The sequence below is a fragment of the Glycine max genome, chromosome 13, assembly GCF_000004515.6.
Source record: "Glycine max cultivar Williams 82 chromosome 13, Glycine_max_v4.0, whole genome shotgun sequence".
NCBI lineage: Eukaryota > Viridiplantae > Streptophyta > Magnoliopsida > Fabales > Fabaceae > Glycine > Glycine max.
Window position 1 is genome coordinate 23,324,338 of NC_038249.2, and position 69,027 is coordinate 23,393,364.

Below are 69,027 nucleotides of genomic sequence, written 5' to 3' on the forward strand. Positions count from 1 at the left end.
GGTTGAAGAGATTCCATCTCCACCTGCCTGGTAAAGCCTCATTGAAATAGCTAAGGTTTTTGATCCCCACACCTCCCTACTCTTTAGGTCTACACACCTTCCTCCAACTCACCCAATTTATCTTCCTCTCAATGCCATTGTCCCCCCCAAAGGAAATTTTTTTGTAGCTTCTCAATTGTTTTCACCACACTCAAAGGGCACTTGAAGAAGGACCTATAGACTAAAGGAAGAGTGGAGATTACTAGATTTATCAAGCACACCTGACCACCCATAGACAATGTTCTATGCTTCCAAGAGTTCAACATTGTTGCAACTTTGTCCACGATTGGCTTCCAAGTCTCTACCCTTCTAGGATTTTCCCAAATAGGAATACCGAGATACAAAAATGGTAGTTTGGTGATCTTACAATTCAAAATGGTAGCAAATCTCTCCAAAGAATCATCTTCAACCCTTGTATCCCCTAAGTAGCTTTTGTGAAAATTCACTAAGTCCCAGTATAAGTTCAAAGTTTCTCAAGATGCTTTTAGTGGTGTAGACATTTGATAAGGTTGTCTCACCAAAAAAAAAGTGTCATCGGTGTATTGGAGAAGATTCACTTGAGTTTTGTCCTTTCCCACCAAGAAGTTAAAGAAGATGTTTTTCTCAATGGCTTGCCTCATCATACCGCACAGACCTTTGGCCACAATATTAAACAAAAAATGGTGCTAGGGGATCACCTTGTCTAAGATCTCTTTGTGTTTGAACTCTATTGTTAGACTCTCGTTCACCAGCACCGAGATAGAATTAGATAATAAAACAAGATCTAATCCAACCCACACGCTTATCATTGAATCCCAATCTTCTAAACATGTAGAATGAGAATTCCCAATTTACACAATTATATGTTTTTTCACAATCAACTTTGAAAAACAAGCATTTTTTCTCTCTCTTCTAGCTTCCTGAATCTTCTCATTAGCTACCAAGGCACTATGCAATAGGTATCTCTCCCCTTAAAAAAAACACTTTGTCTGTTATCCATCACCCCATTCATCTCTCTCTTTAATCTATTTGCTAAAAATTTTGCATGTATTTTGTACATGCAACCCACCAAAGATATAGGTCAAAATTCACAGTGGTTTTGTGGTTCATCAACCTTTGGAACAAGAGTTATAAAAGAAGCATTAGTACCTCTAGGTAGTGTTTAATGACGATGGAACTTGACAATGAATCTCACAATGTCATCCTTCATGGTCCCCCAAAAAGTCTTCAAGAAATTGAAGTGGATACCGTCCAATTTGGAGCTTTTTTGGCTATCACAGCCCAAATGGCTTCCATGATTTCTTGATCCTCAAAATGATCAACAAGCATTTGACTTTCCTCCTTCGAGATGCAATTGAATGTTGCATCATCTAACTTTGGTCTAGGACAAAATATTTCATTGAACTTGACCCGTTGACATGTTGCTTAATCTCCTCCTCCTCCTCCTTCTAAGCTCTCGCCGCACATGAAATTGAAAAGTAATTGAATGATATACTAGGTGTATGTGCCCGCGCTAGTTGGATTTTCATGCGTTGAATATAATAGAATGTGAACCTAGAGTTCTACATTATGTATGATTGCTTGCTTCTATAGTTCTATTTCACTTTTATTTTGTAAATTATTTTAAAATTTAAAATAAATTAATTTTTTTAGCCGATGATTCAATCCAAACCAACTAACTCATTTGTGAACAGATTGGTTGGATTGTGTTTAAAAAAAATTACATAAAATCAACCCAACTCAACCAAATATATTAAATTTTGACAAAAATTAACTCAATCCTACCTTTGAACATCCATAATTTTTCATTCCAACTCGCTTTACACCTTCTATTATGTGACATATTACATCTATCACTAACCTCTACCTTTTCTTTCTTTTCTCTATCTCTCTCCTCCCTCTACCCAGTGTCAACCTTGGGGGTTGTTTTGATGTGCGAGTGCCCAAAACATATATTTGTACAAATAAAAATCAAAATACAATTGAGAAAAGAGAACGAAGTAAGATTGACTCATAAAACATAAATTAAAATACAATTGAGCAACTCAGAGTGCTGAATTGAAATTCAGTCATTACAAAAAGAACAAAAATGAAAACAAGAACTTAACACAAGATGGAGCAAGAGAAAAATCCATGGAAGTACTCCGTTGAAGATCCACATTCATACCTAGAGCAAATCGCTTAAAAAGTTCCAAGAACTCAAGACTTGGACTCTCTCTCTCACCAAGAACACACGAAAATTATATTTTGGGAAAATTATATCCACATTTTTTACAGTCGTAATTTACATTTCTACTTCAATCTAGATTTTTACAGTCCTAATTTTTATACTCACATTTTGTTATCCCTTTGTTCTTTCTTGAGGGCATCACTCATCAAACGCATGAGGAGTGTTTCAATTTTATTTTTAGGTCAATTTCAATAGTTGTAATGGCCATAGATTGATGGCTCTAGCAACATGCCTAGTAACTGAAATCAATAAAACAAGACGCGGGGTAGTCAAAGATTATGAGCAAGTGCACACAGAACGTAGTTCATATAGAATAGAGATCAAAGAGGTAGATAAGAGAGAGAATATACAGATTCTTTTTTTGTGACATGAAAAATCCTTAGGCTAGTAACTGCGATAGCATGACAAGTATCAAAATTACAAATAAATTGGACTCATTCCACTTCCACGATCTCATCCAAAGCATAGTTGTTTGTTGATACATTGGCATAGTTGACTTTGTTGAATCGGACCACAACAGGGTAGCGAGTGTTGGGGTCCTGCACAACGAACACAACAGGAATTGACTTTGCATAATGCATGGGATGGTAGAAAATTAAGAGGGTATTATGCTATTATTGCCTAAAAGTGAGTTTAGAGGCACTAACCTGATCAACAGCAACCACTGAACCAGTGCCTTTGTACCAGTAGGATTCCTTCCTAAGAATCTTCACCTGTTGATTGCAAAGAAAAATTAGAAACTAACCTTGTTGCTGGGCAACTAATTTAATACAAATTCCAACTTTCACGGGAGTATTAGATTGAGAATCTGTATTTCCTTTGGCATCAATTTTTAAAAATAACATTCTTGTAGGAATTTGTTTAGTTATTTTCTCACAAAATTTTTCCCATGGAGACATGGAAATCTTTACAGAGTTAAAATTTTCTTTTATTACATTAAAATATCATATTATTCTTATTAGATTAACTAGCTTAATTAGCTTAAAATCTCATGTCTTAAGGTATTAAATTCACATTTTATAATCTATAGGAATAATTTTTTATATTATTTTAAAATTTTAATATATTATTAATTATCTAGAAAATATATTTGTAGAAAAAAATTTAAATATATTTTTATATATATACATGCTCTAAAAAATTGTTATTATTGGAAGTGTCGTCCTAGGTAAAATTTCCTTCACTTTGGTGATGTTTTACATGTTTTATTTTGACTTTCTTTTAAAAAAAATAATTTAATATTTTTTATTTTTTATAAATAATGATCAAAAGATAAAAGAAAATAAATAAATAATGATTTTCTTAAAAACTGATTACATACATTAATTTTGTTCACGTGAAAATTTATATAAGAATATAAAAATAATTTTGATATTATGTGTAAATTTTTTCACTTAATTTCATAAAAAAAGTTCATAAAAGAATACAATTCAAAATCGGTTAAATTTAACATGAACAATAAAACAATCCATCTTAAAATTATTGGATTCATTTTAGCTCTACCATTCCAAAGAATGAAAAAAAAAGAGACAATTTGCCTTAAAAAATATAAGTTAAGCAACATTTCATATTATATACAAACACTCAATGAAAAATATTGATTGAATAATCTTTCCTTAAAAAAATCATCTCTTTTTTTTTCAAGGAAAAAAATAAATATTTTGTATTTTATTTAATTTTAATTCAATTATGATTGTTCTCATTTTAAATTAGCATAATCAAATCAAATTTACGGAATAACATATAATGAATGTTGTAATTGATTGCATTTAATACGAAGATATATAATCATGTTTAATTACAATAAATTATCAAAAAAAATATTACCATAATTATAATGATGATTTATGATTTGGAATAAAAGAAATAAAACCTAATGGAATACATTTAATGCTAAAAGAATGAATACAGACTTCACGTGACATGATTAAAGTAATATTACTATGATAAATAATTAAAGTAATTGAATTTGATTTCCCAAAAACATATCTAAATACTCACAAAAATATTTATGACGAATCAATCATACCTTTTAACTTCTTCATTTTAATAATAAGATATTAGAAATTATAAACTTAATTTTAAAAAATAAAAATAAGATATCATTCTTCAAAATGCATTAAAATATTGAGTCAATTTCAATAGGATTGGAAATGCATGTTAGCAAAAAATGAAACATATTTCATTGTTTGTCTAAATATATACACATATCAATGTGTGTGTAATTTCTTATCTAAAATAAATTAAAGATAGGTAATTCTAATCTAAATACTGTTTCTATATTCAAAGACATTTTATTATTATAAATTTTAATTATATAAAAAAAAAACAATACTTATACTATGACTAAAATCCTTATTTAACAAATATCTATGTCAAATTACCTCAACTAATGCTTTTTAGGATTCAACAATATGAAATTAAGTTTTCTAACTCTGTATAATTAGTTGTAATTTAAAAAATAAATGTCCATTAAATAATTGTGATACATAATATCAATATAATTTCTACTTTCATGACATATAAAATTAGTAATAATTAAAATTTATTCCATTCTCTTCCACCATTAATGTAAAATTTAAATTTGTGATTGATAGGATTCTTAACTTACGTGATTTGCAATAATGGGAATGATTTCCCTTAAAAATCTTCGATAGTTCTGATACGACGACATTCAAATTACATGAATTTGGATGGGATTTACATGCAAAGAAGGTGAGAGAATTTCATTGGAGAACTTATTCTCTTTAATGATAAGAGATAAGAAGATTCACTAATTAACCGTTATTTAGTTTCTAATAGATTTTAAGCAACAATTACTAGAAAGAAAATTAGGAGTGTAGTTGTAGCGGTCACTCCTCTATTTGAATTCTTCCTCTATATATATTTGTAACAAAGAAACTCATCTATTTGGATGACAAGAAAGAAAATGAAAATAAGAGGACATGTATGTGTATATATATATAGCTATTTTGCACAACATGAGCAACAACCACTTCTAAAAAGTTGAGTTTTGAAGTAACTCACCTTAGCACCTCTCTTGGGACCAATTGGTGGTGGTTTTGGTTTGGCTTCAGCTTCAGCTGGGGGTGTGGCGGTGGCAGGTGCCGCCGCTGCAGGCTCATCTGAAGCCCTCACAAGAAGTCTAGAAGCGTTGTTCTTTGTGTTGAACAAGACCACCCTTGAGTTTGTGGTGGAAGCTGCAACATTAAGAGACAGCACAAACCCAGATGCTGCTGAAGCCATGATGATTTCTTCCTCAAACTCTCTCTTTGTGTTGTGTTGTGTGTCTTAGGTTCTCTCTTGGGTGATCTTAAGCGTGGCAAAAGGACAAGAGCATCACAAGCACCCAGAAGTGTGCATCAATCGTACCCACCACTAGGGTGCTGCCACTTGTGAATCATATCCCATTCCTTTGGATAATGTTATTACAACTCATCCATTTCTAAGTCAACTAGGTGAGTGGCTTGGCTACTCACTCCCCAAAGCAACCAAACTTGAAAATGTGCTGAGAATATACTCTAAGTTATTATTATTTCAAACACATGTTCTCTAATTAAAATTATAAAATTTAAAACAAAAATCATTAAATTCATAAAATTTTATCTTTTTAACAAATTTTAATCAGTTCAAAAGAGTCAAAAGAACGTGTATTCTATAATTTTTATTGTTATTCATACGATTGTAAAAGAGTATTTGTTTTTATATTCATTCGAGATTAATTTCTTTTGGAATATTTGAAGGCATTCAAAGTTAGATTGCCCTGATTTTTTTTCATAAATAAGAGTTTGGATTCAAATACTTGATTTTTTTTTTGTCTTACGCAATAAAATAAAATGCAAAAGGTAATTTAAGAAATTAATTAATTTTTTATTGAGTCTATAAAAATTAATGTTATTAATTAATTTTCTTAATGGATGTAAATTAGTTTTCTTTTGTTTATATTTTAATCTAAACGAAGTACTTATAATTACTTTTCCAAGGAGACAAGTAGAAACTCAAACAACTATTAAATACGAGATATTGTATTTTTCTCCTCGATCAACACCTTAGAATTTGTTGGTTACCAATTTTATTATAACATCTTTAATGTCTTTTTTAATTTCTATAAATGTATTAAATATTTCAAGACAATAGTATTTATTGGAGGAAAAAATAAAATATGTTTTTTATTGCTAAAATATCAATCTAAATGGAAAAAGTATTTAGTTTTCCTTTATATAAAGTATTTCATTTCAATATTTGCCATTTAGAAGGGCATTTGATACAAGATAAATTTTTAGTTTATCAGGAATCTATATATGATTATTAGTAAACGAGCTATATGCTTATATACGTGAGTAGCATTTCTTTAAATAATTAGAAGCCCAAATGGAGGATATCCTCGACTACAAAGATTTGTATCATTCTTTGCAAAAGGAAGGGGCCAAGTTTGGTGTTATTGGAATTTGATGAACAAAAAAATGTTGAACAAATATCTCAATGGACACTTAGTGTGTCTTTCATCATGTGGCACAAAAATCAATTATGTACATGTTATGAACAAAACTAAAGTCTATATATGAGAGAAAGACAACCCCGAATAAAGTCTTTAGGATTTTACGATAATGAACCCTAAGTATAAGAAGACTCAGAGTATTTCCAAATACTTGAGTGATTTTCAAGGATTAGCAAATTAACTCAAGACTTAAACTTTCTTACACTAAGAACGCACAAGAACAAAAAAAAAAAAACGGTGAAATCAAGCAAAGTCCTCTAAAATGGGCCTAGAGCATATATTTATAAGTTACAGTATTTGAGTCATCGCTTAACATTAGGGTTCTGTAATGAGTGTTAACACAGTTTATCTCCTTACCAGACTTCTTTTTTTCACCATTGGAAATCCTTGTAACTGAAAATAGTTATGGCATTTGAATAAGTTAAATGTAGTAATCAGTTTTTTGAGTGTGGTAACACGTTGGGTGTCTCATCGCTAGACATTAAGTTTGACACTTGGCAATAGAAGTGTTTTCCCTATTTTTCTATCATTTTCAATCATTTTTAGGTATTTACACAATCTATAATTTCAAATTAACTATATTTCCAATATTTACTGAATTACACTAGTTTTTTTTATTATTTATGTGTAATTTCTTATTATTATTTTATTTAATTCTATAAATTGGTTCAATTAATGAATCTTCATCAATTGAAGATTCATCAAAAAACCCAAACTTAAATATTTGTTTCTCCTCAAACAAACAAAAATTCTAAAAATTTTCAGCTAAGAGAAAAAAATGGTTTTTATTTTATATTTTGGGTTGAAATGTGGTTAAAGATTTTAAAAAATAGGAGTTATTCAAGCTCAAACGGGATTATCAAGGGATATATTTATCCTCAAACTAATTTTTAAAAAAGGATCCTGAATAAAAAGTTTTTAATTTGAGATTGCAGTGAAAATCACAATGGAATTTTCTATCATACTTTCCAATAAAAAAAACATTTGGCTTTTGATTCCTTTAATCACTACCCTAAATTTTATCCTGTTGGTGAATTAAAATTAAATCCAGCCAAACTTTCTACCCCGATGCAGAATTTGTATCATACTTAAAAGAAAAAATATATAGTATTCAAACATTGGATTGATTTTGAAGAAAAAAAAATCATTTGATCCGATCATTTTGATTTTTTTAATTCATCAACTAATTGATTTTGTTCAAAACATTAATTGGATGAGACCAGATATAATTTAAAGTGATTTGGAATGGATTTATTTTTCATTTTAATCATAATTTATTTTTAAAGAAATATTAAATAAGTGATAAGATATATAGTAAATATAACAAAATTTAATTTAAAATATTAAATATTTAATTTATATATCATTATGTAATTACATTCATGCATCTTTAATTCAAATATTTAGTAAAAATTGATTTTTAATTAAATATATTTTTTATAAATAGGTATAAGTTAAATCAATTTTAAAAATTAAATCTGAAATTTAATTCAATCCCATAAAACATTTCATTTTTTCTAATTTCTCATCTGTTTGATTTTCGATTTATTCGGTATTCAGTTTTTTTTTTTTATCAATTGTTTTTGTTTCTCGCTGGATTGAATTTAGGAACATTGCTAGAAAAATATATTGTAAATTACACTCTACCTCTTATGTGTTTTTTTTCAAATTATAGCTGAAATCTCTTCATTTTTGCATCTTACAAAGAATTCCTTAATTATTTAACTTACAATATATTCAAATTTTCTCTCTCTTAAACATCATTTAATAAGAAAATAGACACATATTAGTTACATAACTTTTAATAAAAATGTATGTCTAAAATATATTCATTTTCTCCTTAACTCCATAGAAGACATGACATCATTTTCAACTTGAAAATATTTTCACACTCTTTTTTTTTCTTTTTTCTCTAATGGGACATGAATCTAGCTTTTTGTTGGACGTGAACTACTTTCTTGATATGCATATGTTAACACCTTTCTTTCTTCTTCTTTTTTAGTCCAACTTTTTTATGCGTGTTGGATCTTTTGGTTGCTACATTTTTGTTGAAGTTGTTCCAACAATGCCTATTGATTGAATATGGTCATTTATTTCAAATTTTAGTGTTTTGCAAATGCATTTGTGTTTTTAACTCCTTTCTTTGAAATATTATTTTTGATGACTAGGTATTTGATATAATGTCTTAATCAAGAGTTGTATCTTATTCAAGTGTGGACAATAATGAAGTAAGAATCAAATATTAAAGAAAAAAATTATTATTGTCTTAAAGTCCATTCACAAGATCAATTATTAATTTGTTATTGAGTATTTAATAAAGATGTTAGGATAATTTTATTTGCTCACATATTTTAATTGACGTTAATGTCATTAAAAGGATAAAAGTAATGTAAAAAAGAGAGATGGGTGCAATTTAATAAAAGAACAGAAAAAATAACAAAGATGTTAGGATAATTTTGTTTGTTCACATGTAAAGAAGAAAAAAAAAATATCACGTGCAATTTAGGAAAAAAGTATAATTTATTCAAAAATATATTTAAAATGAGGACATATTTTTGTTCAAATTTTACACGGTTGAGGAGGAACTGTCACGTGCCGTTTGGCGCCAAATTCAGTGTCCCCATTCTGTGTTCTTCCTTCCGACTGCGAGTAGCATTTGTGTTGCAGAGCGAGCGATTGCAATGAAGAAAAGCAAAAATCCCCAAATTGACCCCAACCTTCCGTTTACCAGTACCCTAACTCGACCACCACCATTCCATGCACCTCCAAATTCCCTAACCAAAGGTTTCTTTCTTCTCTCTTTTCACATTTTCAGATTCGTCGTTTATCGTTCGTTTTTAACTCTCACACTATACGATTGCAATCAATACCTAACGATTTGTTCTTTCTGAGCGATGCGTTTTGCTCCACATTCTCATGGTTCTGTGTTGTAGAAAGTTTTGCTATCTCATCTTTGCTTGCACATTGTCATAACAATAGTTAGAATTAAATAACTTGATTTTTTTTAGCGGTTGACCTAGGATTTGGATTCTGGTGCAGATACAGGTCCAAAAACTTCTGAGTTTGCTTTCTTTAAGAAATTGAAGAAGGATGCAAGCGCCGGATTTCGTTCACGCCCAATGCAAAAGGATTCTCGCCTGTCATCTAAGAAGCCTGAATCCAGTGGCTATTCCAGGGGTTGGTTGAATTTCAATTTCAAAGTAAATGAAATTTTGTGTATGTTACTGTTTTAGGTAACTTTTGCTACAATAAATTTTTCATTCTTGACTTAACTACTTGGAATGAAATTCTTAGCAATAGAATTTGAATTTGTGTATTATACATCTTCACACATGCAATGGTATAACATTGTCAACTAATCCGAATTAATCCTTAATGACTTAAGGTCATTACTTTAAAATATAGTAGATTTATCATGTATGACGATTTGTGATTGAATAACCTTGTAAAATAAATTTACACAAAAATGCTTATATTATTTATTCAGAATTTCCAGAAATATTTATGAAAAATATTTGGTAATTGTCTAACTTTTTTAGAAATAACATATTTACTGTCAATTGTTATGAAAAAGTTTTATTTTCATTTATAAAGGTGGAAAAGTTTTGTTTCTACTCATTTATAAATTAGCATTATTAGGAATTCTTTATCCTCAAAAGGAAATTTTCTTCTCTTTTATAAAACATAAGAAATTTTTATTCTCCTATCACTTTTCTTACCATGTTAAATTATTCCTTATATTAAAGCCACCTTAATTTAATTAGGTTGGGGACTTTCTTATTTCTGTATAAGGAATTGAATAAATTTTCCTTTCCCTTACTACTCTGAAAATTGAATATTTCCCCCCTGGTTTGAAGACAAAGACATTGTACATGTGCCATCTTCTGTTACAACAGAATAGTCATCGCATTTATTTAAGATTTAAATATATTTTTTATATTTGCAAAAAAAAAATATTTTTGGTTCTTATAAATATATTAAATTTCAGTTTTAATCTCTTTAAAATTTGTTTAGGTTTGTGTGCCTTTATTTTTTTTAGATTAGTAGTACTTTTGATCTCTGTCATTGTCATTGATCTGTTAAACAATGATGCTTCACTAAACAATGGGTTGCGAATTCATTTTACATGTTTGTAGTTAATAGGTTATAGGTCTATAATAACAACCGTCACCAAAAGTGTTCACTGTTCACTTTTAAAGTACAACGCACATAAACTAAAACTCTAATTTTGGAGGAACTAAAATCAAAATCTATAATTTATATAGATTAAAAACATATTTTCATATTTTAATCTTTTATCTTATGTATATGCAGAGAAGAATGGTGATATCAGGGTTGGCATCAAGGGTGACACCTCTTCAAGGATCATTGAGCACGTATCAACTGTAAGGACAGACTCATTTTTCTCACCTTCTGTTGAAGCTTGGAATAAATCAGGTGCGTATTAGAGGAAAATTACACAATATTCTAGCCACAGCGAAACACTGATGCTTAGGATCATGATGTTCACAATCACAATAAATAGGAAAGGTGATACTTGTGATTGGTGAAGAAATGTTTTTGTTCTGGAAAACTTTGCTTCGTTCCCCTCATAATATCAAATCTCTATTCCTATTCACTCGTATTCGCTTGCTAAGCTAACATCATGTGTCATTTTTATTTTTCTAATTGGCACATGTTTAAAATACAAAGATTACCAGTCTATCAGGTGAATCGGGTGGACTTTAGCCATTATGTACACCAAAAAAAGTTGAAACGTTGGGAACTAGTATTTTTTCTCCCACTATAATTTCAGTTTTTAATTTCCTGCTAAAAAACAAGCTTGTATTCAAAGATCTTTTTCTCCGTGGTAAATGCTGGCTTGTACTCAATCAGCAACACACCAAAAAACTCTCGAGATTATAGTGACACCTTAAAACCCCAGCGAAAATTTTCACATGAAGGTTTGTTTGATTTTCTTCATTTAGATTGCTTGGGTACAACGGATTTGCAGGGGGGAATGATGCATAGGACAGTTTGAACATTTATGGTTTATATTACTGGTCATCCAATGGGGGTAAGTCAAACCTTTATTGGGTGCCACTGATTTGTTAATTAACCTTCCGAGGGTCAAATTTATTATTGTAAGAAAAATGTATGTAATGTAACTGGAGACGTGCAATTTACTCCTCATATTTGAGAATGTTTTGACACTTGACACAGCCTGTGTAAAACAATTACTTTGTATCAAAAATCTTCAGGAAACCTGCATGTGCATGGAGAAGTTTTTGCAAGAAAGAGACAAAAATTACAACAGTGTGTCGCAGATGCCTTATTTACAGACACAGAGAAGCTCTGTTCAAAAGGGTTAGGCACAGTTTTGATATTAATATTAATTGTCCTTGCCCTTTATCATGAATGTAATAGGAATTTTTCAGGCACGATATTATTTCCAGGCTCCTCAGTCGGCTGTTCCCTATGGGCACTGAGGCAAATGTATGTTGTTTTAGCCATTTCTCAGGTTATAAAATCTTCCAGTGACTTGCATTCGTTAACAAAAGTGATTTTTTATGCCAGAAATATGTGGATACACATCCAGGAAAATTAGGGAATGCTACAAGATATGATTTACCCGATTCTCAAGAGACAGATGATCAATTTAAGGAGCACTATCAGATACCTAAAAGGAAACTTCTTGAACTAGAATCAAGTCCATACTTAAGCAATGATATGCCGTCTCCTATGTTTCTCAGATTAGATGAGAGAATTAATCTGCACTCGGAGTTTCCAACCAATCATTCTCACAATTTTCCACCTCTTTACAGTATAACAGAACCTGAGTGCAAACTAAGTGCAACTCCAAGTTTCAGTGCCACAGCCAAGAGTGGTGTAACTCTTGAATCTCTGTTTAGCAAAGCAGCAAATGCTACCAGATATGGTTTACATGATTCTCAGGAGTTAGATGTTCAATTTGCAGAACACCATCTGATACCTAAGAGGAAACTTCTTGAACATGAATCAAGTTCATCCTTCAGTGATCATTTGTTGTCTCCTGTGTTTCTCCAATCAGTTGAGATAATGAATCCACATGTTGACTTTCCAACTTATCCACTCAAGTTTCAACCTCTGTTCAGTATGACAGAAGCTAAAAGCAATTTCGGTGGAATTCCAAGTTTCATTGACAAGGGTTATGTAACTCGAGAATTTCTGAGTAATAATCAAGAGCATGAAATCCTTGCACTGAATCATTTCAAAGAGCTGGGGAAACTTGAGAGTGAGTCGTTTCCTCTTATGGAGAATTTTTTTGACTATACTACAGATGAGACAAGTTTGCCTATCACTTGTAAGTATACAAAGCCAAATATAGCCCCTGAATTACCAATTTTAGGCTACGGTGAAGAGCAGATACTAAATAATACATTAGATGAATACCACGTTAGTCCTTCATCCTTGCTACTTGACAAGCCACAGGTCTTCAATTCAATATTGGATTCTGGTTTCTTAAGATGTCAAGAATTCAAGTTTGGAAATTATGTCTATGAAGACATGGACACAAATTTTAACCCGACAGCATTGTCCTTGTCACACAATAAACACTACTTAAATGTGTCTGAAAATTACAAGAATGGCATTTCATGTGTGCAAGACAGCGTGTTCCTTTCACCATACCAGCATTGGGTTGGAAGGACAGTTTCCGGTGCCTACCATCATCGTCCTAATCCGGAAACCTGGCTACCATCTTCACCAGATGAATGTCAGAGGTGCTTATCCCTAACTAGTTCCCATTTAAATCACCAAAGTTCAAATTCGAGAACTTTCCAATTACCGCAAAGGGAAAGTATGTCTTCTCTTTTTCATATTAATGATAATTACAAGCCAGAAATGGATGGTGAAAATCACAGTGTAATGCCTTACCATTTTAGGGAAGGCTTGATTGAAATGTATAACTCATCTTTTCTTCATATGTCCATGCAAAGAAACAGTGGATGCCCATTTCCTTTGGATGGCTGCAACTATGTCAACGAACAAGAGAAAACGCAGAAGCTGTTCCTCTAGAGTCTAACAGTCTAAAATGTTTGATCAAACGTAACCCTGCGGATATTTCTGGTTAATTTTGGACTGAGATACAAAAAGACATGTCCATCAACTGTTACCTTTTGGTGGAAATTAATATTGTTACTGTGATGGGATCTTTGGTAATTTGGAGCATTATCAGGACTCTGTCTATACTTTAAATTGCACCAGTATCTAAAGTAACTATATAATTTTGACATATCAAAAACTAACTTTCCCGTGATTCCCCAGAAAAAGTTAGTACGATTTTTTTGGCATTTATCATGTAAGAGTAATGCTAAACATCATGAATTGAATTTCAAGAATGCATATGTTAAAAATATTGAAAGGGTGCAACTAATTTGCGTAGCTCACATTTATAACCAATTTACCCGCTTCTATCATTTACCAAAGGAGTTACTCTCGTAAGCATTTGCATAAATCCTTACGTTAAGCAAACAACAAACTTGAATTAAAAATTATATCTAACTTGTTTCTCGGATTCTTTGGAGTGGTCTTCATGCTACTCCAGATTTCAATTTGGTTACGCTCTTCTGCACTACTTTATGGTGTTGGTGGTGTTTGAAGGCCTACATCAACGTCCCTAACCGCGCACCCCACGGCACCGTGTGGGGGAATGTATGGGGCACATGATACTATCGTTGTTTGCTTTTCTAATTTTCCATAAAGTCCACATTATAAGTGAGATTTAGATTTTGTTTTGTTTTGCTTGCTATATTGTATTTAAAGGGTCATTTTCAGTTGCATGTGCAACTTGTACGTCACTCATAAATAGAAAACGATATCTGACCCATTCGGTATTTTTTTTTTTTTTTTACCCAAGATTAAAGGCTAACCTATGATACAAATTTTTGTTTTCACTCGCTTATAAATCCTAAAGTTTTCTGTACCCTCTGTCGCATTAAAGGTGAGATCAAACAAATAATTATTATGAAACCAACCTAACAGAATGTAGAAAATTTTGGGGGACTCAACCGATATGTGGCTTTTCCCCCCGTTTTATTGTTTGTATGCTTTTCATGTTATTTTACTCCTTTAAAGCAATGTCCTTTAAAAGAATCTCCTTTCCATATGATACTATCTATTTGGTAATCACTCAATTTTAAAAATTGCAAGATAACATCTCAAAGATTCCCTGCTATTGAGTCAAGTAACTAACCTTGTAAAGTTGATTCAAAAATGAAATATTACTTCAAGAGTTCTTTTATTCTTTATATCAAGTAATGAATACTTATGCTATCTTTCCTTACCAACTTTATTGGGTCAAGATTTGGAAGAATGAATTATTTTTATCAAATTGGGATTTCATAGTTATTTGCCTATATATAAGTGTAACAACTTGCCTGTTTTGTTAGACGACTTAATTTTGTCATCAAACATGACCAATTGAATATGTGATTCAAATTCCATCGGAAAAAAGTTGAGAATTCATTTGTACTAAATGAGATAATTAAATCAATAGTAGTTTGATGAGAGCATTTCACAAAGAGAGTGGATGGCGGACATGGTACAGAACTAATCAAAGGCAGGGACAAAGAAAGAGGTAGGACATCATGCCCACCCTTTTCTTTTTCTTTTTTTTTTTTTTGGATATACACTTATCTCTCTCCCTTTTCCTGGTGATCTTTGTGGAGGTTTCTCTAAATTGTCTTTAGTTTTTGTTTCTTTCCTAGTTGTGTGGAATAGTTGCACTTTAAGATTTCTACAATTGAAGTGTTTCTCTTCTATTATCTTATTCTTTCCCAAATGTTGTGCCTATTTGTCTTGCAGCTTCATCATCATTTTCAACAAATCAATATGATGGTGGTGATGGGATAGAGAATAAGCCAGAAAAGTAAATGGAGCACCCATCAAGATGCAGATGCTCATAGACAAAGAGATGTCCAAAAAAAAAGACTCCAAGCACACCCTACCAAATGTAGTAGCAAAACTAATGGGGCTTGAGGCCCTTCCAAGGGGAGAGCCTCATTTATCTATGGAAAGAAGCCACAGAAGAGACTATTCTCAACAAATGTATGGTCCTGTAGGCTTACCATTCAAGCATTGGCAACAGGAAGATAGGTTTATGGATAGGGAAATGCTTCATGAAGTTCATCCAAGCACAGAACAGGTTGCTTACAAAGATATGTATGAAATATGGCAGCAATCTCAGAGAGCAAGCCATGACAGAGGAAAGTGGAGTGAAGATGTTGATGAGAAAAGAATGGCTCTGATTCGACAGAAATTCATGGAAGCAAAACGTCTGTCAACCGATGAGAGACTGCACCAATCTGAACAATTTAAAGATGCCTTGGAAGTTTTAAGCTCCAATAGTGATCTCTTGATCAGGTTATTGGATTCTCAAAATGTTTCTGATTTATACTCAACTTCACCTAATGAGACAAAGCGCATTACTCTTATTAAACCTTTGAAGATGGTTGACAACGACAAATCTGCCAGAAAGGAGAAAACGAATAATAGACCGATTAAGAAACCATCTAGTGTTGATCAAGCAAATCCTGGAAACTCTCCAGATAGTCAGAAAGTTGATGAATCTCCGGTCCGAACCACTCGAATAGTGTTACTAAAGCCAAGCCCAGGGAGGACACCTGAGCAAAAGGCTGTTGTTTCTCCAACAACTTCGCTGAATCTGAAAAGCAGAAATTTCCATCATGGACCTGAATATGATGATGTACTAGAATCCATTAGAGTGGCAAATGAGATCACACAGCAAATGCATAAAGGCCCGAGGAGCTATCAAAAGGATAAAACTCTGTATTCCTCAGTGTTTTCCAATGGCTATTCTGATGATGAGAGTTCATTCAACAAATCATATCATGAGTATGCATCTGCGAATTTCAGTGATTTTGAAGCTACGTCAATGTCACCATTGCCAAGGCTTTCGTGGGATTACAATTACATCAATGGCTATGGCAGCCCTTATTCTACAATGTCCTTGGGCCGTGTGCCATGCTCTCCCGAGTCATCGGTGTGCAGAGAGGCAAAGAAAAGACTTTCTGAAAGATGGACTATGATGACATCAGATAATAAGGGTCATCAAGAACAAAGGCAAGCAAGGAAAAGCTCTACCTTGGGTGAGATGCTTTCTCTTACCCACAAAAAGAAATCTGTAACATCTGAGGTTGAGAGTATCAATGAGGACCAAGAACCTGGCAAATCTGTTTCTTGTAGTCATTCTTTCAATGCAGAAATAAGCATTGAGGGTTCTCCTAAAAATCTCCCCAGGTCAAATTCTGTGCCTGCATCTTCTACTGTATATGAAAATGGCCTCACAGTTAAAGTAAATGATCATAAGAATACTGGCAAAGCACAAGGCTCCAAGGAGCAGAAAAAGCCTAAGAGTATGAGATCATCTTTTAAAGGGAAAGTTGCTACTTTCTTGTTCTCAAGGAGTAAGAAATCAACCAAGGAAAAACCAAGTTCATCTCAATCTAAAGATGCATCCCAATCTACTTCCACTGTCACTGCAACATTAGTTCTTCCAGCAAATTCACCTGGAGTCCTTAGGGGTGATGTGTCTCAAAGCATCAATGTGGATGGTTTTGAAGAGTGTTCTCTTGCAGCGCTATGTGAATCATCAGGGAAAAATTCAACAGATTCAGTCTCTAACGGACATGAAGAAGACATGATTACACTAGAGGTAATGCTTACTATTCTGCAAATTTCATCATATTTTCTTATATTTCATAATGAATTCTTCGCCGATGAAAATTTAGGATATGTTTCGAATTTTTAAAGGGAATCGAGAGGAATGAAAAGAAAAGTCTAGGGAAAGGAAACATTCAGAAAGCATATAGGAAACTACAACATTAGTATTCATAGCCTTTTGTGAACTTCGCATGTTAGTGGATATTAAAGCTAATTGTTGTTTTAACCTTTATTTATTATGGGCATTGTCGGATAACACCCAAAAAGCAGTCCTTAATTATAAGATAAGATATTGAGTATTACTTTATGATCAAAGGAATTTTTGTGGCTTCTCTAACTAATGAAATTATTATATCAAATGTTCTCTTGCTGCACAGATATTTTAGCCTTTTAGGCACTAGGTTTCGGTATTGCACGATAAGAGAATTGGATGATTATGGTGGCAAGTTTTGTGTAGGGAAACTAATTTTCCTCTTAAATTGTTGGGATTCATATGCGTTGGAATGGTGAAAAAAATGAAATAGCAGACACCGAAATTGTTGTGATTAAAAGGCTTGGGTACTTGTTGATAATCAATTGAAGTATTTTGTTTTTTAGTCAGACTAGACCACGACCTCTTCGATTACCTCTTATCAAGATGAGATTATTGAATGCATGTATCCTAGTACCATTTATAAATAAATGAAATCCTTGATTTGTTTGTTTTCACAGCCTGGATTGACTATGCCAAGGCCCATGGTGCCAGAGATTCATTCAAGCGAAAACCCAGATCAGCCAAGTCCAATCTCAGTGTTACAACCTCCATTTGAAGATTATAATAATAATAATGCATCACATGAGTCCTTGAACTGTATGAAGAGTGGTGACCAGGGTAATTTGTTTCTTTGTGTTTTTTTTTCTGTATACAATGATAGCACTGAGGTTCGAACTATAACCTCACGCATATTACACCAACCTCCCACCACCAGGTTGACCCTAGTGATTCAGTTTAAGTTCTTATTTGATATATATATAAACATATATTATAGAGCTTATTTTAAATCTCAATTACTACTGTTTCATTATTAGCTGATCAGTGCCATTTGTTTCTACATGTATAGGGTCACAGGTGCCACTGAAGTCCAATTTAATTGACAAATCACCACCTATAGAATCAATAGCTAGGACCCTATCATGGGATGGTTCTAGTGCAGAAGTGGCAAGTTCCTATGCATTAAAACCCTTAATGGTTTCTTCCTTGGACTCCAAGGTAGAGGATCAAGAGTGGCTTCTCTTGGTCCACAAACTACTATCAGCAGCTGGACTTGATGATCAACACCAACATGACTCATCTTACACTAGATGGCATTCCCTTGAGAGCCCATTGGACCCATCACTGAGGGACGCATTATACGCCAATCTAAATGAGAAGGAGCCTCAGCCAATTATGCATGAGCGCAGAAGAAGGAAGATGAGATCAAACCACAAACTTGTGTTTGACTATGTCAATGCTGCACTATTGGAACTTGTTGGTTATGGGTCAGAAAAGTGCTTAAAGAGAAGTAAGAGCCACTACAGGGTCCAAGTCCAAGAGGGTGCATCAGCAGCAGCATCTCCCTTATTGGTGGACCACATTGTGGCCCAAATGAAGGAATTAATAGCAAGTGGGGTGAGGTGTGAGTGGGAAAATGGTGGGGCCAGCACCAGCCTGGTGGTAGAAAATGTTGTCAGAAAAGAGGTTGTGCAAATAGGGTGGGTTGAGCTTATGGAATTGGAGATTGATATTTTGGGGAAGGAGATTGAAGGGGACTTGATTCAAGAGCTTGTGGAGAATGCAGTGGTTGATTTGACAGGCAGGGCCTCTGAGTCCCTCTCTTGAACCTTTCTGCTTTGATTCTTAAATTAAATAAATATTATTGTTGTTGTTGCATTTGATCATTCACACTACCCTACATACCTAATTTATTAAATTCTATGCTACCAAATAAATTTGTAGTTATTTGACATTGATGACTTTGAATTTTATATACATAATTACCTAAACAAAGGATATAAAGAATCATACTAGTTACAAAGAACATTAATATATAACATTGTCACAACTCACTAGTCACTATCTGTCTGTGTTGGTACAAGTTTAGCCATAACTGTGACGCTCTAACTGTACCATCGGTACAGTTGGTATAATGCATGCATGATGCATCCACCGGAATCACAATCTTGAGTTCATGGTGAAGCGTGGACTAATTGGAATCACAAGTCACAGCACACGATGAATTCACTGTAGTATCATCATGTTCACGATTCTTATAGAAAACTATAAAATAAACCATTGATCAGAGCATATTATATTCCCCGTCTCTAAATCAATTCATGCAATCCTTCTTGGGATTGGAGATAGTAAGTAGTTTAACTAGTTTTATCAGAATGATATATGTTGACTCGTTTTTTTCTCCAGCTAGAACTCAATATGAGATTCTCTTACCACACATGGAGTGTAGATTAAGTTTGTGGTCCAAGAAATAAACGCTTCAGATGCTGGCACAAATTTATTTTTGGACAAGTAATATATCAGGGCAAAAAGAAAGTATTACAATTGTTTTTTATGTATAAACGAAGTGCAAACTCAGCCATAACTCCATTAAAAAAAAACCTTGAAAATATTCATACGATATAATTAATTATAGTTTTATATACAATGAAGACATAGAGATGGTGAATGTAATATACAATTAAGACATAGAGATGGTGAATGTAAGTCCTATTGAATGTAAGTAAGAACTCGAATTTAAGATATCTCGTTAAACTAAAACAATTATGTATTAGTTGATTCAAGTGTTTGGTGATTTAATGAATCAATTTATGTTTTTAGTAAGTATTCTGAGTTCTTAAACTTTTTCTTGTCTTGAATTGAGAAATCATCCTCTTCCTCTAAATTTTTCATTTACCAAAAAGAGGTGGTCAACTGGGTCAATTTGTCTACGTAAATCGTGGAAAGATTCTTAAACACATGACCTGAGCCATGAGGGGTACTACTCTTTGCAATCTGAAGGTGTTGAAGCCTGAAAGTTGAACAAGGGGACAAAGACAAACACTTTTTTCAAGTGGATAAAAGGGGTAAGAATATTCCTCAATGCCCATTCGATGTGAAAATTCTAACTAAACTAAAAGACAAAGTATGGTATCTACAACTTAAAAGTTGAGGCACGATTTAAGACTCAAGAGTCCCGTGACAGCACCGTGGACGACGTTCCACGAGACAGCCTTCCAAAATTATTAAGATCGGTGACTCCAGTTTGGTAGAGAACAATTTTTCATCACTTGTCATTTTCTATCAAAAACAGAAACGGAAGAGAAAGAGTGTTGTGATACGTACTGTGTAGAGAAGAAGCTTATGCTTTTGTTTATTCTTCCCTTTTAAAAATTGTTGTTCTACGGGAACATGTTCAATTCAACAACGGTTTGTCATGGTCGATTCAGCCAAAATATTAACATACGAACTCACCTAATCCAATTATCAACATAGTCCTGCAGTAGACAGAAACGGTCACATGGATAATTTCCAATGCATCCAATTGTGAAAAATATTACAGTGGAACTTCCCTTTATCTAACTAAATAAAAACTCAAAACTCTTCAATGTAAAGCAAAATTAGTACAAATCAAGTGCTAATAATGACAGCACATCCTTTTACCATCCAGAAACATGTACCTACCACTTGTCATATGTGACTTCAAACTGCTCGAGTCTGTACTAGTACAATTAATTATTCTAAAATTAACTTTTGAAATAAAATAAGAAAAGAAACTATTAAGTGCTACGGCAAATAAGTACAGCAAGAATACTGGAAATTTTGCCCTCCGACTTCACCAGATGAGTTGTATTAGAGTCATTAAATAATTAAGTTCTCAAAGAAATTCACTTTCTACACTGCAATATATAAAACACCAATGAAGCTTATTCAAAATATTTGTTCTTGAGAAAAACAAAAAAATTGAATCGCAACACATGCAAGACGTGTGTTTCACGTGTTCCATATCCTACCTATGTAGCTGGATGCGTAGCCATAGAGCAATGTCAATAACTATTTTACTGTTATTAAGACTGCACGGTCAGTACAACATTGAGGAAGGTGCTTACATCGGGTCCTTTGTATTGTAGCCTTCTTTTCAATTCTTCTCTCTTGCTATGCTATTTAAGTACATGACTTAAACTTCAATCAATAACTATAGTTTAAAATACATATACCACCAATATATTGCTTACATTATAAATTTTCCTGAGAACAAATGAAAGTAAATAAAACATTAAAAACCAAAGATATTCACATGTACTCAGATGTCAGCACAGCATTGAATTGCTTGATGACTAGTATAGTAGCACTCATCGCCTCGAATTCATGGTTGGTAGCTGTACTTATCACCACCATGGTTCAGCCCGTACTGCAAATAATGATATTAGTGATTCCTACATTACTAATGTTAAAGGATACTAATATAACCAGCATGCTCAACGGTAATCTGTTTACATGAATAGCACACATAGCTATGTATCAAACTAAATAGTAAATACACAAGGAGAGAAGAAAAGACACTACATTCACTAGAGATCGACAAACAAGCACTTGAGAAAATCTCAAAAACAAGTTGGAAAACAATAAACCTATAGAATTTTATCCATAGACCCGAATGCCTAAATGAAGAAATCTTTGATCTTGAGCCCCGTGTAACTAATACATAGGCCTCAAATTTCTGAAGTCAAACCAATAAGGAGGAAAAAGTAGTGATCTTTGCAAAACATTTACATATCCTTTCTGTTTCTAACAAATTAATCAAGAATAGTTTAAAGCAATGACAATAGACAATACTGAAAATGTGATTTTTCTTGGCAGGTGTGCATGTTTTGTGCATACTGCATGACAAAATCACATAGTTTTTCCTATCATTGAAAGACTTAAATTAAAGATTATCAAAGAAATTACAGTTTAGACTTCAAGACCAGCATGAGCATACCTTCTGTCTCATCCGCGAGCTCCAAAAATCAGAGTGATTTCCACTATTATCACCTTTGCTAGACCCAGATGGTTGGCCAGGTTGAGGATTCAGTAGGGGCTCCCAACTTCTACCCCTAACATCATATCCATCTTCATAATCAAAATCTGCTCTCCTAGCAGAAACTGTGGCTCGCAAAATTAATGCCAGTAGTAGAGATAATGCCTGAGGTTGACGACAAGAAAAATGAGCAATAGCAATAAGGGAGGAATGGGATAAAAGGAAATCCAGAAAATGCTTTACAATCATACAGCATGATTTATATGGTTCGTTAGATTTTCAATTGATACTATTTTCATGATGATACACGCAAAATGCTGGATATTTAAAACCAATGGTCATAGCAATCTCATCTTGTCCTTTTAACAGGTAAATCACAGACATGAAATATGCTAGGCAGTGTTGGGGTAGAATTTTGTCCTGTTTTCCTGTTTCAACCTTAATAAAGTAAAAAGAGCAGCATATTTTATATCAGGCTCTACTTCCCATACTTTCAATATCTGTCAACAGAGCATTAAAATCTAAAATCAAAAGCAGAAGCTATTATCTCAAGTCCAACTAATGTGTGTAGAAAGGAAGGGACAACAAGAGGTAAAGATAAACAAATTTTCTAGGGAGAAGATTCAACACACATTAATAGCCCATTGACCAATGATTCCTGTAGCATGTAAAAAGGATCTCAATAAGATGGTCATTGGTTGCTTTACTCTCTTTTTATTTTTAATAACTGGTATTTGTTACTTAGGGTAAAAAGATCATAACCAAAAAAGAATGTTTGTTTTATTTATAAATTGCAGTTCCTTAGTTAAAAATATAAATAATTAAAATAAAATAATGATACAAGAATATCGTTTATTAATAATTACTCCCTCTCTCTAATATTATTTCATTTTGAGTTTTTCAATGTCTCAAATTATTTGTCACTTTAAAAAAACTAAGAAAACATTAATTAGTTTCTTCAACAACACACTCATATATTAGTATCTCACCTCAGCTAAATACTAAAGTAGTTTGACAACTACAATCTAACTATTTTAATAACGATATTTTTTGTCAAAAAAAAAAGGTTATTATTTTATTATAGTAATTAGTACAATTAATATTTTTTTAAAAAGTGTGTATTAACTTTAAAAAACAAATAATATAAGATAAAGAGAGTATGCCATTGTAAATGTTCTTTTGTGAATGGTATAGTTTTAGAAAATCAAATGACGCATCAGAACATGTACCTAAACTAATAATGTTACTTAGAAAGAACTCATATAAACTCCATCATTATCTCTCTCTCATACTCACACACATCAATAATACCAATGATTCTTTTAATAACCAAAGCAATAGTTACGAGAACATAATACTAACATATATTCTGGCAAAATAGAAATAATGCTATTAATTGGTTCATATTAGTAATGGCAAACAATTTAGTCCCAAGTTCTAAAACCAGATTCAACACAGCTTTTCTTTTCTATTATTAATTTTTGTTACATATATTTACTGAAACCAAATACCCAGCGGCTACCATGACGGCATTCTATAGTGGTCTACATAGTTAATAATACCTTTGACTCCGTGACTCTAGTGAACAGAGTGAATCATAACCTTAAGTCAGAGCTCTGACTCCATGACTCTAGTGAATAGAGTGAATCATAACCTTAAGTCAGAGCTCTGACTCCATGACTCTAGTGAACAAAGTGAATGATAACCTTATGTTGAGCTGATTCAACAGGGACGTCCAAATTCCTTATACAATTGAAGTTAATGAACTAAACATGTGGATGGTGGCACATCAAATTCTCCTGCATTAACTAACTATTAAGATGTCTGAGCAAAAGAACATTGACATCTACATGCAACAAGTTATAAAGGATTCCAAAATTTTACAAGTACTGATGAAGAAATACCAACTTCAGAAGATGATATAGATAATACATGTTGCACATTAATGATCTGAAAATGGACTAATAGACTATAATTCATTTACCAATGAGGGGTCAAGAAAAAAGGGCCAGATACTAACACTAAAACAGCAACAGTAATGAACATACCTGAACCACAAGCACAGCAATGCCAACCCATGTGCAGATATCTATATTATCTTCAATGAAAGCTCGAAGCTCGTCAAGTTGACCGGTTGGATCGAGTGGAATATCCTGTAAAGAAAACAATTAACAAACTATAGGCATCCCAAAAGTGGACATTAAACATGAACTAGTGCAACTATGTTTATAAACAACGTAGGAGAACAAGAAAGTAAGAACCTTTTCCCAATCACTATCAAGTGCAATGAATCCCACCAGAGAAGCTTCCAGAAGAAGAAGCACTGCCACGAGTATAGTGTACTAACATTTTTAAAAAGGTCAAGGAGTGACAAGCAAAGATAACTTTTAAAAAACTAAAATCAAAAAGTAAAGTAAAAAGCTACTGCTTCAAAGCATTAAACACAAGTTTACTCTGCTCTCATAATAAAAGATCAATAGACTTTTAGCCAAAAAGGTTTGCAACCGCAATTTCAACTACAACGTCAAGGTTTTTGAGGTGTCTATGACCATAATGTCACTACATCAGCTGTATTTGTCAACAATTTTCCACAATATCAACAAATGCGACAAAACAGTTTAAAACCTTGAGCTTCCATAGTACTATATGAAAATAAACATTCCAAGTTTGAGTGGGATACAAAACACAAGCAGCAGCCATTAATCATTTCAGCTGCAATGCAACCCAAGAAAGAAATGCATAACACCAATATTCCCAATCCCATGAAATCGTAGATGAACCTGTCTCATCAAGTGAGAGAAAAAAAGTTAGCATTAACAAGGAATAAAAACGAATAACCATCTAAGCATATCACGAAAGGCATTAAAATCACATAAAAAATAATTAAAAAAGTAACTAAAACAGTAAAATAAAATAAAGTCACGTAAGTATTAATTTCCTTTCGAGGCGTGAAGGTAGTTGATGGCATTTAATAATACACTTGACAGCACCCAAATCAGAAAAACGTCATTAATTACCATTACCAGTGAGAATAAAACTTAGGTGTTGCTAACCGGTGCCTTAGGGCATTGTTTAAGGAAGAAAGTGTGTATTGTGACATCATAAGAGCGTAAAAAAAGTGATGGACAGCTATGTTATGCATTGCAATCAAAGTTGGGGCACAGGTTAGCATTTTCCTGAAACTTGAGAAAAAGAAAAATGAATAGTGAGGGAAACAAAATAGTAAAGATTACTAGTACCAAGGAGCGGGTAGGTTGATGGAATTGAATTTGAGATAGAAATGGAAGGCAGGAGGAAGAGGAGGATCGGGAGGGACACGATGGTCCCATTCGTTGAACATCCATAGGGAATAGAGCAGAATGGAAAGGCCAACGAAGCATTGAAGAAAATTCAGGAATTTCAGAACGAAACCAAGCGAAACGTGGCACAAATTCAGCCGCATCTTCTTATTCTCAATACTAATATTTTAGGGTTTCTTCTTCCTTTGCCTTGCCTGAGTTGATTTCCAATGAGTGTGTGAGTGAGTTTGGCTTTGATTATTAGGATTTCCAATTATCACTCTTTGCTTCCCTTCCTTCCGCAATTTGTATTTTATCCCATTGTTTGGTTTATCCGTCAGGTACTCTCACTCTGCATACATTAAAATAAAACTTATTGTATGCTTGGAGTGATAAAATATGCAATAATGGAAGGATGGATGACAGAGGGATGAAAAAAGAATACTCTTTTTTTTCTTCTTTATTTCCCTCGTCTGGTCCATTTTAAAAGCGGAGGTATGGAAATTATTTGTAGGATTCATAAAAAATGGTCGATCTAAGACCCAAGTCAATGAGTAAATTATAAAAAATAAAATCAATGAGTTCATTTATATAAATATAGATAAAATAAAATATAAAAATATAAGATTTTATCTACAAATTTGATAAATTTAAAAAAAAATGAGGGATACAAGTATATATTTTCACTCACACGTAAGTCCGCCACTATCCATAAATAATAAATATTATTATTTTTTGAAGACAGTGGATTTCAATAGCTGAAAATTGTTTGATTAATGTTTTGAGATATAGAGATTATCAAAAAAAGTTAATTTTTTTTTAAAATATCTTTATATATCTGATTAGAAAATCAAATTATGTAAGCATGTTTAAGAAATTTATTTATCTATCACTTGTGTTAGACTTTGTTGATATATAATATAACCAATTATTTGACTTTTATTTTTATTTTTTATTATTACTAATTCATTTCAATGATTACTGATCTTTAGCATTGATATATATGAATTAAGATACAGGTTAATGATTTACACATTCACAATGTGAAGAAATATAAATAGTTATGTATGGTAAATTGTTGATTTTTCTAATAGCTATTTTAAAATTTATATAATCAATAACTTTTTATTAATGATTTACATTGTCATTTACGGTATATATTCATTAAAATTCTTATTATATTTATCATTAAATGTATAAATTAATTGACATTAAATTATTTTAACTTAACTAATAATTTTATTTTGAATCTTAAATATGTAGATACATTTAGAATCTTAAATATCTACTTACATTAAATACTTATAGAGAATATTTTGTCACATATAGTGATTCTATCGGTCTTAAATTGGATTACCTCAAATAAATTATATAATTCTTGGAATGTTAGAGTGAGGGTTTGAATCACAACTTCAACAATGTGAATCTGTTTTTTTTTTTTTGCCCATTCAATTTAAAGGTACAATTAAATCAAAATTATTTTATCTTTATTTTTGTATGCTTTTGTTTTCTTTTAAAATCATTAATGTCATTATATTATATTATATATAAATTAAATTAGAGAAAATAAATTATAAATTTTCTAAAAATAAGATTTTACATCAGTGTACCAACCTCATGCTTAAAATAAACAAAACACATTTTTTTCCTTTTTAAAAAATTATATATCAACATAATAACTTTTTTAAGCATGGATTTATGCGAATTTAAAAATTTCCCCCTGTTACATGTGTCCTCCTAACAGTCCCTTCTCAATAACTTACATGGTATACTGTCGGAGATGTAAGGAAAGTTATGGGATTTGATCCCCAAAATATGCTTGATGCTTCACAACCGATCCCTTCTCCAATCAAAATATGCTTGATGCTTGATACTATTTTTTAACAATGCCATACATTAATTTCATAGATCCCCTTTTAATGGGGCTGAATTTAAATCATACTATTACTTTTCAAAAGCTTATTAACAGAGTGCAATCAAAATCGAAGCTACTTTGAGTACGTGAATCTGAGGTGAATTGATTGGCCGCAAAGATCGTTGGGATATGATTGGGAAGGGAAGTTCGCCTCAATTAATAATGTGAACTGCGACGAATTAAATTTATTATCAAGGGTAAAATAAAGGAATGTAGTTAAATAAAAAATAACAATTAATTTTTAAATATTTCTTCTAAAAACCCAATATTAAATTTTATAGTGCAGCATAGGCATCCGAAAGGTCCCCTTAAAAACCAGTTCATAAGGGGGTGGTCTACCCAGCTATATAAGCACTTATCATGTTCATGAATTACCCGATGTGGGACTATTCTTAACACCCAAGTTCAGATATATCATTCTGCTCATCTTTTTTAAATATAAAACTTTATTTACCTTCACATGAAAATATTTAGTAGTGATTTAGAAACTGTATGATTCGTTCCAAAATCCAATTCCGTTCACCCCTAAGGAAAAGAATGCTTGGAATCTCAAAATAAAAGTGCATCTCAAATAATTGTCTAATAATCTAACGAAAGGTGTTCGGTCATCACATTACCATAGTGCCGTGAATGAGAGAAAACTATTCATTTACACTATGTGAGTGCCAAAATTTTCTTTTATAAAACATTGACACCAACCAGAATTATTGAGAAGAGGGACCCAAAACCTTTAGTAGTGCAATGTACGTACTATATAGGTTCTAAAAAAATTGAAATGAGTATTGTGAAGAGAGACATGTTGGCTCATTTAGATGAAAGGGTTCACCAAGTGAAAAATGGGAGTATTATTTGTTTTTACGTCAATACAAATTTCAATGTACCAAAACAAAAGACTGAAAGAGTAGCAATTATTTATAAGTGTAAATTAAACACGTTTGAATTTCATAAGAGGTGTGCATTTACGGCATATCATATCATTCATTAATTAATAGGGAACACAACTTAAGAAGTTAGATTTGAATTGGTAACATAGTTAGCATTAAGGATGTAAACAAATTGAATCATCTGTGTGCTAAATCTTGTTTGTTTGTTTTTTTATAGGCTAAGTCTTGTTTGTTTACTAGATTAAAAAAGAATTAAGATTGATAGATTGCATTCAAGAGTCAAAAGAACAACTTTTATAAGCTTCATATCAGTACTTTATCGATGTAGTGAGACGAGATTTTATAGAGTTTATTTACGTTTATAAAAACAAGTTATCATTTTTATTAAGTTTTCTTTAACTAATTTCAATGAGTTTATTGGGAAATCTTGTACATGTATCTTTAACTAATTTTTTTAGGATTTAATTTATTCTTTTAATTTTTAAAATTAATTTAATTTTATTTTATTGTCTAAATTAGACCAACACTATTAAGAAATCATACTTTTTGATTACTTAAAATCACTTAATCACGACTTTAAATAATAAAAAATACACATTTAAATGATAAGATTAATTTAGAAGGCATGATTATTCAAATTAATTTAGATAGTGGAATTAAATTGAATTTATTTTAAAAATTAGAAAATTAACTTAACCTCAAAAAATTAGAAGATTAAATCGAATTAATTTTAAAAATTAGATAATCAAATTGAATAAAAAAATAAAAGACCAGAGCAAATATTAAAAATAAATTAAAGGAAAAAAAATTTAAATTAACCTAATATTATTAATAGGATATAATTAAAAAAATATTTTCTTTCAATTTAATTTTTTCATATCTCTATCCAACAATTTTTTTCATCACCTTATTTTTACTTATATTTTCTTTTTCAACTCAAATAAAATTAATTTACTACTACTATTAGTCAATGTCTGACATGATTAATTCAAGGACGTTTAGTTATTGATTTCCGCCATTAATTGGCACTGCCAGGGTAGATATCCGTGAGAAAATGATGTCGGATCCTTTATTCAAATATTTGGGTTCAAGAGTTCCCAGCTTTTTTATAAAAAAAAATTGTTAGCATCAATTTTTAGGTTTAATTTTAAATTAATAAAAAATAAAGTTTTTATTGAAAACAAAAATATTCAATATGTCCAAAATATAATATTTTAATATATTTTCCACTTTTTGTTGTTTAAAATTAGTCTTAAGTTTAATAAAACTGAAAAATAATTTTGTTAACATTAAAATTAAAGAAATTAAAATGGTTAGAAAGAAAACATTGTCACATTAGCATATTAAACATATAAAATTCTTTTTCTTTTAATAAAAAATTATCTTAAGAGATATTTACTCACATGTGAAAATCAAATTGATCATCCTAGCTCATTTCCATTTTGGGTGAAGCATATCTACTAATTTTTTAATTCGAATCAGTAAGATAAGAACTGAACTAAAATAGATTATAAAAACTAAAAAAAAGGTATCATGAGCAATTATCATTAATTTGGTAGTGTATCATTAATTGATTCTGTTTGATTTGATATATAATTTAAAAAATAAAAAATATAACTAATATTTTTTTATCAATTCATACTCTAAATTTTAAATTATTATCATAATAAAATAACTAATAACTCAAATAACAAATGAATTTTTTAACAACAGAAGTCTATATTCCAAATTCAAAAGCCTTATTATGATAAAGATTAGTTGAACCCAATAAATTAGTGTATATTAAATACATAAATTTTATGTGGTATTAAAGTTAGATTTGTCATATAATTATGAATTAAAGACTTTATCTGAGGGATTTGTTTGGTTTAAAAAAGAGAAATATGATAGATGAAAATAGAAGAAAAATAATTTGAAAAATAAAAAATAAAAAAAATATTTTTTATTTGTTTTGAGTGAGAAATAAAATAAAAATAATATTATAAAATCATTTGATATGGATGAAATAAGAAAGGAAAAATTAAATTCAGACGAAAAATACCATTATGCCCTAGAAAAACGCACAGTATATGTCACAGACTCATGAATGAAAAAAGAAAATATAAGGGTACAGAGGTCATTTCCGTGAAAGGACAGACTATGTTCTCTTTTTCTCGTCTGATGTGCAGAGAGAAATACAGCATGCGGGACGACCCAATTGTTTCCATTGCCGATAACAAACACAATCGTAATGTTTATGCAATTGAGAAAAATGGGTTCGAACCATGTCTATGCCAAAAGTTGCTTTTTTCAATTTTTAATACTAAAGAAATGCATGTTTCAAAACGTTGGAGAACGTGTGTTTACAGTACATTGAATCACGTGACCTCTGTTAGAAAGTGAGAAACAGAACTGTTTCAAAAAAACATGTATCAGATTTATAAACTTAACTTATTTTTTAATTAAATAAGCAAAGTTGATTAAGCATTTAAGTCATAGAGTTTAAATATTTTTGGAAACAACTTAATCCATTCAAACTTTTTGAGTGTAGATCATGCAACGTGTGGTAAATTATTAGCTCCTGAAATTTGTAATTCATAGTATATTACTTTTCATGACAAATTTGGGAAATTTCCTCTGTGGAAAACGTCACCTTAGCTCTGTCTAGTGGTCACGTCGAGAAAGGAAGGGAAAATACTAAGATTTTGTTTTTCCTTCGATACAAAAAGACTGAGATGATCGATCATCGATCTACCTTCGCGGCTTAGCCTCAGTCATTTGTTATTATTATTTTTGTCATTTATGTACATCACATGCATGCTCAATTTCTTATCGTGATTTTTTCTACCGACCCAATAAATAAAAACAGTTAGATAATAATAGTCGTTGGGATTGTGCTGGTAATTGCATTTTCATCATTAATATATTAGAAAGTGACCCCAAGTTCCTGCATGCGCCTAGCATTCTATTTCTAGTAGTGTCACTTACGTAAAAATTTAATGCCTAGAAAATCTGTTGTCCTTAATTAATTAACGTAATAATTAAAAAAAATGTCTGTTGCCATTCGGATCAACATATTGCAAAAATAGTGACGATTGACAAGATGTTGACACGTTTACGAGTAGATATTTTGAAGCTAATTAATCATGTTACTAAAAAAGTCTTTCTTATCAACGTACTTAAAATATTGGTTAAATTTTTTTAAAAATATATTTACTGTAAAAAACATAAAAAAATTATAAACAATACAATTTTACATATTTTAATAAAAAAATATCTCATTTAAATTCTTAATCAATATTCTAAACGTACTTATTAGTATTACCTTGGCATAATAGGTGACAAAAGACAAATTTAAAGTATACAGATGGTTTTAGCATAAAATATACCTTTATAGGCTATCCGTGCCTTTAAGTAGAGAGTACTTTAGGTTTGTTTAGTTTGTATTTTTATTTTTTGTTTTTATTTTTTAAAAATTTTAGAATTTTAAAAATATGTTTGATTTGATTTTTTGTTTTTTTTTCAATAAATAAAAATACTGAAAATAAATTTTTAAAAGGAAATGTATTTTTAGATTTGTTTAAAATTATATTCGTCGTGTTTTCATTTTACTTAAAATGAGAGTCTAATTTCAACTGAGAACACTAAAAATGAAATTTGATTGTTTTTTTACTTTGGTTTATTTGAAAAAAATATTTTCAGTGAAAATGAAAACAGAAATCCAATCAAACACATTTTCATTGTTATTTTCTATTTCTAGTAAAATGAAAACAAAAAACAATTAAATCAAACACCTCTTAAATAGTTAATTCCAATGATCAGTTACAAGTCTTAATTTAATTAGACTGATTTGATTTAGTTTTAAATTAAGGAGAATCTTGTTCACTCCAGCTTTTTTCAATAAATAGATGCAAACTTATATTAAATGATAAAATTAATTTTAAATTGTTGAATAAGTATAACTGAGATGTATACAGCATAATAAAATAAATTTTAGTTACAGATTTGGATAATATGCATAAGATTAAAGGAATTATAATTTTAGTGTGATTGTTCTAAAAAAAAAACCTACTTTTTTAATAATAAGTTAAGTAGAATTACAGAAAATAGTTTATGTATTGAGCTAACAAGTTTAGTAGACAACTAAGTTCTTAGCAAGGCACGGCAAAAAAAAAAAAAGGTATGTTGCAAGGAATTCAATTTTAAATCATATGTACATGGAAAACTTTATTAAGAGAAGTAATATTTTAGTTTGGTGATTTCTTAATTAAGTTGGTTAACTTTTATAATGCATATTTTAAAAGTTATATTTATAATAATTTTTAATTGATTGATGGTGTAAATTTAATTTATACACTAACACTGTACATAAACTTACAATTAATTTTAAAATATTAAAAATAATTGAATCTATGTTTAAATTAATCTTAATAGTAAATTTTATACTAAAAATAGAAAAACTAGATGATGAGGTTTACTTGGATATTATATTATTTATATGAATTTATAATATTAATATTGTTGTCACTTTTTAAACATATGTAACGTTAAATTGTCAAACAAATAAAATAAAAATTATCACGCATTTAATTTTATGAATTTATTAGAAAAGATAATACCTACTTTAATGATCTTTATACTTTGAAAAAAATTAATTTTCTAGGGTTGGCAAGGAGATATCATTAGTGTAAAGTGTAAACCAAAAGATAAAAACAAAACGGTGGCCCGGAGAAGACATTAATACATCTTTAAGATTTAAGGAAGGAAGTTGTGTGACAAAATTCTAGATCGATGATAATTAATGGTATAATCAATCCAAAGGTTCTAATTATAATAGTTAAAAAAAAAGAAATATCATAATTTTTTTAAAAGTTATATATTCATAAAAAATATATAAAATGTGTATTAAAATTAATTTTACACATTTTGTTGAAATTTGCGTTCTTTTATTTAAAAAAAATATTGAAAACATTACTGCGCCTAGAATTTGGAGTGCTAATTGCTGTGAATCGCACCTTTGAATTAAATTTTACATATCACGTCATCCAGCTTAGGGCCAGATATGTTGAAGACCGACAAGGGATGCAAAAGTCTTCCATAATAATGCTAAAATAGATTTTCAACGGACAATTGATTATCGTTATCATTCTAAGAGTAAGAGAGAGAGATGCTGATACTGTAAATGATATTGATATTTTCATTTAATCATAAATCTGGTGCTTCACAGTTCACACTGTCACACTTATATTAGTCCACTTGTATATAGTAGGAAGAGAAATGCTATCTTGAATAAATTACCTCTTATTAAAAAAGTTGACAAATAAAGATGAACTGAATAGTGTTTATCAATCATTCAGCCATTCAGGGAGGAGAATTTTACAAAACTCCTATTTCAATAGCAGCTACCTTGTAGTTGTAGGAATATATCTTTTTTTTTTTTTTTTAAGTTGTAGTATGTCGTGTCTTATTCCTTATCCTATATTAAAATTTAAAATACTACCAAGAAAGGATAACAAAAGGAAGATATAAGAATATCAAAATTGAAAAAGGGCGCTGCTTGGTGCATTAAATTTAGGTTATTTATATACTTGGTTGACTAAATGTGTTCCCGTTAGTCAATGCAATAACTTCAAATCTTTATGGGCATATTAGGTTATATTAGACAAGTTGAAAATTTAGCTAAAATCTCAAAAATTAATTGGCAGTTAAAGTTGATAGTAAAAGAGTGAAAAATTAACTATTGAATTATAAGTATTTATTAAAACTAATTATTAAAGTATTTTAAAAATGTAAAATAATAAAAAACAATAAAATTATGATTTATTTAAAAAAGATAATAAGAAGATTAGATAAATATATTGATGATAAAAATAAAAAAATATAAAATACGTGAAGCTATCGGTTTAAAAAATAATTTAAAATAATATTTCAAAAAATATTAAAAAAAACTTATTTATAGAAGTGTAAAACAAAATTTTAGTTAATAACAAAATTAAAAAATAATTGAAATATCTTACCATGACCAACTGTAAGTGCGTAACCCCCTAACAAATAGCAATGCGATCGTCACTATTTTTTTTTTCTTTCTTTTCTAACTTGTGTTTTGTAAATAAAAAGTATTTTAATGGCTTTGATATTTTAAATAGAATCATTTGATTAAGCTCAAATCAGAACTTCAATAAAATGTTGAGAATTTAATTATAAATTCTATAACAAATTATTTTCCATTTTTAATGAAAAAATTCTATGACATCATGTAAAGCAAAGATATTATATAGGTAGGTTAAATAGTTAAATTCATCTATGAAAGTATGATGTAATGATAAATTAGTCTCTCAAATATAAAAATACAAATCTAATCTTTAAATATGCAAAAAGTGTGACAAATTAGTATTGTCATTAAATTTGTGAAATTATCTTGTTATTAAATTGTAATATTCAAAGATCAATTTGACAATAATTTATATTTTTTAATGACCAATTTGACATTAAGTTATAAAATTTAGGAATTAATTTGTCGCTAAATTATTTGTAGAATTAAATTATGGTATTTTTTATACATTTAAAAATTAAATTTAAATTTTTCATCTTTCATGAATCAATTTGTTAATGTCTCACACTTTTAAGGATGACAAATTTAATTATTTAATCTATTATATACTATAATAGATCAAAGGAAAAGACAACCAATTTTTTTTTTTGGTCTAGAACACAAATATTTTTCACAAAAGTATTCAGGATAGCACCACTTCAAATAAGATTTAGTAATTAATCATTGAAAGTGGACTTATGCATCATAGGCTCATTATATAAGACCATGCACCCGAGTCCTAGAATGCACAGAAGCACAACATTGATCACTATAACATAATAACTAATGGAGCTGGTGACGATGTCAAGAACAAGAGTGGTCCTCATGACCCTCACCCTGGTGGTGGTGACAGTTCTGAACAACACAGAGAGTGCAGAAAGTGCTCGCACTTTCTATGTGTTCGGGGACTCTCTAGTTGACAGTGGCAACAACAATTACTTGCCAACCACAGCACGCGCTGACTCTCCTCCTTACGGCATCGACTATCCCACCGGTCGCCCCACTGGTCGCTTCTCCAATGGCTACAACCTCCCTGACCTTATCAGTACGTACCATATATGCAAATATTATGTTCATTTTTTTATTTATGATATGATGATATGAGACAATTAAGACATTGCTCATAACCCCACTCATTATTATAGTAATTGTTACATATGGTGGGTGAAATTAATGTGAATATTGTTCCATCCAGGCCAGCATATTGGGTCTGAACCCACGTTACCATACTTGAGCCCTGAACTCACCGGACAAAAGCTATTAGTTGGGGCCAATTTCGCTTCCGCGGGGATAGGAATCCTTAACGACACTGGCATCCAATTTGTAACTTTCCCCCTCCTTTCCCTCTATCTATATGTATAAATCATAATAATTGCTCAATGCACTTAATTACATTAACCATAACTATGGAGAAATATGATGAAGGGTGCTTTTATTTTGAGAAGAGAATGAAGAGTGTTAATTGCATGCTTCCTTCGTCTCATTATGATTATTACGTAAGGAAAAAAAATTATTTTTAAATAATTATTATTTTAATTTTTTAATATAATATTAATTATTGTATTTTTTCCACTTATATCATTTATAAATATTAATGACAGACAATAAAATTTATAAATAAATTAATGATGATACAAGATTAAGGGTTTTGTTAACCAATGTTCTTAGAACATTGTTAAGAAACTAAAAGAAAAAAATATATTTATTATATAAATCATTGGAGAATGTAAAAAAAATCATAAACAACACAATTTTTCACCTTCCAATAAAAATATTTTTAATTTAAGTTCCTCAATTTTGTAAAGTTATTACTTTGTTTCATCTATTTATTATTTCTTATTGATCTATGTAATTAATAGACTAAAAGGACTATTATTTTGGAATGATGAGAGTATATTTTTAGAGCAACACATTATTTCTTACTGTAAGAAAAAATACTTTATTTATAATACACACTTTATTGTTAATTAAAATTTATTAAAATTACAAAATTAGAGAAATTTATTAAGAGAGATTCATAAATTTTAACTAACATATATTAGAAAATATCTTAAAAAGTGTGATAATGGCCATTTTTATAGAAAATTATTACGTAATAATTTAAACTAAATGTATTTACAGTCTCAATTTTCATGTGATATATGCAATTAATTTTTTTTGAGAAAGAAAATAAAACTAGATTATATGTTACACAAAAATGATTTGTGAACACTTAATAAAAAGAGATAGAAATAAATGATAGTCATTAATGGGGTGTTTATAATTAAGGAGGATCCAAAAAGGAAAAATATACTTAAACAGAAAACTTTAAATGTTATTTAACATCTAGTATGAGAAAAAAAAGAGAAAAAAATAGATATGTGGTAAGAAGAGAAGTAAAATAAAATAAAATATATTAATAGATTTTATAATGAAGTGTCCAAATATCACTATACTTAATCAAATTAAAAGATATTTGAACACTTACAAATTACAATAACTAAGTGAACACTTCTCATTTTTAATTTCATTGTCTCTATTTTTTTTATTATATTACACTATCAATCATATCAATAATTTATAGTTTATTTCTTCTCATCTTTTTCGACCTAAAAAGTATTTAAGAATCATTTTAATTTCTTTATTTATGAGAACCAACTAACCTAAAAGTATCTCTCTTTAATTGAAGTCATTTCACAAGACACGCAATTATGAATGCACATTTTCTTAACTTATGAAATCAATCCCACCAAATGCGACCACAAACGTTATTTAAAAGCAATGGAACATATATAATTGATAGTAAAATAATTAAGATTTAGTACCTATGTTATGTGGTATGGAACAGGTGGGGATCTTAAGAATGTTCGAGCAGTATGCGCTGTTCGAGCAGTACCAGCAACGATTAAGTGCATTAGTGGGAGCAGCGCAGGCTCAGCGAATCGTGAATGGGGCACTGTTCCTCATGACACTTGGTGGTAACGATTTCGTTAACAACTACTTTCTCACTCCTGTGTCTGCCAGGTCTCGCCAATTCACTGTCCCTCAGTACTGTCGTTACCTTATCTCCGAGTATCGTAAAATTCTCATGGTAATTCCATTTTTTTTTTCTTTTTCCTTTTCTTCACCTTCATATCTGTCTACTTTTTTGTTACCATATATGAGTAACTTTTTTTTTATTTAACAAACATTAGTTTGGTTAGGATCCTATAATCTATGAAGTACCGACATCGGACATCGGACACGATCAAGATACAGACACACGTGGACACTTGTAATGTCTAAAATATAGAACATAGTATGAATGTCGTGTAGGTGTCGGACACTGACATGGACGCGTGTCAAACACCGGAATCGACAAGGAGTTGGAGTGTCCGTGCTTCATAGTCTATAATCATTTAATTCACTTTATATAAGATTATTATTATTAATTTTAAAGATATAAATTTGATTTAATGATAAAAAAACATAATTGATGGATATACTTCCTTTTTGTTACCTTTTATTGTCACAATTTACTTCCTTTCATAGTTTCATGTGCTTCATTCATATTGATATGGGCTCAACTGATATAATTGTTACATAAATTATGATAATGCAGAGGTTGTATGAGTTGGGAGCTAGAAGGGTTCTTGTGACCGGAACTGGTCCATTGGGCTGTGTTCCTGCTCAGCTTGCTACTAGGAGTAGTAACGGAGAGTGTGTACCTGAGTTACAACAAGCTGCACAAATTTTCAACCCACTTTTGGTCCAAATGACAAGAGAAATCAACTCCCAAGTGGGCTCTGACGTATTTGTTGCTGTCAATGCCTTCCAAATGAACATGAACTTCATCACCGACCCTCAAAGATTTGGTCTCTCAACATTTGCTTGATTTCACTTTTTTTATAGAAATTTTACTGAGCAAATAGTCACCTTTTAGCTTTCTAACTCTTCCAACCACTTAAATTAGCTCTTGCACATTAAAAAAATTGACAAAACTTAAATGCACTTCCTTAATTGTCTTTTTTTTGTTCTTTTAAGGAGTTTTTATTCAAGTAATCTATATAATAATGGCTTGCATTAAAAGTTAACAAAAATTACTGACGTAAAACTCTAATTCTGATTAAAGAATAACACCAAAATTATATTCTTGTCTTCAAAAAAATGCATAAAATGTAATAAACTTTGGATAGTTGTAGAACTTAAAAGAAAGGTTTTTTAAGAGCACGGACTAATTTGAAGTGGGTGAAAAGGTAGAAGATTAAGATGATTTTTATACTTAAATTTTACTTCTGTAGTCTAATATTTGTGTTACTAACTACATGTAACCCACCAATGGTCATCTTTTATTGTTGGTGGAAGCAGGTTTTGTTACATCAAAGATAGCATGTTGTGGTCAGGGTCGTTTCAATGGGGTGGGACTGTGCACCGCGTTGTCAAACTTATGCCCAAACCGTGATATTTATGCGTTTTGGGACCCTTATCACCCATCTCAACGTGCTCTGGGGTTTATCGTTCGAGACATCTTCAGTGGAACCTCTGACATTATGACCCCTATGAATCTTAGCACCATCATGGCCATTGACTCCAACATCTATTAAGAGGCCTTAATTTATTAGTGTGAGTTAGTGAGGGAAAAAAAAACCTCATCATCATTGTAATTGTATGTGCCAGGATGTATGTCTTACTATTAATTACGCTTGTAATTTGCTTCCTCATGTTACGTCATAGCATATACTATATGCAATGTATGTTCAAGTGCAACATCACTACTAGCTAGTGTGTGATAGTTTGTTTAGTTACAATGGACTGGGTGAGGGTTTCAATGTAAGTGAACTTTCAAATCTAAAAAGTAATTTGCCAATAACTTATGCTTTGATTGGTTGCAAATTTGAAGTCTCGTATTTTTGCTTTTGCTCTTTGTGCGTGCATATACACACTTCTTCGTAATTGATTTCATACAAACATTGATTTTTAGCCATCACATATGATTTACTCTCATCAAACCATTATTTGTTGCTATGCATGTTGCTTTAACGTCCAATTGTCCATAAATTAGCCATGATGGGTGTTACAAGAGTAACATGGGCAACACATTCTAATATAGTTCTTCTATCACATTTTTTTATTGATTAAAATTTAAGTTAAAATACACTTTTAATCCTTTACATTTTTTTATTATATTCGGTTTAATGCTTTATCTTTTAAAAAATTCAATTTAATCTTTAAAGTGAGTCAAAATAGTTATTTAAAAAAAAGTTTTATCTTTTGCCTTTCAACAAAAATGTCATTCCAAATTATAGTTAACTAGTTATATAATAATTAGTTAAATAAGAATGATTATAAAAATTAATCACATATTGTTGATAATTAATATCTGTTAAGAACCTGACTAATTATCTTTAGTGAGGTTCTCTCAATCAACTAGTTTTTTTATCTATAAGACTCGAACATGAAATCTTGCTTAAAGAATCGAGTCCATAATCAGTCGAACCAATGACTTGTTAGTGACAAGTGATTATTGTAACCAAACTATAATTATTTCAAAAAATTGATTAAACAACCGATTATTTATCTAAAGTCATAATCGATTATATAACTAATCATATATCTTGAACTAATAATTGATTTTAAATTTTAAAAAATTAAACTTTAAAAATAATTTTAATCAAACACGATACAATGATTAATGCATAAATTTAATTACAAAAATATAATAATTAAATGTAATTTTTTTAAAATTTTAAAAAATTGGTTATATATCCATAATTTGCTTTATATAACTTAATATAGATAAGTACTCAATTATATATCAAAATTGAGGTAATTAATTAAAGGGACCAATGACAATATTACAATTTAACCTTATGTTAGTGTAGTGTTTTAAGAATTGGATTGGACCATTAGGAATCAAGTGAACACATTGGTTCGGTTTGCTAAAAGAATAAAAAATGTATTAGAATCGGATTAAGTTTTTTATTAAATTGATAAGGTCTTTGATTGAATAGGAAATTTTTTTTAAGTACTTTTTTATCTTATTTTTGTGAACTTATGATTATTGGTAAGACATTAAATGTTTATTTGTATTTGAAATTTATTTATGGACTTGTATTAATATGAATATTGGTTGTTATTTGAGATATTAAGTATTTTATAAAGACAATTATTTTAAATTTAAAGTGTTGAATAATTAAATTATAATAGTTATTTATTTTTATTTATATATTTTAATATATATCATGTCAAAAAAGTAAGAATTTAATTCGATCAATTACCCATTAATTTAATATTTCAGCCGATTTGATGACCGGTATGATTTTTAAAACATGATATTAGTGAAACAAAAGTCAGCTTCTCTTTTCCTTCTTTATCTTAATTTAAAAAATAGTAAAAAAAAAAAAAAACTTAAAAGCAACCCAACCCAACAAACTATCACTCAATACTAATAGTGGTTAATTTTGCAAGCACGGCAGCCCCATAGCATAAAACATAGTTTTCAAATCATTTTCCATTTCATTTCATTTCCGCGTCATCATTCTCTTTCTCTCTCCTACCGCAACCTCTCCCCTCATTTTGACGCCTCCGCTAACTAAATTCACAATCTCTCTCTCTCACTACACTCCACTGAACCTCCCTCTCACTCCTTTTAAATCCCGCATTCGCATTTACATTTGCATTTCGCAACTTCCCGGCGCCGTTATGCGGTGGTGAATCCGGTGACAGTTAAACCAGATCTGCACCCGGCCGCGCCAGATCCGATGGAGGAAGCGCTCGAGCTCGCGCGCGCAAAGGACGCGAAGGAGCGCATGGCGGGCGTGGAGCGCCTACACGAGGTTCTGGAAGCTTCCAGAAGGAGCCTCAGCTCCGGCGAGGTCACCTCGCTCGTCGATTGCTGCTTGGATCTCTTGAAGGACAGCAGCTTCAAGGTCTCGCAGGGCGCGCTCCAGGCGCTCGACTCCGCCGCCGTGCGCGCCGGCGACCACTTCAAGCTCCACTTCAACGCGCTCGTCCCCGCCGTCGTCGACCGCCTCGGCGACGCCAAGCAGCCCGTCCGCGACGCCGCGAGGCGGCTCCTTCTCACTCTCATGGAGGTACGAACCTCTTCGATTCCTCGAATTATTGATTTATTTATTTATCGTATCTGTATCTGTGTCTGTATCTGTTGCAGTTTAGTGAATTGTGATTTGTGAGTGTGAAACTTGGAAAGAAAGAGGGGTAGGTGAGGTAGGTTTTTTGCAAAGTAGAGAATCTCGGAATCTGTTACATGGAAAGTGAAAAGTGAGTGCTATGAGTGAAGATAGATGAGAGTGAATAATAATAATAATAATTGATAAAGGTTGTTGTCGGTTGGAAAAGTGAGATCGGGAATAAGACTTTGAGTGTAGGAAGGGGAAGCTTGGTGTTGTTTAAATCTTAGCAATTGTGCATGAACGCTTCACTCTTCTTTGTTTCTGGCAAATATAAAATCTGATGAGTGGTGATTCATGATTGCTTGGATGTAAGGTTAGTAGTGGTTTATTGAGTATTGACTCTTACTAGACTTGCTAGTTCTAAATAACATCACTAGATCTTTAATCAAAAATTGCGCTTAACTGTAGGATCTCTCTAGTGTTTGTTATGTGGTTATAGCATCCTGATGTAGTGTCGTTGCAGTCCAATGCCATAATGTCACAGCTTCCTTATGTTATCCTAGCAGGTTGAATGAATAAAAGATCCTGAACATAAGATTTATAATATTCGGTTATTTTGTTAATGACAAGCAAGCCTGTGGTGCTGGGAGTGAATTTCAATGATTTGCTGGTAGGTAGTCTTTGTGATAATGGATATAGGCTATGCATGCATAGATAGGTTAATTAAATGGTTATTCAACAAGCTTATCACATGAGTGTTTATATCATAAGTTTGTAAAGTTTACTGAAATAAACTAATATTTTGATCAGCTTTAGCATGGATCTTATTGAGTTGGGCTAAAAAGAGCTTGTATGAAAGTTAAACATAAGCCATAGTAAGCTCTTCCTGACATGACCTTATTCCATATATGATGAAATTTGTGGTCACACTATTAATTTAACACTTAACAATAATTGCGCACCAACTCATAAACTGCTATAGACAAAGCATACTTTTTAAAATAGCCTTTGAATGAGGATAGGTCTATAACAATTAACAAGTTAAGCTGGAAGCTATTAGAATAAGTGATTGCTATCTTTGTACATTGTGCTTGGCTCATTTCAAAATGTTGATGTTGGCATTTGCTTATGATAATATATTGCCAAATAAATGGAGTTTTGCTTGGCTAGTCCATGTAAATTCCAAGTTTGGATATATTTATCTACGTGACCTTATTGTACCTTGAATGTTTATTTTGGAAATTGTAATATAATTCTGTGTGTTTACCCTGGCAGTAAAATGCTTCCGTACACTCACAATGATTCTATGTGGATTTTTGGTATTTATTTATATCCATCTAAATGAGAATTGTGAAGAAAATTCACTGTCCCCTCAAGCTGATTTTGTTGCAGATTTAAATTTAAATTCCGGGTATTGTTGAATTTTCTTTCATTTTGAGATTTATTATTATTATTTACAGGTTTCATCTCCTACAATAATTGTTGAAAGAGCAGGGTCCTTTGCATGGACAAGCAAAAGCTGGAGAGTCAGAGAGGAATTTGCGCGAACAGTCACATCTGCAATTGGTCTATTTTCATCTACTGAGCTTCCCCTTCAACGTGCTATTCTTCCTCCTGTATGTTCATTGAATTTTACAAACAAGCAGTACATGTTTTTTTATTGTTCAATATTTATTGAATGTGATACTAACTCCTTTTAAAATTGATCAATGTCAGATTTTGCAGTTGCTGAATGATCTGAATCCTGCTGTTAGGGAAACAGCTATTTTGTGTATTGAGGTAAAAATGTCATCTTGTCATTTTATATTATTTGAACTTGTTTAGGTTGTTAAGTTCATACTAGTTATCCAAATATTGGGAATCTATGCCATTTCAGTAGTTATTTAAATTAGTAAATGTATTAGCCAAAAAAAGATGTCAGAATTGCTAAAATTGTGTGTTGTTTTTAACTTTAGGTTGTGTTTATGAGTGCATTTATGCTGATTTGATTTATAATATCATTAAAACCTTATTGTATGAATATTAAGGAATGGAAAAAAGGGTGTGGCTCTTGTAGAAGGTGTAATTTGATGTTAGAGCCATTCTAGGAGTGGACCATTGACTATATTGTTTAGTCAAAGTTGATGTTGTCAAACTTTATCATAATACTTACTTTTCTACTCCTGCATCTTGCCAAGTTGATATGGCTCTAAATTCAAGAATTGATGATCTTGTTCTTGGATAGTTTGGTGTTCTCTTTTAATTCAATTATGCAGAATTATCTATAACTGGATTTTTTTCCCAATGTTTAATTGAATACTTTAGTAATTGATATTGATATTGTCATACATTAGACATAGGTTGATTGAATAGTAAGATACATAATCGTGAATTTAGTGGATATAGTGGTTTGGAGATTTAAAATTAAGATGGATCACAGCGTGGTTATCGAACTGAGATTCGAATCGTGAATTGGAAGAGCTGTTTTACGTATCGTGAATCAAATCATATTATGAATCGTAAGATACATAATCAATAAAATATGATATTTTTAGGTAAAAATGAGTGACAAATGCATATATATATATATATATATATACATACATATAACCTAATATATCATATATTAAAGTCATAGATCAAAAGAGCAAAAAATATTAACTGCCCAAAGTGTTCAACCCCTACAAAGGTAAAATCAATAGAATGGAATAAGTCCTCAAAAAAGAATGTAACAAATAAGAGATGAGAAGTTAAAAGAATAGAAGTCATAAAGTTGACAAAAAAGGAATAAGAGAGAGGAAATTATAGAAGTTACAAGAAATAGACTCATGGGACCACAAGAAAAAGTAACCACCACAAGAAGACCGTTACCAAAAAAAAATATCAGCGTTACCAAAAAAACCACCACACAAAGACAAAAGGCAATTAAAAATTACAAAAAGCTTAAGCGGCACAGTGACTTGCACAGTCACACTTCTCTTCACATGATGAAATTGGTTGAAGCATAATAATAGATCCCCTCGTTTGAATAGAATACAAGGGAAAAATAGATGATTGAAAATTAAAATTAAAAATTGAAATTTTAGTTGGGGCGCACATGCAAAACTGAAAATGGCAGTTTCCTTCTTTTTCCTGAAAAAAATTTGCAAAAAAAAAAGATCTGTAATGCTTTTCCCCAGAGTCGGAGCCTGCAAAGCTGACCCGGATTGTTATTACGACCAGCGTTTTTGGATCGTGTGAGGAAGCTTCAGAATCACGAATCATGCGATACAGAGATCAATTCAAGCTTAAAAACGATCATGCTACGATTTGTATCGCTGTACACATTTTTGTTTCAAATCGGGATACGAATTGTACGATTCATATGACACTAACAACTATGGATCCCAGTACATTCCTTTATTATTCTCTCTTTTTTTACAGGAAATGTATACACAAGCTGGGTCCCAATTTCGTGATGAACTTCAGCGCCACAATCTCCCTTCATCTTTGGTAAGCATGAAACAAAAGAATCAGTTTCCTGATTTTGTTATTGTTTAATATTTTACACATGCAAGTACACATTATACATCTGTAATTGAGATATTGAAGGCCCTTTTAAACATTTTCGTAACAACTACAGGGAGAGTTTATTATTCTTTCTTTCATTGCATTACAAATTTACAATGATTTCAGGTGAAAGCTATTAATGCCAGGCTAGAGGGAATTCAACCAAAAGTTCACTCTTCAGATGGTATTTCTAGTGGTTATAATGCTGGGGAAATTAAGCCTGTGGGTGTTAATCCCAAGAAAAGTAGTCCAAAGGCTAAAAGTTCATCAAGGGAGACCTCTCTTTTTGGAGGTTAGAATATTTGCTATTTTTGGATTGCAAAATGTTTCTATTCTAATATTTTACCAATGTAATTTTTGTAGCATGGCTCATACTTTATCTCTCTCTTGCACTGTTATTGCCTACAAGCCGTATAACTTGCTCTTTAATTGTTCTTTGTTTTTCATTTATTATGAGCATCGCTGTACTTGATCATATGTTTAAATTTTGTGATTTGGATTTATGATGGACAAGAGATTGATATTTTGCATAAGAAAATTTTCTTTCATTTGATAGTAATTTGATAGACTTTATATGATATTATCAAACAGAGCTTTTGTATCATACTGGGGTTGCTTGGATTTTAACTTTATATGATAAGGATGCTATTCCAATCAACATAAATGTGGTCATTATTGTCTTGTTTGACTTTGTTGACCAGTTATTAGAATTTTTGGGATGTTTTAGCTAGCATGTCTTTCTGGGGTATTCCACAAGTTTAGGCTGCATGATCTTTGGGATTCTACATTTTATTACATGATGATTCTCTGATCTGACTGGTTTTAATAATCAAATGACTTATATTTTCTTCTTCACTTCAACGAAAGGTTTACATGAGATTCAAATGCAAAATTAAAGATTCACTGAATTTGGTAGTGGAAGTAAAAATGATTCAGGAAGATAAATTATATGATTAAAAGAGATAAGTAACATCCAAAGTTATATGTTTGAAAAATTTTCAACAATGTATTTTGTTATCATTCTTTGTCTAATCAGTCAAGTGTGCTATCTACATTTATGATTTCTTTGTTAGCCATATTTTTTATATTCTGCCGTGCTTTATTAAATGTGTTGAAATTATGTTGTTTTAGGTTGGAGGAAATTGGGAGAATAGAGACACTGAATAATATTCTCTTGAATATGATCAAAATATAAAGCACCAACCCTTTGTACTAATATACTAGATTACAATCTTAATAAGAAAACATATCATGAGATAATAAGGAAATATGAAAACTAATCCTAAGAGATAGTCTGTATCCACTAAATTATTCCAAGATATAATCAACATGCTGTTGGAGGTTTTTCATATATTCTAACATAATGCACATTTGTTTCTTATTAAATATTAAATTTGAGCAGGAGAAGGTGATGCCACTGAGAAAGTCATAGACCCCATCAAGGTGTATTCAGAGAAGGAGTTAATCAGAGAAATTGATAAGATTGCTTCTACTCTTGTACCAGAAAAGGACTGGTCAATTCGTATTGCTGCCATGCAAAGAATTGAAAGTCTTGTTTTGGGAGGTTGGTATTTTTCATCTTCATTTCAGGAGTATGTAGTATGCACAGAATTTTATAGTCAGAATCCAATCCTAAAAACTTTCTCCTATTTTGTGTTTAGAAGGGCAAGAACATTTGTTATTATAGGTATTTGAATATCTTTAACATGAGGTTATTGTGAAGGGTATTTATGGTGATCTTACATGAATTTGGTATTAGATTTTACTTGTAGCTATGGATTCAATATGAGTCTGTGTTAACAGAACTTGGTAAACTGTTGAAAAGCTGTCTTAATTATGGTCACCCCTACAATCATCCCTTGCCAAATATTCTTCACATTCCCATGAAAGCCAATGTAATTGCCATCATTGTAAAGAGCAGGATGGTGCATAGGTGGAGGCGGTTGGTAATCATAGTCCTCCTTCTTCTTACTGAACTTAAAAGTAATTTTCCTGATACCAGATGAACTTGCATGCTTGGGGATTTCCATCACTACACAGGATGTCATTGCAGCACTACTTGTGTCCTTATCACTCTGAGAAGTATTATTATTATTATTATTCTGTTCACCGGCTTCATCACTCAAGGTCTCATCAGAACTTGAATTCTCCAAACAAGTAGACGTCAGTTCCCCACACTCTGCATGGTTGACATTTTCGGATTCAGTTGGTTGGATACTGATATCTGGAAAAGTTTGCGCAAGCTCTGCTGCAGAAACGTTGGGGTTAGAAACCTCAGAGCGCACTTCATCATTGGAAACTTCTTTTGCTTGTTTCTTATTAGGAGACAGGTGAGGTTCAGTATCAGCAACGCATTGGTCGTAGTCACGCTTCAGTTCCGTCCTTGACTCCTCATTGTTCTCCTGCTTTCCTTCTTCTAATGTATGCACACAAACCACTTTTTCTCCCATCAAAATCAAAGAACAGAGCCCCTGGGAATCCAAACGTGGTAACTACCAGATAAACACCACTGCCGCACAGCATTCACAAAGAAACTCGAACTGACTTGAACTTCCACACAAGATTCGTGTCAAATCAAAGCCTCAAAACCACAGCAGCGTTTTGTAATTAGGGAAGGAGGGTAGCTGTAATATTATAAGTATTTGTGCTGTGTAGTAGTGTCTTTCCTCAGGTTCAGCTGGTTCTTATTACATGTATCTTGACATTCTGAACCAGCTGTTAATCCAATCCTCTTATCTATCTACAGTACCTCTGGTACTCATTTTTATAAATGATACTTACTTTTGCTGAGCAAAAAAAAAAAACAAAATTATGGTCACCCCTAGCCCACCTTAATTGTGGCCTATCAGAATTAGTTCAGTGTCTTGAAAATGGCTACCTATGGAGGGGATGGCCAGAAATTGAGTGAAGGATCTTAGTGTGCAGGCACCAGGATGTCGGCTCTCAGCAGATTGAGATCTCACAATGACTAGAGATGTGGTTTAAATAGAACTTATAAAGCTTGGGTAATCCTCACCTTACAACCTGATTTTGTGGGATTGAGTTCGGCCATAAGCCAAAATTCTAATATAAACAATAGAGGAAATATTGTGGTTTGGGGCCATAAAGTATAGCTCTTTTATTATCATAGATGTGAGGTTTTTGAGATTCTATGTGTACAAAGTGGGGGGGGGGGGGGGGGGGAGGGGTTAAAGTCACTTTAAATTAGTAAGAGGTTAGAACTAACATTGTTAAAGTTCAATTATTTATTAGAACACTCTGCATTTCTTTACTTGTCAAAATATTATTTACTATTACTTAAGGAAAAGTGGCTTTACCTTTTTTATTCTTTATTGTAATTTTCTGTCTCACATTGCTCTCCCAGCTAATGAACTACTCTTTTGTGTTGGGCTCTCTTCATGTGCTTAAGTCCTTAACATTTTCACTGATAGCTCAATGATGCCATGTGATTCATGGGATTAACCTATTGTTGTATTGTAATTTTCACTGAGATGTTAAAATGCAATATGACTTTATCTGTTTTTGTCTGTGGCATGAATGATCAATATTTATTGAATATTCTCTTTATCAGGTGCTGCTGATTATCCATGTTTCTTTGGACTCCTGAAGCAGCTTGTTGGACCTTTAAGCACACAATTGTCAGATCGAAGGTCTAGCATTGTGAAGCAGGTGCGCTGACATTTTCTTTGGTTATCTATCTATCTTAAAGTGAATAAATGCCACTTTTATTTTTATGAAGGATTTTAAGATCCCATATTGGCTAGGTACATGGGCAAAGTATCCCTTATGATGGCTTGGCCTAACTCACCATCCCCCCTTTTCTGAGTTTGGGTTGGGTCAGGCATAGTATGTTTGAAATTCTCATATGGTGTCATCTTTTAAGACTAAGTGATGAAAAACATGATCCTTGTGGTTTGAAATTAAGCACAAGGTAGTTGGACTTGTGCATTATCCAACTTAAAGCCCAAAATAGTGGTTTAGAATTTCTTTTTGTTTTCCACTCCGTTTGTTTGAATGGTTTTAGTGTAGTTAGATTAAAATGTTTTATTGGAAGTAAGCATGATTATTGATGATCAATATCTCATTATATTTGACTACTTATACGTGGTTGCTTTCTGTTTGGTATTTTGTTCTAGGCTTGCCATTTATTATGCTTTTTGTCGAAGGACTTTTTGGGTGATTTTGAAGCATGTGCTGAATTGTTGATACCGGTAAGTTTTACTTTTTATCTATGGTAATCATGTTTTGGTTTTTGGATGTTTCTAAAATCTTAATACTTGATCTGATAATCAGGTCCTTCTGAAGCTGGTTGTGATTACTGTGCTTGTAATTGCGGAATCTGCAGATAACTGCATAAAAACGGTAATTTGATAATACTTATTAATTTTCTGCATTGTATTATGGCCTTTTGACTTTCTGTATCCTGTTGTGATGCATCCTCTACTTTCCAGATGTTGCGCAACTGCAAAGCAGCTCGTGTACTTCCTCGGATAGCTGATTGTGCCAAAAATGATCGTAATGCTGTTCTTCGTGCAAGGTGAGAATTATCTACTCTTGGAGATAGATGTGTGAGAGTTTTGGTTTTTAATTAATACCATTTGTATTGTAGGTGTTGTGATTATGCTCTTTTGATACTAGAACATTGGCCTGATGCAGCAGAAGTACAACGATCGGCTGATCTATATGAGGATATGATAAGGTGTTGTGTTTCAGACGCAATGAGTGAGGTAACTTTCATAGTTTTAGGTTATTTAATGTTTTTGATCAATATAGACCGTGCATCATATTTCTACTTGGACTAGCTTTCATTGTTTTGCTCTTTTTCCTGCGCTTAATAGAATTTGCATTGCAATCGCAGTAGTGGGAAGCGAATTCTGTGTTTGCTTTTATTTTGGCAAAAGCTCAGTTCTCATAAATGTATAATGTGATGATATGCAATATTTTAGCTGAAATAGTAAAAGAAAATAAGCAATTGGTTGGCTTTATGTCTGATTGTGTGTGTGTGTGTGATTGGGAGTGATGGGGGGCATAATTATAATTTTGAAACTTTGCACGATAAAACTCATGCAGAAGCAAACCTTCTATTATGTTTAGCTATCTGTCTAATTCTTGCTAAAAGTACTTTATTTAATGCAAATGCAATGTCTAATGATCAATTGACCAACATATCTGTACAAAGATTGTATCCACAAAAGGGAGTTGTGTTGTAAAAAACCCATCACTCTTCTGTCATCATTTTCCTTATGGGCTCAGAAATCAGAATCAGCGACTTATGTCATCTGGCTTGCATACATCTATTTATTTATCATTTGATATGCAAATTCTATTAATCTCTAACCTTTGAAGGAAAGGGGTCCAAAATGACATGATTATTTCATTACTCTGTTTAAGTGTGCAATCATGTTTGGTAAGATGTTCTAAAAATTCTCATGCAGTATCCAGTTTAGGTTATATTATAAACTAAGATCTTTCACTTTTTTTCGGCAAACCTTGTTCTTTTCATTTGTCGAAATTTATATTTGTTTAAACTGTAAGACAGAAGCTTGTCAGCATATTTGTTGACTTGACATTTTTCATGTGGCCGCATTGTTGGTGCCAAGTTGTAAGTGCATAAAAATAATTACAGTATTAAACTTGATAGGTGCGGTCGACTGCAAGGATGTGTTACAGAATGTTTGCAAAGACTTGGCCAGAACGTTCCCGTCGCCTGTTTTCATCATTTGACCCTGCTATTCAAAGGGTATGTGTTTATTTGTCCTTTTTTTATTTAGTTTTGCTTAATTTGTTTTAAAGTGAACATAACTCGCAGTTAATAAACGAAGAGGATGGAGGAATGCATAGGCGACATGCATCACCGTCTGTTCGTGATAGAGGTGCACTGATGCCAATAACTAGTCAAGCTTCAGCACCCTCTAATTTAACTGGTTATGGAACTTCTGCTATTATTGCAATGGACCGAAGTTCAAGTTTATCATCGGGGACTTCTATCGCCTCTGGTGTTCTTTCACAAGCCAAGTCACTTGGTAAAGTTACTGAACGTAGTTTGGAAAGTGTGTTGCATGCAAGCAAACAGAAGGTCACTGCTATTGAAAGCATGCTTAGGGGTTTGGATTTGTCTGATAAGCATGGTTCATCTGCTCTCCGGTCATCGAGCTTGGGTCTAGGTACCAAATAAGTTTACTTGTTAAATATATATATTTTTTCTACCACATTGTTCTGGACTTGTTGCCATTCAACAATTGATGAAGCTAGTGATATGGTTTTTAAACTTTGTGAGCGGCTAAATTTATCTCTTATTGCCCCTAGTGCAGGAGTTGACCCTCCCTCATCTCGTGATCCACCATTCCCTGCTGCTGTCACAGCATCTAATCATCTGACTAGCTCTTTAACGGCAGAATCAACTGCAGCTGGTGCCAATAAAGCTAGTAACCGACATGGTGGTTTGGGTTTGTCTGACATAATCACCCAAATTCAAGCTTCCAAAGATTCTGGCAGGTTATCGTATAATACTAATGTTGGTATTGAGCCTTTATCAGCATTCTCATCATTCTCAAGTAAAAGGGCTACTGAAAAATTGCAAGAAAGAGGTTCTATTGATGAAAACAGTGATATGAGGGAGACTAGACGCTATATGAACCCCAACATAGATAGGCAGTATATGGATACCCATTATAGAGATGGCAACTATAGGGATTCACAGAATAGTTATGTGCCTAATTTCCAGAGGCCACTATTGAGAAAGAATGTAGCTGGACGTGTGTCTGCTGGAAGCAGGAGGAGTTTTGATGATAGCCAATTATCTCTTGGAGAGATGTCAAATTATGCAGATGGCCCAGCATCTCTTCATGAAGCTCTGAGTGAAGGACTTAGCTCAGGTTCTGACTGGTCCGCTAGGGTTGCTGCCTTTAATTATCTTCACTCTTTGTTTGAGCAAGGTCAAAAGGGAATTCAAGAAGTAGTCCAGAATTTTGAAAAGGTAATGAAGTTGTTTTTTCAGCACTTGGATGATCCCCATCATAAAGTTGCACAGGCTGCTCTCTCCACACTTGCAGATATTATTCTGGCATGCCGAAAGCCCTTTGAAGGTTACATGGAACGAATGTTACCCCATGTGTTTTCTCGGTTAATTGACCCCAAAGAGCTAGTTAGACAAGCATGCTCAATGAATTTGGAAGTTGTTAGCAAAACATACAGCATAGATTCTCTCCTACCTGCATTGCTACGATCTCTAGATGAACAAAGGTCACCAAAGGCAAAATTGGCTGTTATTGAGTTTGCAATAAGTTCATTTGATAAGCATGCCATGAATCCTGAAGGTACTGCTAATATTGGCATCCTAAAATTATGGCTTGCCAAGCTAGTCCCATTGGTTCATGATAAAAATACAAAACTTAAAGAAGCAGCTATTACATGCATTATATCGGTGTACTCTCACTTTGATTCATCTGCAGTTTTGAATTTTATTCTTAGTTTGTCAGTTGATGAACAAAATTCTTTGAGGCGAGCCCTTAAACAGCGCACCCCTCGCATTGAAGTAGACTTAATGAATTATCTGCAAAATAAGAAAGATCGCCGTTCTAAGTCTTCCTATGATCCATCTGATGTTGTGGGAGCATCCTCTGAAGAGGGATATGCTGGTTTGTCAAGGAAAGCTCAGTACATTGGAAGGTATTCTGCTGGTTCACTAGATAGTGATGGTGGCAGGAATTGGAGTTCCCAAGATTCCACCCTGATTAAAGCCAGTCTTGGCCAAGCAGCTACTGATGAAACTGAAGAACATACTGATTCTAATAGTGGTGCTTTTGGTTTAAAAACTAAAGAGCTTGCTTACACAGCCAATTCAACGGGTCAAAACTTTGGCTTACAAACTAGCCATGGACATGTGGACAGTAGCATTAATTTTGAAGGTCTATCATCTGATCTGAATGTTAATGGTCTGATGTCATCAGAACATTTAAATATTACTGAAGACTTTGGACATGACAAAGAACATCATTCAGCTGAAGATGTGAAAGTAAACTACATGACAGACAATGGGCCTAGTATTCCCCAGATTCTTCATATGGTGAGTCATGCAACTAGTAGATGATGAATTGGTACTGTATTTTTTTTTTATTTTTAAAATTTCATTAGAAAGAGAAATGTAGTTAATTACGGGGGAGGATAAAGTATTATCTAAGAAAAGCATAAAATCATCAGCCTAAAAGTCAACAAAATCTCTTTGCAAAACAGCAAAGACATACCCCAAAACTTAGCATTATGCTGAGCTAATGATGTCATACACTGGCTAAGAGTGCACAATACCCTACATTTTTTTGCAAGACACTCATTTTGGTAACTTGTTAGAAAGTTGTCTAAGGTGGTGGAGCAAACCCAAAACTCTCAAAAAATGGGAAAGAGCTTGTTCCAAGTTTTCAAATCCAATATTGTCAAACTCAAGGATCGTTTGAGGATTGGAAGGGTGGGTGGTGAAAGATTGTAAGTCAAGGATCGTAAAAAGATTGATACAGATCATAAAGTCCTTCTTAAAATGCAAAATTATATTTATATACATAAAAAATACCATAGATAAGAAAAATAAATAATAACTTGTAATAAGTCATAAATAACAAAGAACAGAAAATAATAGACCCCGTCAAAACAACATCCAACAGGCCCAAACACACAAGAATTGAGGATAATAGGCCCAAACCGAATTGATGCTCTTACTAAACCCCTTTCTCCTACCAGGTTCCTTTTTCTGAGAGGCAAACTAAAGGTGCTTGATCCTTGTTCCAAGGCTCTCCCACCTTCAATTTGAGGGTGTGTGTGAGTATATTGTATAGGGTCAGTCTGGACTGCATCCAAGGAGTTAGTAAGGGTAGTCCTACAACTGTCACTAGGACAGCAGTGTATAGAAACACTTTTTCGTTTCTGAAATCTCTATTCTTTCTCTATTATTCTATTCCGAATAATGCCCAAACAGGCCTACACACACCAAACACCTTCCATGCATCAAACAACTGCCACAACACACACCAAACACTTCAACACCAACACACAACAGAAAGAGGACGCATCCGTCGGTTATGGTGACGTCTGACGATGACTAGGGTGACGTCCGACGACGGTGATGGAAGTGTTGAGAGTGGTTCGCAGAGAGGAAGAGAACATCTTCGTTTGTCTCTAGAGAAAGGATCAAAGCAAATCGATGATCCAGCGATTTTCCACTGAAACCTGTGACCCGCAAGCGATCCACACAGCCAGCGATCCTCTGTATGAGTTAGCGCATGGACTCCCCCAAAACTCGTAGGATTATGAGTTAGCAAGTATACTTGCAATTTTGACAACACTGGTCAAACCGTGCCACAATGTAAGAACAAGTGGTGGCCAGTTGGGGTGGAACCATTTGTATGGGTGTGGCACAATCAAATGTTTTCCTTGATTACTCTGTAGTCCCCTCTTTGAAAGGTTTGTGTATATGAATATGTATTTAGTACCCTCATTTGAGTTTTCTGGTTCAGCCTATTTAGTGAGACACCTCTATTTGGAGAATTTGCCTGTAAATGATCATTCTTTAAATTTATCTTAATAGTTATATTTTAGATTTCCTTTGACTAAGATGTAGCATTTGTTGTGTAGATATGCAGTGGGGGTGATGGAAGCCCTATTTCAAGCAAGCGGACTGCTCTTCAACAGCTAGCTGAAGTGTCTATAGCCAATGATCATTCTGTTTGGACCCTGGTATTTTTAATTTGACAAGTATCTGTCTCCTTCATGTCCCCAAGTTGTTTGATTGTCGATTGTACTTGAAATGAATGATTTAGTCTGTTGAACTTCATAAACATACAATTGCAGTGTCTTATTTTCATATCATTTTATTTATTTTTTAATGAAAAAATACTATGTTATTTATTTGGTAGTTGATATTAGTATTATTTGTGCAATTCTATTCTAGAATATTTTTTCAGACGTTTTCTCCACAAAAAGATTTTCTAGTTGTATAATGGAGATTTTTTCTGATTCTTTGACAGCTATCGGTTGTGTGATCAATAGAGTTCTGCTTGTACAAAAAAACGAAATCCCTAATTTGTTATATTACACTAAACAAGATTGAACAATATATTTTGATTTGCTTCTGTATATTGATAGTTAAATGGTGTAATTGCAGTACTTCAATCAGATTTTGACAGTTGTGCTTGAGGTGCTGGATGATTCAGATTCCTCAATCAGAGAGCTTGCTCTGTCTCTGATAGTTGAAATGCTGAAAAACCAGGTTCGTACTCCTTTTTGTGCTATTTTTTGTTGGATAATGCCCTTGTTCATATCAGTACTTGCAACTGCACATATGCCCCCTCATATAAGCTTTTTGAGACATAATAAGAGACCGTTTAATTGTTGTGTTTATTGTTTCCAGAAAGATGCTATGGAAAATTCAGTTGAGATTGTAGTTGAAAAGCTGCTTAATGTTACCAAGGATATTGTTCCCAAGGTAAGCAGCTTTATCATGTTCTTGATTTTCTTTTATGTAGTTGCTTTCTTCTCTCAGGTTCTGCAATTTTCACCTCTTCTTCAGGTTTCAAATGAAGCAGAGCACTGCCTCACCATTGTTTTATCTCAGAATGATCCGTTCAGATGCTTGAGTGTATGTATTTCTTGGTTTTTCTACTTATTGGTCATCCTTTTAAGATGTGTAGTTGGAGAAGGGAGCAAGGATTTGTTTTAAACTTAAAGGTTCAAGCTGATTTTCGGAATTTAAAATGTTTCAGGTTATTGTCCCTCTACTGGTTACTGAGGATGAGAAAACTCTTATCACTTGCATAAATTGCTTGACAAAGGTATTGCCTTAAGACTGAATTGTCAGTTTCCTTGAAGTGAAGGTTTCTGATAAAACCTCGTTTTTAACAAACTCCACTTTCTAAATACATATTTTTTAGAAAAGCCTTGTTCTGTTCTGTAAGTGTCTATGAAGCAATGGTGCTTCAAAATAGGGAAATAACCCCCTTCATAGTTCGTACTCATCCAATATCACTATTCTTCTGTTGCTTATAAAGACATGTCCTGTGAGTATCCTGCTGATTTGCTTAGGTACCTCTTGTTTACACCATTGAATTTTGAACTTAGATCAACACAGTCCCGAATATGCAACTTGCTTATTCCTTCCTTCATGAATGGCAATTATTATGCCATACTCTATATTGACTATATCTTAGTCTGTCATTTTCATTCTCAGGCATAAAATCATGAGGAGTGCTAACAACACACTCTCTAACACACTATTATTGGTTAAAAATTGTTTGAAACTACAAAATTATGAGAGAATCGTTAAATAAGATGTGGGACCCATATTTTTTTGTAATTTCCAAGAAATTTCAACCGATAAAGGAGAGAGTGTTCAAAAGAGTGTGTCAAAGAGTCTGTTGCTAGCATTTCTCAAATCATATACCAGTTAGTGATAGTAAATAGAAACCACACAAATATCTCATATCACTAGCATATACTGAGTTAACTTTGTATCATATTGTACCTGTATTACTTAGGAAGTTACCCATTTTTGTGCATGAATTAAATTTGCTTCATCAACATAATCATGTTTAACTTCATATTCATTCATATTACCCTTCTTCAGCTTGTGGGGAGGCTCCCTCAGGAGGAACTGATGGCTCAGTTACCCTCTTTCCTGCCTGCTTTGTTTGAAGCTTTTGGAAACCAGAGTGCTGATGTTCGCAAGGTACTTAGGTCTTTTGACTGCATCCATGAATTAATGGTCTTATCATATATTTAATGAAAATTTGTTGGTAAAAAAATTCTTATCCATCTATTAACACTGTAAAGTGTATGTAGTTCCGACAAATTTATGTAACTGTAGATTAGATGCTTGAGGCCTATTTGGTAATTTTTAGTTAATTAAGATATTAATCTGTTCCAACATTAGTAGTTTCCATATTTGAAATTTCTTGGGATTATTGAACAAAACTTGTTCGAAAGGCTTCTGTTGGTCCCAGGCTGTGATATGATTTGAAACATTTCTTATAATTAGGACATATTACTTGAACCTTTAATGAATATTTACCATCTTGTGTGAGGGAGCTTTGTATTTCCCTTAAAAGTATGAACTGCCTGTTGCTCAGGTTGGTTGGTCAAGCTTAGCATTTCTTAGCCTCTGGATTGGTGGCTGCTATTGAAACCTTTTAGAATTTGGGCTTAAGGCCTAACTCAACCCCATAAAACTAGTTTTTATGGTGAGGTTTGCCCAAACTTTATAACCTCTATTTAAGCCATATCTTTAGTCAAAGTAAGGCTAAACACCGCCCTTGAGCTACAATTAAGAGAGTCCCCAAAGAGGCTGCAACTAAGGTGGGCTAGGGGTGATTGCAATTAAGGTGACTTTCCTACTAATAATGTAGTAATCTTCATTCCTTGGAAATGTCCATTCGATTTCATCAAGGATTAATTTATTTATCAATATATCTTTATTTTTCCCTCTAAATTTGTTAATGACAATCTCCACTTCAACCAATTGTAGTCCTGCCCATTGCCACCTCATCTCTCCGTCTCTTCGACTGCAACCTTGACCTCTGCAACTGACACTAGTGCCAACCAACCCATTGACCTCACATTGCCCCAACCCATGGCTACCATTTATGCCACAACACCACTGTGACTGCTGCCTCCTCCACTACCTTTATTCTGCTCTTTTTCTATTCCGGCAACACAGTCCAATTTGGCATACTAATTGTATGGGTAGGTATTCCATTCCATTGACCTACTTTGAAACACAACTACTCTAAATAATCCAATATAATCTTATGCTAGTAAGAGCATGTTTGGGAAAAATTGTTTCCCCCAATTTCAGCTGTTTTCATAGAAAGAAAAAAAGATCTGCCTCTGGGCATGGCACTATTTGCCCACATTCAGGCGGCAGAATGCGGTTCTCTATTGTACTTCTCATGTGTTGACACTCAAATCTGGCATTCCCATTCTTTTCCTAGTCTGCTTCAAACTCCAACCAATCCCCTGCCAATGATGGTTAAAAGAAGGGAAATAATCACAAATTAACACAAAAAATTAGAGAACACAGACTAAAACAAAGCATCAAAACCTTACCACATTTCTATACCTTCTACTCTTACAACACTCTCAATCACACAATTCACTCTCCAACTGCACTTACCAATGCACATTTCTTTCATGTGGAAAATCTGGTCAGTAAGCTGTTTTCTTTGTTGTTTTTGGTTTGAATATTGAACATTAATTTTTAGTTGTTTTCAAGATGATCAACTGTTCTCAAGTGAAGGGGTGTACTTTAGAGGATAAAGTGCAGTTATATTGTATCCATCAATTAGAAAATCAACAGTTGGGAATGTGATAAAATATATGCAAATGAACAATACTGTAGTTTTTAAAGTCTCAATGATTATTTTTCTAATCAATGGCTATAGTTGTACTTTATTCTCTGAAGTACACTTTTACTTTAGAGGAGCCAAATTTGATTAAAATTACTGGCTCTGCATGATTAAGTTGGAGGATTGGTATCATATCTATTGCTAGAAATTGTGGGCATGCTTTTGCTGTCATTTTTCTCCATTCTCAAATTTGGTCTCTTTCATTATTCTCATTTTATGTTAATGGTGGATGGTACAGACCGTTGTTTTCTGTCTAGTGGATATTTATATCATGCTTGGGAAAGCATTTTTGCCATATTTGGAAGGACTTAACAGCACACAGTTGAAGTTGGTCACCATTTATGCAAATCGTATCTCACAGGCAAGGACAGGAAAATCAATTGATACCACACACGATTAGAGGTTCATTCAGATGAAAATTCGTCGGTTTTGAATGCTTTCTTATTCATTGCTGTGTATTTTGTAGATTGTGTGCATGAAATTTTTTAGGTGGGTTTTCCTTGTGTTTCTTTCCTCCCCTTTGTCCAATATTTTTTTGGCTTCCTTTTTCCCTACCAAAGATTTGGTGAGTGCTGGTGGTGGAATACAGTGCGATTGTAATTTACATTGAAGAAACATTATTTGATTATATTAAATGGTTTTCCCGAAGGCCTCATTGTCATTGATTCAGTTACTTAAGTTTTATTTTTATGTAATTTTTGGGAAGCAGATTTCCAACCTGTGTAATTTTTGTCGCTCCTTGTGATTTGTTATTTATTTGTACGTTGACGCCACACAACAGTTTATTTTATTAAATAACTGTTTAATACCAATGATGCAGTGCATTACTAGTTCAGAAAATTTAGCACATCAAGCATGGTTGTTTCATGCTTGAAAAGTGCACTTAACCAATGTTGAATGGCATCCAATTTGAACTACATCTGCAAGTTGTAAGGGCGTGAGGGCTTAAGGGTCTGGCAATGGTAATGAATTTTATTCTGTTGTACTAAATTAAAGGAAAAAGAAAGTAAGTCCTATATCATGGTTGTGTCACGCATTTTACCACAAATTTTTGAAGAGTTAATATCTAAACTGAATACATCAATTGAACCATGGAAATGTAGAGATGGATTTCCGAAATGAATTCACGAAGTCCTATATTATGACGAGTCTGTCCCTCATGAAATTAGACGGGTTACGTCTTCAGCTTTATCTTGCACTTAAGGTTTCAGCTTACATCGGCATTCAAATTTCGGTCCTCCTGAATTTGCAAAAAAAAAAAAAGATGTTTAAGACTTTAAGTTCAACCCGTAGGCCATGTCAAATTTGGTTCAAGATTGAAAGTTTAATCAATATATATTTATGATATGTGCAGTTATATAAACATAAATAATGCAGTTTGATTGCTTTAAAGGAAGTGCAGATTCCATATCGTAAACTCTTGAGGTTCTTGTGGACATTTCTTTTATTGTGATCATACAACTTTCTTTTTGCATTTTTCTTCTATGTCAGCATTTATAATTTTCTCCAGAGTTAAATGTGAAAGTTTGGCATTTATATAAACTCAAATTATATTAATGGAAATCATGTTATAAAACCATACAAGAATGAATCTAGATACCTTTTTTCAACATATGGTACCTTGTAGTGTGATTGTTAAGGTGATAAATATATAAAAAATGTTGCATGTCCGATTCGCAGGTTTGAGACTAAAGCCGATCAAAATTTATTTTCGAATGAGTCTAGTAATGAAGGGATTCATCGAATTTCGAATGCTGATTGCAACATGCCAACTTAAAAATTATGAATGCATACTCAGACAAGCAAGGTGCACAAGAATAATGAAACTTCTTTAACCTTAATTAATATTTTTTTTGTAATGTTTAACTTTAACTAATATGAAATGCAAGTATACTTCTAAAAAAAATGAAATGCAAGATAATGAAACTGTTTTAACCTTAATTAATATAAAATGACTAAAATACCACAAAGATCGTTTTCTAATTTACAAATTTAATGTGCTGAACTATTGTGGACCAAAACAAAAAAATGTGCCAAGCTAGCCTTCCAGAAAAAATAAAAAAGGCTAGGATGCTGGACCTATCACCTATGTAATCCCAATATTTGTGCCTTTAGTAGTTGGTACCTACTATATTGTACTACCTAGTGTATCTCTCACTGATCTTCCCTCGTTCCATATCTTTTCCAGAGAGTGAAAATGTTTGCTATGCACATTGACAAACCTTACAAGCCCACGAGTCCATGTCTAAGTATTGTTGGCAGAGTTGTCAGCTATTCTCCGTTGAGGTTGACAACAGCAATAGCTCCTTCAAAAGTGTTTTACAAGGAAATTACGACGGTGCAATTGGGTGGGAAGAAATTATTACAGAATATCATTATCAAACCGTGACATAAACAGGATTTGTCTCCCTTGAAGTGCGAAATATAATTCCATCCATGAAAAGCATCAATGATTAAAATTAAAATATATAATGTTATAAAATCATTAATATCTTTAACTATTACAAAATTATGTCACTTGCAAGGCGTCAAGATCTTATTTTAGGTACTATGTATTTGATTTTGTATCTACTTGTATTGAATCTCTTATCTCGAATGAAATGATATCAATTTCTCTTTTGGTAAAAAAAAATCTTTAACTATTAATTTTTTTAATCAAATATATTTTTCCTTTTAATAGAAAAAGTTACATTTTATCCTCTCTACATATTAAATGCTATAATAAAACTGTACAAATTCATTACAGTGCAATTATATAATGGGTCTCGGATATTCGGCTCTATTCATGTATCGAAATTCAGAACGCCTGCCTAAACTATGCATAAAATGTTAAAATATCTAGCATTAGTGTAGTTTTGAGTTTTTCCCCTTCAAATATGATTATTTTAAACAGAATCCCAAGTTTCATTCAATTTGATGAGCTGTGAACATGAAACATGTTTTCAACTATATGAAGAAACATCAAAGGGACAAGATCTTCAAAATATTATTTGTAGGATCAGAACTTAGTCCAATTTTATGAAATAAGCCATTCGATCCTAAACATAAAACATTATATATAAAAATAAATTACTCTAACTTTTATTGACAATTGCTTAGCATATTTCATTTTTTTATAAAGTATTTTTATGTCATTAATTTTGAAATTACTAGAAAGCTTGAAAGACCACAAACTATTTTGAAATTACTCTAACATTATAAAGTTTTTTTTTTTATAAAGGCAAACTGTAATGGGGAGAATGAAGTGTTGTGCATTTACACCAATGATCACACTAAATAAAAAATATTCCCCAAAATCCGAGGAAGTTCGGTCACATTATTATTCTTGTTATAGCATTTATAAATAGTAGTTTAAATGAGTAATTTATTTTAATTTCAATAGGTCTTGTAATGTTATATAAATTTAAGTATTTTATACACTAATGAGGAAAAAAACCTATAATATAAAAAAATATTTTATACAAAATTTCAATTTAATACTAAGATTATTCAAGTAAATGATAAACTTAATTTTGTAAATTTTTCTCCTTAACAACATAAAAAATCATTTTTTATTCCTTACAAATTTTTAAGTAAAGCTGGTTATATAAGAAACAATATTTGTGTTAGCAATGTCAGGTTATGTGCTCTAATGATAAATTTTATTAAATAACGTGGCTTACCTTGAAGCAGTCCTTGTAAGCAACAATATTAAAGATGACCTTAGTGAGTAATCAGTCTATTAGCTTAGCATACATTACTTACATTACCTAATAAACCTACACACAAGATTTAGTTTTTTTTTTAATTTATCAACCAGAGTATTCAAGGTATTTGAGATAGTTAAATTATTTAGATTTGAACATAAGAAATAAACATGGATTTTAAAATAGTCCAGACTAAAACTAGTTTTAATTTGAAAAAAAAAATAGTTCAGACAATACCCAATTAACAGAATCATGAAGATGCACGTACATGTAACATGTTAGTGCAAATTTTTCCATAAAAAAAAGAAGAAGAAAAGAAACGGTGAGTTTCAACCTTTTCTTATCAAGAATTTACCTTCAATAATGAGGGTAACAAGAAGAAGTAGGAATAGCAATAAGCCAAAGGATTGGGTGGCTTAGGTGAGGCACTCACAGTATTAAAGAAAGCATAGCAATTTGCAAATTGCAAGTGGATAGTGAGAGAGAATGGAACAAGATATATAGAATGGGGTCTCATATCACTAAATCAGCATGGAACTCAAGCCCCAATTGTCGGTGTACTCGCAACATGGCACGCTCTCACCTTTGCCACGCTTGCATGCCTTACGATTAAATACTTTTAATAGAGAAATATGTGCATATTTATGTAATAATTGTGTAGATTGTCCATTATGTTTTTAGGTAGAAATTTATATAAAAAAGATTGTTATCACTCAGCTCATCTTTGCACAAAGTGAATTATTGGATTGAAATTGTCAATGTTTTACATCTAAAAGAGCTTAATTTATAAAAACTGAAGATAATATTGGAGATCCATATATATTTTCTGACTATATATGACTTGCAATGGGTTTTGATGATTGATGACCCAAGTTAAAAAGCATAACATAAAACAAGAAAGATAAAAAAAAAAAAGGAAATAGAATAATGTTACATTCTCTTATAATTTCTCGTACAATTTTTTTAATACTTTATAAAGAAAGTATGAAATAAACAAATAAATACATCCAAAGTTTTCAAAACTTCAAAATTATTTAATACTTTTTTTAAAAAAATTTACCAAGTAGGATGATTGGTAAAAATATTTTATAAAAAAGAGAGAATTATTCAAAAAAATAAAATTAATGTCAGTCACTATAGCTGAGAGAACTGCCTACTGCCTCTGAAATGATTCCAATTATTTGGATTTCACTCTGTGGACGACAATCTCCCTTGATTTATAATTGTGCTTAGCACTAATTAATATCAAGACACTGTTTGGTAATTGGTTTGGTTTGCATAATAAATAGAGTTTTCATGCACAGAACCGAAAATTGCCCTTGGTTAATTACATGATGCTGGCGGTGAAAGAGGCAAATTCTGAGTTTGGTTTGGCATGTCCACTTACAGGTTAAGATGAAAGCTCAGGCTAATGTTAGGTAATGTCGGAAAGACACTCATCATTGCATAATTATAATAATTTGCATCATAAATGTCCAATGACTTGAAATTGACTACATTTCTTTTCCAATCTTTTAAAGCTTCATATATAAAAATAAATAAATGTGCACCATTTCTTTTTAATGTTCAAATCACCGGTCCACCAACAATAATAGCAATGATAATATACATAACTTGCACATTTATATTTATATATTTTTTTATTGTATGATTACTATCTATCTCATTTATTTATTTTTTTCTTCCCCAACCTAGTGTTTTGCTTTATCTTGGTTATAGTTTACAATTGCTTGTGAGACTCCGGCATGTAGCAAGCAATGTTGACATTTTGATTTCTTCGAAAGTGAGAAGAAAATGTTCAATTTGATTAAATGTGCTGGTGAGTTTTAGAAAGTCCTTAATAAAATATGTTTTTTTAAGAAATTTTTATAAGTTATCTATTTATTTTATTGATATTTGAATACCACACTTATCATAAAAGCTTTCAAATTGAAAAAAATAAATTTGGAATTACTAAAAAAATTAAAAAAAAGACAACTTTTGAAAAAATAATTGTTTAAGAAATTTTTTTAACATCTGCATTACATGGCTACACCTACACATGCCAATTAATACATATTTGACTTAATTATACTTTTTTTATTGAATATTATAATTGTGTGATTTTAATTTTTTCAGATTTTAATTATATAATTGAGTTGTTTAAGTATCATAATTATATAGTTTTAGTCTCTTTCTATCATTTTTTGTTAACAAATATTGATGTGACATTAATTTGATAATATAATAACTAATATATGTTGATGTATTTCTCACGATTATAATTCTTGAGAGATAAAAAAAATGTTATTAAATCACTACAATATGTATTATGCAATGCATTAATTTTTACATCATTGACATGTCATAATTCAATGTCCGAAAAAATTGTTAAAATCTAAGAAATCAAAATTACAAATTATAATACGTAAAAGATAAAACTGGAATTAAACCTAAATATTTTCTTGCTTCTACCTATATTTAGTGTTCAAACATTGATAAAAAGTAGGAGCTAACATTACTTTATGGAATTTGATAACAACATTGATGATATTTCAATTTATTAATATTATACAAAAGATTATTATGATTAGGATAAGGCTTAAAATATGGTAAATATCCACTTATGCAAATACATCATAATCTTTTCTTTTGTTCCCTCTTTTGTATTTGGTATCTCTGATATACCATGTTGGTTTATTTATAAAATATTCTAGTTGTCAATATTACATTATCAAAAGTGTCACACCAATATTTTATTTTTAGATTTATGATGATTTTACACCACCAATTTTGATTTTGTGACAATGTTAGAGGACCTAAAACTAGTGGAGCTACGCATGGAAATTAACTAATGACAAAGATTAAAACATAGAATGCTAGTTGATTATTAATGTACACGCAATTAGACCATATATTGTGTACCTTGTGAGATACATTAGTATTTTTAGGTGTGTTACAATAATAAATTAATGGTAATTTATTATATGCTTGATCATGTAAGTCTTCTTGCTTTGTTAGCAAGGTAGCTGTTTTTGTTTGGAGAAGATTGTTCGTTGCTCGTACTCAAACCAACATGTCATTGATTCTTTACTTAGATGGAGTATGATAATTTTCTTGTTTGTTACGAGAGTGACAATAATTTCATTCTCATAATCTTAAGGAGTGTAAGTATTTGAAGAGAAATCATTGGAGGACTACCACTGGAAATAACATCATTGGATCACAGATTTGGTGTTATAAAAAGGGTGTAATTGCCATCATGACTCAACATCAATATACATTAACAATTGTATGGATTTAGTGATATTTAAGGTGTCATGGATTGTCTTTTTTTTTAAGGGATAATTACACTGATTTCCCTTAGGTTAGCGATTATTATTCTCCAAATAAATCATGCTTGATTCAGAAATTTTACTTCTCATTTTGACATTTTTTATTTTTGGAAAAATTGTATTATTACCTATATTGTATTGTTGTGTATCAACTATACATATAATATGATAGTTAACATTGAAGTCTGGTGTATTTTGCCTCAAGTACATGTTTTTATTTATAATATTGTAGAGATATAGATTTGGATTCTTTTTTCAAAGAAAAAAAGCAAAGATTTAAAATAATTTCATATTTTTTTATCTTTATAAAAATAAAAAATTATTTCATATCTTTTGTTTCAATAAGCTTAATGATATAAGACAAAGATAATTCATAATTAATCACATGACTAATTACGATAATTAATCACATGATCTGATCCTGATATGTAATAATAAAATATTATTCTTGTTTTATGGACAACTTACACATTTATAAAATAATACTTCCTTTTTTATATTAATTATATTCTTGGTGTTGGCAAAAAAATATAATAATATTCCACTACAATATTTATTTGATTAAATTAAATTCTCTAATTTAATTACCAGATAAATTATTTTCCTTTTGTACAGATTAAAACATTCGTTTTTGTGTGACTTCGTAGGTTTAATACTAAACCGATACTAAATTAATCATAATTAATTTACTAATCAAGGTAGACATCTAGTAATATTTTAACATCCGGATAGCATGAAATAATATCTTTTATCTTCAAGAATCAATGGATAGAAGAATAATGTAATATTTTCTTCCATCATTTATAGCTCAAGGTTAACTTTAGAGTAATATTATTGTCAAACTCTAATAAGCTAACACATTTAATCAATGAATGACTTAAGAAATTATTTTCTTCTTTCATTCAATTGCCTTGGTCAAGGTTTTAATTTTATCATAGAACTCAAACTTATTACCTAGAGTTGATGGATTCCTAATTGATTAATCATTAATTCTACAAGTATTTAATCATATTCAATATTCATTCAACTAGTGCCTTAAGACATTAGGTGTCCGAAATTAAAATATAACAAATAACTTGTTAATTACTATGATAATCTCAAGGAAATTATTATATTTCTTCTTAAGAACTTCCTATTGACATATCATGATAATATTAATTATTAGGAATTCTCAATTAAGTCAGTTCAATGATGACATTCACATATACATCATCTATATATATAATTTAATAAATGAGATTTATTAATCTTTATCCAATGGAGACCATTACATCTATATATCAAGAACAATTTAGATTAAAATTATAAAGGACTTATTTCTCATTATCATAATCTCTATCATGATAACAAATATCTAATTTTAATCAAAGACTTATCAAATTAATAATTTAATAAAATAATAAATATGATAATAAAATAAAGAACAATTCTTTACTAAAATTGATAATATAATAGATTGGATCTTAGACCTACATATTTATTCCAACATAATATCTTAAAAACAAACAAGCAAGACATATAGATATATAAGATAAGTGATTTTTTTAAACTAAATAGGAATTATGTGTAATATCATCACCTTCAGAGATATTTGTATAATTATGCCTTTGTGGAACTGTGGCCATGTTTCAAAATAAAATATTTGATTAAAATTTTCAGACAGTATGATGTTCAGATAGGAAAACAAAAGAATATTTCTTATCCTGAACTCTTACTAAGTTGATATTGTTTAGGCCATTTATACAAACTAGTTAATAGTCTTAGTCATTAATCTATATGAGCATGAGAATGAATTAAGGTGATCCACTTAATTATTTAGGTTCATTGTACCTTATTTTATTGGGCCAATATGTCAAGTACTGAAGTGGGGCGCAGTGGCTTTTAGTGTTGACTCATTTCTTAACATCTCATTGTTGGGATAAATATCACTATAATTACAAGATAGGTCATTTTCCAGCATTAACCTCAGGTACTTTAGTACTTTACTATCAAGATCGAACAATGATTAAAACTGATACAAATTCATTACTGTTAATTAAATTGCGCCATCGCATCGACATCCTCGTAACTAAATAACCCACGTCATCACCTTTGCTTTCATTTCGTCACAATTCTCCTATGCGTAGCACATACATACATAGTTGGACCACTTTTTTTTTTACTTCCTATTGATTGTCGTCATCTTTCTCTCTTCCTTTGATTTAGTTTTTTTTTTAGAAATTACAAGTAAAGTATTTTCTATTGAAAGCAATGAGATTGAGTAGCAATCATCAATTACAACAACTCCTACCGAATCAGATTTCCTAAACAACATGGGAAAAGAATAAAAGAAATATCATAGTGAAACAATCATATTTGATTTGAAAAATATGCTCTTCAAGCACTTTAACTCCTTGGATAACATATTGACAAATAGATGGACAATGTCCGAAAATGTTTGTCAAGGTGTACATATAGATACACGCATTTCCAAAAAAATCATGTCGAATAGAATTATTATAAATAACAAAACTCTTTAATCATTTAATATAATTATATTTCAAAACTTAAATTTGAGATCACTAATTAAATTAATATAATCTTGTGTTAGTTAATATAATTAATATTTCAATCATAAAAAAATATTTAGAAATAATAGAGTTACTAAGATGCTTTGTGTATATCAATAGAAATGAAGAGATGATAGGATAATCATATAGAAAATATATGCCAAATAAAAAATAATGAGGATGTTTATACCACAATTACCATCGAAAAAATTGAAACAATGCTATAATTTTCTCATAAATTGATGGAACAATCTTTAGAGTCCATTTCATTAACTAATTGTTATTTGAGTTTAATAGATGCACAATTAACTAATTAAAAATGATTTTTTTATGACTTTTAAGATAATTCAATTATTTATTTTGATGTCAAGCATAAATCAAGGGTTTTCATAGAAATTTAAAGATATTAGCTGGGGAAACTTTGTTTTCATCCCTGAGCAAAAGCTTATATAAATTTTTTGGTACATAAAGCTTATATGAATTAAAAAAATTAATGTGTAAGCACATATAGATTAGGAAAATTAAAACAAAACATGATTCACCTGTTGAAGCGTACTTACAACTATAAAAATGTTACAATTTTTATATTAATTTTTAATTAATTATTATGACTTCATGTTCTATTATTTAAAGTATATACTTTTCATTTTTCACAAAGTCAAATCTAACACAAGACAATTTCGTCCATCTACCAAAAAAAAAAAAAGAAAAAAAAGATCTAACAAGACAATTATAATCTCAATTCTAATGTGAAAACGAAGCACTGAATTAATAGCTCAAAAATTAGATGAAGTTATTTTGTTTTTCCCGTTATGATTTTAGGTCTTGGTCCATAATATTTGAAAGTTAA

At 31.6% G+C, this 69,027-nt stretch overlaps 6 protein-coding genes across 6 annotated transcripts; 4 read left to right on the top strand and 2 right to left on the bottom strand.

The window, feature by feature from the left end:
- Nucleotides 1-2,583: 2,583 nt before the first annotated feature.
- Nucleotides 2,584-5,534, bottom strand: LOC100500098 (uncharacterized). Its single transcript, NM_001249843.2, has 3 exons — nucleotides 5,276-5,534; nucleotides 2,896-2,961; nucleotides 2,584-2,787 (listed from the first exon to the last, which is right to left on the bottom strand). Exons 1-3 carry the CDS (start codon nucleotides 5,492-5,494, stop codon nucleotides 2,683-2,685), a joined length of 390 nt encoding a protein of 129 aa, NP_001236772.1. The 5' UTR covers nucleotides 5,495-5,534; the 3' UTR covers nucleotides 2,584-2,682.
- Nucleotides 5,535-10,956: 5,422 nt separating this feature from the next.
- LOC102664583 (uncharacterized) lies at nucleotides 10,957-13,925 on the top strand. Its single transcript, XM_014765702.3, has 4 exons — nucleotides 10,957-11,183; nucleotides 11,987-12,092; nucleotides 12,164-12,221; nucleotides 12,303-13,925. Exons 3-4 carry the CDS (start codon nucleotides 12,204-12,206, stop codon nucleotides 13,779-13,781), a joined length of 1,497 nt encoding a protein of 498 aa, XP_014621188.3. The 5' UTR covers nucleotides 10,957-11,183; nucleotides 11,987-12,092; nucleotides 12,164-12,203; the 3' UTR covers nucleotides 13,782-13,925.
- A 378-nt stretch (nucleotides 13,926-14,303) lies between these two features.
- LOC100787955 (uncharacterized) lies at nucleotides 14,304-19,432 on the top strand. The gene is made up of 4 exons (XM_003541337.5): nucleotides 14,304-15,342; nucleotides 15,570-17,439; nucleotides 18,159-18,318; nucleotides 18,548-19,432. The coding sequence occupies exons 2-4, from the start codon at nucleotides 15,655-15,657 to the stop codon at nucleotides 19,303-19,305; spliced, it is 2,703 nt and encodes a 900-aa protein (XP_003541385.3). The 5' UTR covers nucleotides 14,304-15,342; nucleotides 15,570-15,654; the 3' UTR covers nucleotides 19,306-19,432.
- A 2,069-nt stretch (nucleotides 19,433-21,501) lies between these two features.
- Nucleotides 21,502-26,248, bottom strand: LOC100800302 (tetraspanin-18). The gene is made up of 6 exons (XM_003542401.5): nucleotides 25,717-26,248; nucleotides 25,158-25,257; nucleotides 24,739-24,819; nucleotides 24,526-24,630; nucleotides 22,439-22,642; nucleotides 21,502-21,868 (listed from the first exon to the last, which is right to left on the bottom strand). Exons 1-6 carry the CDS (start codon nucleotides 25,917-25,919, stop codon nucleotides 21,824-21,826), a joined length of 738 nt encoding a protein of 245 aa, XP_003542449.1. The 5' UTR covers nucleotides 25,920-26,248; the 3' UTR covers nucleotides 21,502-21,823.
- Nucleotides 26,249-35,358: 9,110 nt separating this feature from the next.
- Nucleotides 35,359-39,475, top strand: LOC100800835 (GDSL esterase/lipase At4g28780). The gene is made up of 5 exons (XM_003542402.5): nucleotides 35,359-35,669; nucleotides 35,820-35,947; nucleotides 37,452-37,694; nucleotides 38,205-38,457; nucleotides 38,951-39,475. Exons 1-5 carry the CDS (start codon nucleotides 35,411-35,413, stop codon nucleotides 39,184-39,186), a joined length of 1,119 nt encoding a protein of 372 aa, XP_003542450.1. The 5' UTR covers nucleotides 35,359-35,410; the 3' UTR covers nucleotides 39,187-39,475.
- Nucleotides 39,476-41,090: 1,615 nt separating this feature from the next.
- LOC100801377 (CLIP-associated protein) lies at nucleotides 41,091-59,276 on the top strand. Its single transcript, XM_003542403.5, has 21 exons — nucleotides 41,091-41,676; nucleotides 43,176-43,331; nucleotides 43,432-43,494; nucleotides 45,118-45,186; nucleotides 45,370-45,535; nucleotides 46,646-46,807; nucleotides 48,815-48,912; nucleotides 49,380-49,454; nucleotides 49,537-49,605; nucleotides 49,695-49,780; nucleotides 49,853-49,970; nucleotides 50,885-50,983; nucleotides 51,053-51,407; nucleotides 51,555-53,308; nucleotides 54,865-54,966; nucleotides 55,394-55,498; nucleotides 55,640-55,714; nucleotides 55,799-55,867; nucleotides 55,992-56,060; nucleotides 56,852-56,953; nucleotides 58,867-59,276. The coding sequence occupies exons 1-21, from the start codon at nucleotides 41,344-41,346 to the stop codon at nucleotides 59,026-59,028; spliced, it is 4,287 nt and encodes a 1,428-aa protein (XP_003542451.1). The 5' UTR covers nucleotides 41,091-41,343; the 3' UTR covers nucleotides 59,029-59,276.
- Nucleotides 59,277-69,027: the final 9,751 nt, after the last annotated feature.

What these genes read in the sequence shown, in the direction of transcription:
- LOC100801377 (XM_003542403.5), top strand. Translation starts at nt 41,344, where the DNA reads ATGGAGGAAGCGCTCGAGCTCGCGCGCGCAAAGGACGCGAAGGAGCGC. An exon ending in CAGCTATTTTGTGTATTGAG is followed by an intron (nt 43,495 to 45,117) that starts GTAAAAATGTCA and finishes CTTTTTTTACAG; the next exon opens with GAAATGTATACACAAGCTGG. An exon ending in CAGATAACTGCATAAAAACG is followed by an intron (nt 49,606 to 49,694) that starts GTAATTTGATAA and finishes TCTACTTTCCAG; the next exon opens with ATGTTGCGCAACTGCAAAGC.
- LOC100500098 (NM_001249843.2), bottom strand. Translation starts at nt 5,494, where the DNA reads ATGGCTTCAGCAGCATCTGGGTTTGTGCTGTCTCTTAATGTTGCAGCT. An exon ending in GTCCCAAGAGAGGTGCTAAG is followed by an intron (nt 2,962 to 5,275) that starts GTGAGTTACTTC and finishes TGCAATCAACAG; the next exon opens with GTGAAGATTCTTAGGAAGGA. An exon ending in CAGTGGTTGCTGTTGATCAG is followed by an intron (nt 2,788 to 2,895) that starts GTTAGTGCCTCT and finishes TTCGTTGTGCAG; the next exon opens with GACCCCAACACTCGCTACCC.
- LOC100787955 (XM_003541337.5), top strand. Translation starts at nt 15,655, where the DNA reads ATGCAGATGCTCATAGACAAAGAGATGTCCAAAAAAAAAGACTCCAAG. An exon ending in AAGACATGATTACACTAGAG is followed by an intron (nt 17,440 to 18,158) that starts GTAATGCTTACT and finishes TTGTTTTCACAG; the next exon opens with CCTGGATTGACTATGCCAAG. An exon ending in TATGAAGAGTGGTGACCAGG is followed by an intron (nt 18,319 to 18,547) that starts GTAATTTGTTTC and finishes CTACATGTATAG; the next exon opens with GGTCACAGGTGCCACTGAAG.
- LOC100800835 (XM_003542402.5), top strand. Translation starts at nt 35,411, where the DNA reads ATGGAGCTGGTGACGATGTCAAGAACAAGAGTGGTCCTCATGACCCTC. An exon ending in CAACCTCCCTGACCTTATCA is followed by an intron (nt 35,670 to 35,819) that starts GTACGTACCATA and finishes TGTTCCATCCAG; the next exon opens with GCCAGCATATTGGGTCTGAA. An exon ending in ACGACACTGGCATCCAATTT is followed by an intron (nt 35,948 to 37,451) that starts GTAACTTTCCCC and finishes GGTATGGAACAG; the next exon opens with GTGGGGATCTTAAGAATGTT.
- LOC100800302 (XM_003542401.5), bottom strand. Translation starts at nt 25,919, where the DNA reads ATGCGGCTGAATTTGTGCCACGTTTCGCTTGGTTTCGTTCTGAAATTC. An exon ending in ATCAACCTACCCGCTCCTTG is followed by an intron (nt 25,258 to 25,716) that starts GTACTAGTAATC and finishes TTGATGAGACAG; the next exon opens with GTTCATCTACGATTTCATGG. An exon ending in ATGGCTGCTGCTTGTGTTTT is followed by an intron (nt 24,820 to 25,157) that starts GTATCCCACTCA and finishes TAAAAATGTTAG; the next exon opens with TACACTATACTCGTGGCAGT.